This window comes from Mus musculus, chromosome 7 (genome assembly GCF_000001635.26).
Source record: "Mus musculus strain C57BL/6J chromosome 7, GRCm38.p6 C57BL/6J".
In the NCBI taxonomy this organism is placed as follows: Eukaryota; Metazoa; Chordata; class Mammalia; order Rodentia; family Muridae; genus Mus; species Mus musculus.
In genome coordinates this window covers 26,799,122-26,870,084 of record NC_000073.6, presented here as the reverse complement: position 1 = coordinate 26,870,084, position 70,963 = coordinate 26,799,122, and the positions used below count along the sequence as shown (strand labels likewise).

Here is a 70,963-nt window from a genome sequence, read left to right as displayed (position 1 = left end):
ATTTAAGGATCCCTACTTCAGAATTAAATCCTTTATTTCAAATTTTAGAAGGAGAATCAAATATTACCTCATTGAGACAATTAACACCTGAGGCTTCTGATGTTGTTAGGAAGGTGGAAAGAGCTATCCAAAAAGCACAGTTAAATCGTATAAGTGAGCAAGAACCTTTGTGCCTATGCATATTATGAACCATAAATTTGCCAACTGCAGTGTTATTGCAAGATTGTCCTTTAGTATGGATACACCCACATATATCCCCTAATAATACTATAGAGCATTATCCCACCATGGTGGCAAATATGGCCCATAAAGGTATAAAAGGTTCAATTACTCACTTTGGAAAAATGCCTGATAGCATAATTATTCCATATACTGCTGCATAAATGCAAATATTGTGTGCTACTATAGATGAATGGGCCATTCTTAGATGTACTTATTCTGGTTTAATTGATAATCATTATCCTAAACATCCTTTATTACATTTTATGCTATTGCATCCAGTGATTTTTCCAAAGGTGACGGCTAATACCCCTATAAAGGGAGCTATTGATATTTATACAGATGGATCCAAAACAGGAATTGGAAGTTATGTGATTAATGAAAAGGCTGTAAGGTTGCAATTTACACCAGGAGCCCCTCAATTGGTGGAATCTTTGGTGGTTTTAGAAGTTTTTAAAAGGTTCCTTATACCCATAAATATTATCTCTGATTCTGTTTATGTAGTTAATGCTGTATTAGCATTAGAGACTGCCGGAAATTTTAAGCAGTCTAGTCCAGTATCTGAAATTTTGATGAAAATACAAGATTGTATTTTGATGCGTGAGCATCTCTTTTATATTCAACATATTAGAGCACATACATCATTACCTGGACCTATGGTTAAGGGAAATGCAATTGCGGATTCAGCCACCAGAGATATGGTTTTCCTATCACAAAGTTCTATAGAAGGTGCTAAGAATTTTCATCAACTTTATCATGTCCCTGCTTTTACACTGCGACAGAAGTTTAAACTCACACGAACAGAAGCTCGAGACATTGTTCTACAGTGTGGTAAATGTGTAGAATTTATTAATGCACCTTCTGTGGGTGTTAATCCTCGCGGATTGCGACCCCTAGATGTTTGGCAGATGGATGTTATGCATATCCCAGCTTTTGGGAAATTACAATATGTACATATGTCCATCAATACCAGTTCTGGTGTCCTACATGCCTCTCCCTTGACAGGGGAAAAAGCAGTTCATGTCATATCTCACTGCTTAGAGGCTTGGGCTGCATGGGGCAAGCCCCTAGTGCTGAAGACAGACAATGGTCCTGCATATACTTCTTCTAAATTTAGTCAATTTTGCAAACAAATGCAAGTGAAACATATTACTGGATTGCCCTATAATTCACAGGGCCAAGGCATTATTGAAAGAGCTCATCGTACTTTGAAACAATACTTGCAAAAACAAAGAGGGGGAATAGAGGCTATGACGCCAAAGATGGCTCTATCCCTTGCAATATTTACTCTCAATTTCTTAAAATTGGATGATGCTTGGAGATCACCAGCTGAAAGGCACGGACAATGGCCTCAATCGCCCAATGAAATAGTCAAATGGAAAAATGTCCTTGATAATAAATGGTATGGCCTGGATCCCATATTAATCAGATCTAGCGGAGCTATTTGTGTTTTTCCACAGGGTAAAGATAATCCACTTTGGGTTCCGACGTGACTGACAAGGACTGTGAAAGAGCAAGATGAATCCCAAAATGATCCTGCTATTCTTACTCCTGAGGATTGAGACAGAGATAAGTATACCTTTGTGGGCCATAGGAAGATCATGGCCAGTACCTTTACCGGTACATTCCAATTCTTCTACCTTGCCTTTGTTTTTTGCAATGGAATGTTTTTTGGATGTGCCTTGTGCATGACAAACTCCTCAAGAGTCACGGGTGTATAATAGTACGAGTTTTCATTTAAATTATACACTTTGCTTTGTGCATAATGTGGATAAACCTTTTACACCCTGTATATTTTTAAAGAAAAAGATTATCTCTAATTGAGCAGATCCCATTTTCCAAAATAAAGTGAGCTCTGGAGTGTTATTTAATGCTTTAATGCAAATTGCTCAAGGAGCACAATTAGGCTCAGGTGATGTTGGAAATAATGTAACTTCACCTATAAACATCACCACTATTATGATAAAGGGAAATGTGACTATTCCCAAAAGATCACAATGGCCTGTTGACAATGCTACTGCTATACGCAGCATGCTTTGGTGTCATCTGGACCTCGCATTTCCTATAGTTTTTTCACCTTGTCAATCAAATGTTTTTCCTCGGAAAGAAATAGCAAAGGGTTTTGTTTTGTCACCACCATTGGATTTTGCTGTAATGAATGATAAAGGAGAGGCTATAGGGAAAGAAAATGTTTGGCCATATTACCAATGGATTTTAAGTAATGAGGCAGGTGCTAGTACCAGTTTGTCAGCCTTTGTACTGCTGACTGGAACCTTTCATGAGATATTGAATGTTTCTGCCACACTTTCTAATACCTCTGCTCATTTAGATAATGTGACATATAATAGAGTTATCAGAAATATGACTACTTCTTCAGTAGAAGTCTGTGTCAATGCTCCATTTTTCTTTATAGTGGCTGAATTTCAAAATAATACAGAATGGTTAGATTGTACAAATGTCATTTGTTTTTTGACACATTGCTGGAATGGAACTAATTTCTTAGCCTTAGTGGTACATTTACCAACCTTTGTCTCTGTGCCTGTTGAGGCAGATCCAGAGAAGTTCCCAATCATGAGTCTTGTTTGGCGGAAGAGAGATTTTGGAATCACAGCCACCATTGTTACTGCCATTGCAGTGTCCGCAGCATCTGCGGTTACCGCAGGAATTGCTATGGCTTATCAAGTCAATACTGCTGACTCCATAAGTCAGATAACAGAAAAAAAAGTCTGAGGCATCGCTTACCCTGCAAAGGGTGGATTCTCATATCACCTCAGGACTAATGTTAGTGATTCAAAGAGTAGATATTTTACAACATAACATGGAACAAATGATGGATGTCATACAAATGAGTTTTGTGGCATCAACTCCACATATGTGCATTACTCCCGTTAGGTATGTTAATAATTCTTTCATTAAAAGTACAGATTTATTGAATTATCTGAAGGGGAACTGGTTGCAAGAGCTGGAAAGGTTGCAGATGAAGCTGCAGATACAGATCCTGAACCTTAATGGAACCAGAGTGGAACTAGTGACCCTCGGAGACTTCACCTCTTGGCTTACCTCTGCATTTTCTTACTTTAAGGAATGGGTGGGAGTGGTTTTGTTTTGTGCTGCTATATGCTGTGGACTGGTGTTCATGCTTTGGTTGGTTTGCAAATTCAGAACTCAACAAAAACATGACAAGGTGATTATAACTCAGGCACTTTTAGCCATTGAAAACGGCACCTCCCCTGAAGTTTGGTTATCTATCCTCAAGAATTAGTCGGCATCTGAGTTCTCTGCTCTTGCACCCCACGGATTTATGGATCCATTGCACTGGGATGAGAGAGACTCAACGATCATTGATCAGCCCTTGCACATTTCTGAGGTTTCCTCATTGCATGTGATAGGTTGATCATGATTTTTCTGCTAATTCATTCCTTAAAAAACTTGGCTGGCCTCTTTTGTAGAGTTCGCCCTAGGTCATTTAGCAATTACTGTCACACAGCACCGCGGTATCCAGAGACGGGCAACTTTCCTCATGCATAGACCAACCCTAAGACAAGGTGCCTGGTGGAGTTAGGGTTACCCTACGACGGTTAAAGCTGTGACATAGAGGAATGACCTAAAACAGGAGCCATGACAGATGGACATAATTGCGCAGACCTAGTCCAGCATCATTTTATTAAAATAAAACGGGGGAGATATGGGAAACTGCAAATGCCATTACAAGATGGCGCTGGCTACCACTGGCCACCATCCATGAATATTGGAAAAAACTATAGGAAATGCGAGGTCCAGATAACAACCAATGTGCGCATGTGCATAAGAGTTTTTTGCCGAGTCACTGCCTGGCTCAATGCATATAAATGAGGTACTGGTAGCATAACCAATCAGGTATGGACATGTCACTCCTATGCCTATATAAGCAGTGCCATTTCTGGGGCTCTCTCTCTTTCGCCTACGCGGTCAATGCTCTCCCAATAAACGTGTTGCAGAAGGATCCTGCTGTGGCGTTTTTCTTGCTGGCGAGTCAGGCGTCCCACACTCCGGGAATTTGTTTCTATTTCTTCTCCTGCCCACGTAGCCACCTAGCACATCTCTTGTTTGGTAGACTAAGTGGGAAGGAAAGTACTGCTCTGTGGTTAATTGATGCTAGCACCTATACTGGCCACTCCAAAGTGCTGTTTCTATAGGTATGTTGAATTTGTTTTTGTTTTTTAAAGAAGTTTTAATTCTCCTAGTTACATAATGGCCGGTTTGAGATAGAGGCCTTCATATACATTCTGTATCCTCCCCAGGACATAGCCTGTGGGAGTCGGTTGCCTTTCCTTGAATAGGAGCCAGGTACAAGCAAAAGGCTGCCTGCCCCTTTAAGAGCTCCATTTGCAATCAGCCCTCAGCAGGGCTTTTTCAGCTGTACTTGACTCCCAGCCACAGTGCAGCTAACTTATCAGTTTCTGCTGTGCAGACTGAGACTGCTTTTTAAACAAGTTAAAGGATGGACAGCCAGCAGATAAAGTTTTAACTATTTATATTTTTCAACATGAAACACAGAACAACAATCATTCAATCATCCAAACAAAAACAAACATGAATTGACAGACATATAGACAATTTGGTGCACCAAAAACAGACAATAGACAGACAGGGAATAGTTCTTGATGTCTCAAAGGGACACAGATAGCCTATCCGGAGCTAAAAATATCTCCATAGGAGCCAGAGAGGAAGCAGGACGTCTGTCCTCCTAGGGACAGAAGGAAATAGCTTATTTTCATTTTTTTCTCTTTTTTTTTTTTTTTTTGCTAAAAGATCCCAAACAGGGGATAACTGCTTTAGTGGCTCTCCTTGGTCTCTGGGTGGCCTCATGGACACTGTTGTCTAGAGTGCCCCATACATTTGGGGGCCCTGGGGACAGGGGCCCCTCACTCTGTTTTGTTTTTTGTTTTTTGTTTTTTTGTTTTTGTTTTTTTGTTTTTTGCTGTTGCACTTTAAACTGAGGTATTGGCCCTCCTTTTATATCTCTGACTGATCTACATTCATTCGCCCAATGTCTTCCTTTCCCACATTTTGTGCAAAAACCTGGTACTTTCTTTTCAAACCTACTCTTTCTACCCTTTGTACACTGCTTTTGCATATGACCTGTTTGTTCACAATTATAGCAAGTTATTTATTTTGTTTACACCATCAAAACTGCGGCAGCCAGCCCTGCATTTGAAAGGGGCTATTTCTCTACAGGCTTTCATCCATGCTTGTACTCATTTCCCTTTCCAAGGTGTGATAGCATTTCTGCATTCTTTGGTACATTACTCATAAACTAATTGTTCAATTAGCGGCAATGCAGCCTCAGAAACCCCAAATATGTGTCCTGCTGTTTCCATCATACGAGCCACAAATTCAAAGAACGGCTCATTAACTCCCTGAATAATTTTTGTCAAGTTACCATATACCTCTCCTCGATTAGGTAATGTTTTCCAAGCTTTTACTGATCCCTGATTGATCTGATCATAGACCTGCACTGGGTATGCTAATTGATTGTTTGTCCATATACCCTGACCTGTAAGCATTTCAAAGCTCCATGCTGGTTGCCCTTCAGTAGCAGTAGCATGGGCCTGACTCAAACACAGATCATGTTATATAGACTTCCAGTCTAGATACTGTCCCATAGTAAGACATGTCTTTACCACACTCATCCAATCGAAAGGAGTCATGGCATTGTAAGTCAGTCTAACAATCTGAGACTGGGTAAAAGAGGCATTGACTCCATAGGTCCTTACTGACTCTGCTAAATCTTTCACTTGTTTATGCGATATTGGCTCATAATATCACTGTTGAGCATGATCCTGAAAAACAGGAAAAACCTGACATATTTTTTGCAACCCTCTAGGAGTGCAAAAAGAGTGGCCATTGCCAATTGCTTTCTTATCTGCATAAGGCGGAGGAGGTGTGGGAGCACTGATACTCTTCCCTATTGGACCATATCTTTCTGTGGAGAGCCGTGCCGCGAGCAATCGCCATTATAAGATGGTGCTGGCCTCTGCTGTGCCTTACTAGTAAACAAGCCTTGTACGCAGGTGCAAGAGTGAACTCACTCCTAGTCACTCCCATTATCGGGGCGTAATAGTGGGGTGATGGGCGAGCAACGAATCAGGAGCTGTCACGCCATATCAGTTGCTGAAACGTCACGCTGCAGGCTATAAAAGCGGCACCATTTTCCCGGTTCGGGGTCTTCCTGAAGAAGCAAGCAATAAAGCTTTTGCCACGGAAGATTCCGGTTTGTTGTGTCTTTCTTGCCAGTCGAGTGGGACACGATAAGTGGTGCCGAGGAACCCGGGAACTACCATCACACCTGCGCAAGGAAGATCCCTCGTTCGCGGGGCGGAACCAGAACCGCAGGACAAAGGCTCTAAAAGGTACGTACAATCTTGAAATTTCTTCAGAGTTAGAAGCCCTTTTGATTGTTTGCACGGCGATTACACTTTTCCTTTCGGTTTTGTTTTGCTTCCACTGCTGGAACTGCTGATTGGTTCTTAGTTGTGGTCAGGCCTGGACAGCGCCTGGACAGCGACCAGTTTCAGTCGCGGTCAGGACTGGACAGCGGCAGTATGGGAATCTCCCACTCTGTATCTAACTTGTATTAGGGACTACTTTCAGTGTACATACAAATGTTCATGCATCAGAAGCCAGTTTCCTTTAACAGTACGTTCAATTTTCGTGAGCTAATAAACACTTCAACTTAAATAATGGCATTGTTAAGGATCAAATTCCACTATTAGTTTTGTTAACACCACTGGCACACACACTGCATATGCATTTATGTATTATCCTAAAATTAAACTCCTCTAAGAATTTCTTTACTTTTTACTGTACACCAACTAGTTCATATTTTAGGTTTTTTTTTCAATGAAAATGCTAAGAAAATTATAATCACATAATTTCAGATTTCTTTACACATAAGATGGAATGGTCCAGCAACTATGTCCACTGTCACAGACTTTAGTTCCGTTCAATTGATATGTCGCCTCTTGGGACAAACTGAAAGGAGATCTAGTTAGGGAACAGCAGAACAGCAAACTTAAAGCAGGGATCATGCCATTGTGGAAATTGGTGAAATCATGTTTAACAGATGAGGATTGTCAGCAAATGGTAAAAGCGGGGCAGAAAGTTCTGGAAAAAATTCAAGAAAGTCTATCAGAGGTAGAGCGGGGAGAGAGAGTAAAAGTAGAGAGGAAACAAAGTGCACTGAAGAATTTAGGCCTTTCCACGGGCCTTGAGCCCGAGGAAAAGAGATATAAAGGAAAGAATGCCTTGGAAGAGATTAGAAAAAGGGATGGAAAGGGAGAGAAGAAGGGAGATCGAGCTGGAGAGGCACATAAGGAAAGGAGCCTCTACCTGCCACAAGATGAGTTTAAGCAGCTAGCTCTCAGTAGCTCAGAATCAGATGAAGGACTTAGCTCCTCTGAAGAAACAGACTTGGAGGAGGAAGCAGTTCGTTATAAGGGAGAAAGGTACCAGCAAGATAAAATGCAAGCTACTCAGTCCAGAAAAAGGCCAAAAGTGGCTGTCAAAAGCCAGCTTGCTGCTCAGCCTCCAGACTGTCGGCTTCAGGGTCCTAGTGCACCTCTGCTTTATGTGCAGAGGTAGTGGTCAATTTTTACCTACTCCTTATGTAGGGGTAAACCCTCGTGGCGTCAGGCCATTGCAGGTCTGGCAAATGGATGTCACGCATATTTCCTCCTTTGGAAGAAATCAATATTTACATGTTTCTATTGACACCTGCTCTGGTGTAATGTTTGCCACACCTTTAACAGGTGAAAAAGCCTCTCATGTTATACAACACTGCTTAGAAGCATGGAGTGCTTGGGGCAAGCCCACAATTCTTAGAACGGATAATGGGCAAGCATATACTTCTACTAAATTTCAACAATTTTGTCATCAAATGAATGTCACTCACCTGACTGGCCTTCCTTATAATCCTCAAGGACAAGGCATTGTGGAACGTGCCCACCGCACACTCAAGTCTTATCTTATAAAACAAAAAGGGGGAGTTGATGAGACTCTGCCCTCAGTGCCAAGAGTAGCAGTATCTATGGCGCTCTTTACACTTAATTTTTTGAATCTTGACGAGCAGGGACATTCTGTAGCTGAGCGACATAGCTCAGACCCTGATAGACCAAAAGAAATGGTCAAATGGAAGGATGCTTTAACTGGTCTGTGGAAAGGCCCGAATCCTATCTTAATCAGATCCCAGGGAGCTGTTTGTGTTTTTCCACAGAGTGAAGACAACCCATTTTGGCTGCCGGAACGACTCACCCACAGGATATTCATCAAGGATGGTGCAGAAGATGCTGACCTCCTGAGGACTGTTCCTGATCCTGACAATGCTGAACTTGTCTCAGGTTCCTAGTATAATGGCCGAACAGAGATGGGCTATTCTCTCGACTTTCCCTAAACCAATGCCAGTTCGCCATGATGCTATAGTTTTTCCAAAATTCTTTACTACTAATAAAACAGTGGATTTGCCATATTTACCCTATGATCCCACCCGAGCACCATTAGGAGAAAATCGCTCTTTACTAGAACAGGGTTCTTTATGTTTTCAAATTAATGAACCAGGAAATTGTATCAACCTCACAGCCCGAGCTTTGGGGAAGTTTAATGAGCATCAAGGAGGTTGGGTGAGCACAACCCAAGATACTTCCAATGCAGATATAACCTTTACAAATCAGACCTTTTGGCAGGAGGTAATTTGGGTTAATGGTACATTTCTACCACCTAACTTTTTAGACAAAGAACGTCCACATCAACCAAAAATAACCCCTCATTGTAGCTTGAAAGATGAAGGGCTGATCCTGCCTTGGTCTGACTGTCAATCCTCCATCACTCGTTGGGCAGATCAGAGTAAAACTTTTTCCTTTTCTCCCAACATGTTAGATGACCCAGAGAAGGAATTTGTTATGAAAAAGGAACTTTTCATACAGGACTTTAGAATGCATCCCTTTCACAAGTGGGTGCTTTGTGGAGTCAATGGCAGTTGTACAGAACTCAATCCTTTGATTTTTATCCAGGGAGGAGCAGCTGGAAAGGCTTCTTTTACTGGCATCTCAAGATTTGCTCAGTATTGGGGAATACTTGATGCCTCCCAGGACTCTTATGGATATACTAATACCAGTGCAGAAATCACTGGGTTCAATAAAACTTTGGTAAACTAGATTAATTATCCATCTACCCCAGTCTGTGTTTACCCCCCTTTCTTGTTTATTCTTTCAAATGATTCATTTGAAGTCTGTTCCAATGATTCTTGTTGGATTTCTCAATTTTGGGATGTAACAAAGAACACCCGTGCCATGGTGGCACAGATCCCACGTTGGATCCCTGTTCCGGTGGAAACACCCTCCACCTTATCTCTGTTTCAACAAAAGAGAGATTTTGGCATTACTGCTGCCGTGATCATAGCAATTTCAGCCAGTGCAGCTGCTGCTACAGCTGCAGGGTATGCTATGGTTAGTACGGTTCAATCAGTCACAAAATTAAATCAGCTTTCATCAGATCTGGCTGATGTCATCACTGTCCAAACTTCTGCTAGTACCAAGTTAAAGGGAGGGCTGATGATTTTTGAATCAGTGCCTTGACCTGGCGGAAGAACAGATAGGTGTTCTATACCAGATGGCCCAGTTGGGTTGTGAAAGAAAACTGGAAGCTCTGTGAATTAACAGTGTCCAATATGAAAAATTTACTTATGCAGCTAATTTGACTAGACAGCTTTATTTATATCTTGCAGGAAATTGGTCTGAAAGATTCGATGAGACCCTTGAGGCCCTGAGCGCGGCTGTTCTAAAGATCAACTCAACATGAGTGGACCTGTCATTGACAGAGGGCCTCTCCTCCTGTATTTCATCTGCATTTTCTTATTTTAAGGAATGGGTTGGGGTAGGTTGATTTGGTGTTGCCACCTGCTGTGAACTTGTGGTCATGCTCTGGTTGGTTTGCAAGCTCAGAACCCAACAAACAAATGACAAGGTTGTGATAACTCAAGCACTTGCTGCCATCGAGCAAGGGGCCTCCCCTGAAATCTGGTTATCTTGCTCAAAAGTTAGTTGACATTGGTGGCTGGCCTCTTTTATAGAGTTCGCCCTATGTCATTTAGTAGTTACTGTCACATAGCACTGCGGTATCCAGGGACGGGCAACTTTCCTCATGCACAGATCAACCTAAGACAGGGGGCCTGGTGGTGATAGGGTTACCCTATGATAGGAAAGGCTGTGACATTGGAGGAATGACATAAGACAGGAGCCACAGTGGATGGGCATAATTACACAGGCCTAGACCAGCCTCAAATTTTAATAAAATAAAAAGGGGGAGATGTGGAGAGCCGTGCTGTGAGCAATCGCCATTATAAGATGAATAAACTTGTGATACAATCACATATATTGTGAGTGCCCAACTCCCCAGCAAGAATGATGCCACAACAGGATCCTTCTACACACGTTTATTGGAGAGGTTGATTGCAGATGCGAAGAGACCCCAAGCCCAGAACTGGTGCTGCTTATATAGGCCTAGGAGAGGCGTGTCTCACACCTGGATTGGTTATGCATTCTACCTCATTTGCATGTCTCACATCTGATTGGTTATACTCTCAGTACCTCACAGAACCTTATTATCATACCGCATTTACATGTCTCTCATCAGATTGATTATATTCTCAGTACCTCATAGAACCTCATTATCATGCCCGGGCCAGGCAGTGACTTGGCAAAAAACTTTACTGCATATGTACACATTGGTTGTTTACCTAAACTTATACGTGGTGGCCAGCGGTAGCCAGCGCCACCTTGTAATGGCATATGTGGCTTCCCACAATATACCTTTCTCCCATGGAAAGGCTGTTTTTAAATACAGTAGATATATTCTTTATGGGATGCATGCATGCATAAATTTACAAAAAATACAGAAGCATGCATAGAGGCAATACATTTTTGACAACTTATTTTTTTCAATTTTTTATTAGATATTTTCTTCATTTACATTTCAAATGCTATCCTGAAAGTCCCCTATAGACTCCCCCTGCCCTGCTCCCCTACCCACCCACTCCAACTTCTTGACCCTGGCATTCCCCTGTACTGGGGCATATAAAGTTTGCAAGACCAAGGAGCCTCTCTTCCCATTGATGACTGACTAGGCCATCTTCTGCTACATATGCAGCTAGAGACACAAGCTCTGGGGGCACTGGGTAGTTCATATTGTTGTTCTACCTATAGGGTTGCAGACCCCTTCAGCTCTTTGGGTACTTTCTCTTGCTCCTCCACTGGGGGCCCTGTGTTCCATCCAATAGATGACTATGAGCATCTACTTCTGTATTTTCCAGGCACTGACTAACAAGAGAGAGTTATATCAGGGTCCTGTCAGCAAAATCTTTCTGGCATATGCAATAGTGTCTGAATTTGGTGATTGTATATGGGATGGATCCCCAGGTAGGGCAGTCTCTGGATGATCTTTCCTTCTCTCTTAGCTCCAAACCTTATGTCTTTAACTCCTTCCATGGGTAATTTGTTCCCCATTCTAAGAAGGAGCAAAGTATCCACACTTTGGTCTTCCTTCTTCTTGAGTTTCATGTGTTTTGCAAATGGTATTCTAAGTTTCTGGGTTAATATCCATTTATCAGTGTGTACATACCATGTGTGTTCTTTTGTGATTGGGTTACCTCACTCAGGATGACATCCTCCAGATGCATCCATTTGCCTAAGAATTTCATGAATTCATTGTTTTTAATTGCGGAGTAGTACTCCATTGTGTAAATGTAGCACATTTTCTGTATCCATTCCTCAGCTGAGGGACATCTGGGTTCTTTCCAGCTTCTTGCTATTATAAATAAAGCTGCTATGGACATAGTGGAGCATGTGTCCTTATTACAGTTGGAACATCTTCTGGATATATGCCCAGGAGAGGTATTGTGGGATCCTCTGGTAATACTATGTCCAATTTTTTGAGGAACTTCCAGACTGATTTCCAGAGTGGTTGTACAAGCTTGCAATTCCACCAACAATGGAGGAGTGTTCCTCTTTCTCCAAACCTTTGCCAGCATCTGCTGTCACCTGAATTTTTTATCTCAGTCATTCTGACTGGTGTGAGGTAGAATCTCAGGGTTATTTTGATTTGCATTTTCCTGATGATTAAGGATGTTGAACAATTTTTTAGGTGCTTCTCAGCCATTTGGTATTCCTCAGTTTAGAATTCTTTGTTTAGCTCTGTAACCCATTTTTAATAGGGTTATATGATTTTCTGGAGTCCATCTTCTTGATTTCTTTATATATATTGGATATTAGTCCACTATCTGATTTAAGATTGGGAAAGATCCTTTCCCAATCTGTTGGTGGCCTTTTTGTTTTATTGACAGTGTCTTTTGGTTTACAGAAGCTTTGCAATTTTATGAGGTCCCATTTGTCGATTCTTGATCTTATAGCATAAGCCATTGCTGTTCTGTTCAGGAATTTTTCCCCTGTGCCTATATCTTCGAGGTTTTCCCCCACTTTCTCCTCTATAAGTTTCAGTGTCTCTGGTTTTATATGGAGTTTCTTGATCCATTTAGACTTGACCTTAGTACAAGGAGATAAGAATGCACTCACTGATAAACAGATATTAGCCCAGAAACTTAGAATATCCAAGATACCATTTGCAAAACACATGAAACTCAAGAAGGAAGACCAAAGTTTGGATACTTTGATCCATCTTAGAATGGGGAACAAAATACCCATGGAAGGAGTTACATAGACAAAGGTTGGAGATAAGACCATCTAGAGACTGCCCCACCTTGAGATCCATCCCATATACAACCACCAAACCCAGACACTATTGCATATGCCAGAAAGATTTTGCTGACAGGACCCTGACATAGCTCTCTTTTGTGAGTGTATGCCAGTGCCTGGCAAATACATAAGTGGATGCTTTCAGTCAACTATTGGATGGAACACAGGGTCCCTAGTGAAGGAGGTAGAGAAAGTACCCAAGGAGCTAAAGGGGACTGCAACCCTATAGGTGAAACAACAATATGAACTAAACAGGACCCCCCAGAGCTGTGCCCCTAGATGCATATGTATCAGAGGATGGCCTAGTCAGCCATCAGTGGGGGGAGAGGCCCTTGGTATTGGGATGATCGTATGCCCCAGTGCAGGGGAAAGCTAGGGCCAGGAAGCAAGAGTGGGTGGGTTGGGAAGCAGGGAGGGGGGAGGGTATAGGGGGCTTTGGGAATAACATTTGAAATGTAAATGAAGAAAATATCTAATAAAAATTGTAATTTTCCAAGTAAAATAATAATAAAATTCAGAGACACAATTATGATTATATAAATATGTGTTCATTATTAAGTAAACAGTATTTCTTATAGACTGCATCCAATATCTTTGGATTTCTCTGTCATGTGACTGAAGAGTTCTTAAAATGCCACTATAAATAAAATGTTTGATTTACCCCCCCCCAAAAAAAGAGAAATTGTTTTAACTCTTATCTCTTATAAATCCAGTTTCTAGAATAAGAATCACACAAAATGTTATCTCAATTTAGAAGTATCATTTGAGGCCTACTTTCCTTGGCTGGTTCATTCCATGTGCTGTTGTTTAAAATGACTCCAACCCTGAGTTACCAGTTTTAAGCTAATTTTTTTGTTACCAATGTTACACCTTTTTAATCATACCCAATAACTTATAAGCCAATACTCTATGACCAAGATATGCAGAGCATATTTATACCTTTAAGGCCAGTCAGAAACCAAATGAAGCGGCTACACGAATCTTATACATTTAGACCAATCCAAGCATTTTACTTTTCCTAACTATTATTTCGAGGCAAAAAGCACTTTGTCATTTGCTGAACCCAATAATCACAATTGCAGAGAATTTTCTAGGAAAAAATAACTGTCAGCTTATTTGCCTTAGAACTAAGAAGCTGCAGACTCCTTTCTAAAAACAGTTTTTCAGCAGAGCCTCCCCTGCTGTGCTCAACTCCTGGCTAAGGGTGTGGGTCATTTTAAATCAGCCTCTGCTGTGTAAACTGATGGAGGCAGGCCCGTGGCCTACATGAACTGGGTATTTCTGGAAGGCAGGCTGGGGCTGAAAGAGATTAGACTGCGAGAAAAGAATGATGAAGACAAGACAAATTTTTCTCTGATCAAGGCCCTCGAGTTTACTAAGAGACTGTGCTTATAAGGGGGAAGGGCCCCCACACCCCCTGCCAGTCCATCCTTGGTGCTTAGTTGCCATGCCATTAGCACTTGGTCACCAGGCTGTTGCTTATTCAGGAATGTCTCAGGAAGACAGTTTCAGCCTCTCTTCTGCAGGTAGAAGAATCTCAGGGCAGTTGACACTTCAAAAGAAGCCAGCCAAGTCAGAAAGCTGCACCACAGGTGGCCCCAGACTGAATCAAGAGATGGATAGCCAGCAGATAAAGTTTTAACCATGTTTTCTTTTCAACATGAAACATAGAACAATAGTCATTTAGACAATGAAACAAAAACAGACACTAATTGTCACGTGAACAGATTGGTGCACCAAACACAGACACTACAGAGATGGTAGAGAGCTTGATGTAACCAGAACTAAGGGTGTCTTCTGTAGGGGCCATAGAGAAAGCAGGACTTCTCCAGATTTCCCTCTGTCTCTGGGAGAGCTCCGAAATCCATTTTCCTTCTCTCTTGATCTCTCTTTCTCATGTCATTTGTATATCTAGCATCTCCCCTCCCCCTTTTCCTTTTTAAATTAAATTAAATTTAATTATTTTAAGCCCTATTTTTCTCACCCAATGCAGTTCTTGATGCTGATAAATGCCTGTTTCAAATTTTTCACTCCTATTTTCCACTGTCAACCCCTAGCTGATATCAGTGCTGGGCCAACGCTGACTCAGTCTAGTCTGTATCCTTTTAGCACCCTTGTGATCAACAGCCTTCAAAAGATGACATTTATAGTGTTCATATTAATGCTGTATGTTGCTTACTGTGCAGGGATACATCTTCTTATTTTTCTTGTGGAGTTCCACAGTGTTTCCTCAGTTGGTCCTTCCATATTCAGGCCGCATGTTTGAAGCACCACCTATAGCTGCTCACAGCTACATGAACTTGGTTCCTGAAAGGGAGGCTGGGGCTGCATGGGAGAAAATGGCAAGAGACCCAAACAAAGATACTGATAAAGGCCCAAAGTTTATTTAAAAGTCTGAGCTTATATGGGGGGATGGCGGATCCCATCCCCCACCATGCCAGGATCTCATTTTGTCAGGATAGTGTCAGGAGAACAGGTTTAGCCTCTCAGCAGGTAGTGTCTTGAGGAAAACTGCAGAGGTGGCAGAAGAATAGACCTATCTAGGTTGGAAAACTCCACCCTAGGTGGGCTTGCTCACAGTGGCAGAACAGTCCGAGTCTGCTCAAGTATGGACATGGCAACACCACCCCATAAAAACCACACACACTTCTTATTGTGCTGCATCAGGCATTTAAAAATTATTTTCATTAAATCTTGAAAAATTTCATGCATGTATATAATGTATCTTGATCATGCCCATCCCTCACTAATAGTATCTCTTTATATATGGTCAAGTATTCAAACACATGAATATATTCAAACCACAACAATACACCTGAGCACGTGAGTAGCACCAGTGTGACTCAGTGGGCTCTAGATATAGTCAAGTTGGCAACCGAGAATAGTCATCACAATCTATCTCATGTCTCTCAGCACTCTGGAGAAAGGCAAGTAGATTTCTGAGTTTAAGACCAGCCTAATCTATAGAGCAAGTTTCAGATAAAGAAAAGCTTAGACAGAGGCATGTAGATCTCTAAGTTCAATGCCAGTCTATCTTAGGCAGTGAAGAAAATCAATGAAAACAGAAATCTGGTGAAGACAAGGGGAGAGTCATACTCTGGTCCCAGAAAGCAGCAGAACATAGCAGCTTTATGTCATGTGGCTCTGGCTTCAGAATCAAGAATAGAAAGGGTTACTGGGACTGTTGATGTTGGTTAGCTGGAGCTAAGAAATTAGTAATGATTAAGAAGAGACCAGCATCACTGAGGTGAAATCTAGGAAGTGCTTTCTGAAAGCACAAAGAAACTGTGTTCCAGAGAGAGACCTCATGCTGACAGCTGTACTTGGTAATGTATATGAATCAGCCAAATGGTACTGGTTTTGAAGGCATGAAGGGGTCATGGAGAGCAACTGAGGCTTGGCACTATAAGAAGCCATGGAAGGCCATTGGTGAAGGTGCAGCCTCAGTTGCAATTAATGGCACAGGACTGAAGGGGTCATGCAAAAGAGTTGTGGCTTGGCACCATGAAGAGAGCCTCTGAGAAGCTATTGGTGAAGCCTAGTTACAGTGAAAGACATCAGTGTTTTGGAGATGCCAGCACCATGGGATGACAACCAAGAACAGCAGCAGCAGTAGAGTGGAGTCAACCAGACCCTGGACTACTCCAGAGGGCAGAGCTAGAGATGTGACTTAAGCTCTTTAGAGGAACCCAGAAGATCATGTGTAGATTCCAGACATTGGAGCAAGAAGTGTGAAATTGAAGTTGCCTTGGAGACTCCAAGATGTTAGAGATGCCAGAGCCATGACATACCTGCCATAGGGGTTTGAATATGCTTGGCCCAGGAAGTGGCACTATTAGGCCTTGTTGGAGGAAATGTCACTGTGAGGGTGGGCTTTGAGGCCTTTCTCCTAGCTGCCTGGAGACAGTCTTCTCCTATTTGTCTTTGGAACAGGATGTAGAATTCTCAGCTCCTTCTCTAGCATCATGCCTGTCTGGACACTGCCATGCTTCTTGCCTTGATTATAATGGGCTGAACCTCTGAACCTGTAAGCCAGCCCCAATTAAACGTTGTCCTTTATAAAAGTTGCCTTATAAAGGTCATAGTGTCTCTTTACAGCAATGGAAGCCTTAAGACAGCTGCCAAGGAAAGCTCTTAACAGGGAGTAGAACCAGCTAAGAGAAGGAACTGTATGCCAGTCAACAAAAGTTAAAAGGAGTTAGACACCAGACATGGAGATGCAGAATTCAGACTTTGCCCACCTGGTTTTTGGTCAAGTATTTCCTTGCTATGCTCCCTACCCTGATGTTGGAAGTATGTGATTTGCCTTTTGATTGTATAGAGAATTACAGTTAAGAGAGTTCATGAATTACAGAAGAGACTTTGAACTTTGGACTTTTAAATATTGTTTAAACTGTGATATACTATAGGGAATTTGGAAGTTGGACTAAATGCATTTTGCACCACATTATGACTACAAGTCTATGTTAGCTAGGGAGTGGAATATGGTGGTTTGAATAGGTTTCACCTCCATAAATTCATGTGTTTGAATGCTTAGTCTGGGGAATGGCACTGCCAGGTGGCATGGCCTTGTTGGAGGAAGTGTGTCACTGTCTAGGTGAGCTTTGAGGCCTCCTGTGCACAGGCTCCATGCAGTTCAGAAGACAGTTTCCTCCTGGCTTCCTTTGGATCAAGATGTGGAACTCTTGGATCTTCCAGTACCATGTCTGCCTGCACTCTGCCTTGCTTCCCACCATGATGATAATGGACCAAACCTCTGAAACAGTAAGCCAGACCGAATTAAATGTTTTTTTTTTTTTTTGTTTTGTTTTTTTTAATGGCTTGGTCATGTACCTTCATAGCAATGAAACCCTAACTAATATATATGATCATCAGTAGGGCATTGGTAACTCTTCTCCCCGCCCCCCATCAAAAGGTGGCTGACTCTCTCTTAGTAGCCATTAACTGCCTATAGTTCCATAGCTAGGGGTTGGGCCTCAGGAGCTCCTTCCTCTCTTATACTAGAATGTTGACGGGATTTATCTTGACAGGTTTTATGAAGGTAATTATGAGTTAACAGGTACAATGACCATGTCATATCTGGAACACAGAATTTCACAGCTTTCTTTCCCATCTTTGGCTCCATCATCCTTTCCAGCCCTATTCTGTAATGTTCCCTGAACCTTGTGTATGGGGAGGCTGATGCTGATGACCAATCTATGGTTGAGATTCCAATGACCCATCTCTGGTTGAGCAGAGATTCATAACTGGTAAAGTGCTGAAAGAAGTGACTACTGAGTGCTTATTTTATTGTGGTGAAATAGTTATATTATCATCACCTTCTTATGTTTCTTGAGACTTGCTTTCTGCCCTAAGATGAGGTCTAGCAGTTCTATGGGCTGCTAAGAGGAATATGCAATCTGTAGTGTCTGAGTGGGATAGTCTGTGATGCCTGGTCTATGATTCTGTTTAACTCTGATATATCTATTTAACCCTTTTTTTTCTGGCTGTTCTGTTCATTAGTGAGAGTGGGGTATGGAAGTTACCTACCATTACTATGTTGGTGTTCATATCTGTGGCCATGCTCACATATATGCTATCTGAAGTTGGAAGTACCTGACTTTCACTTACATGTTTAGAATTTCAATGTCTTCTTGTTTTCTTGGTTGGTATGGAGCAGTTCTGATTAGCTTTGGCTTGAAGTCTATTTTGTCTATGAAGTCTATTAGCTATGCCTGCCTATTTCCCAGTTCCATTTGCTTGGAGAACCTTTCTCAGCCTTTCATTGTAAGGTGCCTCCTGTCTTTGTCTGTGTTTCTTACAGAGAGCAAAATTACAGGTTCTTTACCATATTGCAGTCTTCTTTGTTACTTTGAGATGAGGGGGGTGGGGGGTTGAGACCATTACATTGAGAGTTATTATGGAAAGATGTGTACTGAAGTTGAAAGACTGTTGCTTTTGTCTTGCTTTCTGTGGAGGGCTAGGACCACAGGAGGCTTTCCTGAGACCATGATGTATGAAGAAGAAACACAGTTCCTTCTTTAAACAAGGAACATGCTTGGCAGAGTCAATAATGGCCTGGGAGCCAGATCCTTGAGGAGAGCTTAGACCTTGAATCCTGACAACCTTGTGTGTCTGTCACAGGGCTACTGTGTGCTCAGTCTTTGATGTCCTTGGATAACCTGTGTCTCCCTTGTGCAACAGTGCCTGATTACTTCCCAATGACTGTCTCATTTTGTGATAATTTTTGTTGGCCCTGGTCAATTTTTTTTCTTGCTTTCAGGAAAAACACATACAAGATGAGATGCTGTCTTATTAATAAGCTTCTTTGGCATAAGACATGACTTGTGAAAGATCTCCTGACCCCTTTTTTTGTTTTGTTTTGTTTATTTTTAAAAAACATTCTTTACCTCCTCACCTCCCTGTTCCTCCTTCTTAGGACCCTGTCATTGAAGAATGAATGACCTGTTAGTTGAGGTCATTTTCTCAGAACGGTTTTTTATTATTTATTTATTTATTTATTTATTTATTTATTTATTTATTTATTTATAGACAGGGTTTCTCTGAATAGCCCTGGCTGTCGTCTTGGAACTCACTCTGTAGACCAGGCTTTATTAACCATGTGATTTTGTTTATTTTCCCTCTGTGGTCTCTTGGGTGTGTTTAATGTTCTCTTCAGTCTAAAGTATTCCCTCTATTAACCTCTGTAGAGCTAACTTAGTGGTCACAAATCCCTTTAGTCTGTTTTGATTGTGGAAATGTTTATTTGTCCTTCAATTATGATAGAGGGCCTATTGGATATGAGTAGTCTGGGGGGTGGCAGTTGTGACCTTTCAGAACTTGGAATACATCTTGCCCAATCCTTCTGGCCTTAAACATTTCTATTGAATAATCTGTTATCCTGATTGGCCTGCTTCCATGTAAAACTTGGCCCTTTTCTCCAGCAGTTTTCAATGGTCTCTGTTCTAGGGTTTTGTGTTTGGAGTAGATGGTTAGAAAGCCCCTGTCTATCTGGTGTTCTCTCTGCCTCTTGTAGCTCAGTGGGCATGGCCTTCTTCGAGTGTGCAGACCTTTCTTCTATGACTTTATTGAATATACCTTCTATGACTTTGGCATGAAATACTTCTCTCATGACAACAATTTCTAGATCTTTTTTTCATTTAGTTCCAAAGCTCTCCCAGGTTCTATTTACATTTTTCTCTTAACATTTCCACTGACCTCAATGGAACAGTCCTTCAAATTTTTTCTGAACCCTGACTTTCAACCCTCCACATGACTCATTCCATTGGTAGGACAACCACTGAGCCAACTGAGTTTTCATCTCTAGCATCTGCTCAGTTTCTTTAACAATTCAGACTGAGTCCTGTTGTCCTTTCTTTCACTGGCTTTTAATGCAGTTTCTTGCTATTTTCTTGGAACCCATTCACATCTTCTCTGGGCCATTTGAGCATACTTATAGTCTTTCTCTTGAATTCCTGGAAATTCTTCTAAGTCACTCTTATTGAATGTCATTCTGATGCAATTGGTAAGGTTTGGAGGAAATAAAATATTTTGAGGTCATGGATTTTCATGCTGATTTTGTTTCTGTACCAGAAATTAGTTTGTTGCTTGGGTGTCTCTCTCTTTCTCCTTCCTTCCCTCCCTCTCTCCTTCTCTTCCTCCTTCCCTAGTCCCTCCCTACACCCTTTGTCTAACCCTCTTCTAACCCCCCCCCTCTCTCTCTCTCTCTCTCTCTCTCCCCCTCTCTCCACACACACACACATCACTAACTTAACTTGGGGACTTGAGATTAAGAAATAGCCACAAGTCATGGACCCTCAGTTGGCCTGCTATAGCCCCTGGTGAAAAGACTCTGAGGAAGGCAGTTGTAGAGAGCAATAGGTCCAGAGACCAACAAGTTGAAGGATGCAGGTAGCAGGAGGCTCAGGTTGGGCAGGAAAATACACAGGAAACTGTTGTTTCACTCTCTGTGGCTAGAAGCACATTTCATCAACTGAGAACAATTTTCATCAACTTAAGTTTGAGAGCTCTAAACCTGAGGTCTACTGTTGGGTTGGCCTCTGGAGATCTGTATATGTCATTCGAGAATGCTATAGAGCCTGAGAATTTTGCAGATCCAGGGTCTGCTTTATACCCACGGAGGTATTCCTCCAGAAAGGTGGCTAACACATAGGAGGTCTTGAAAGTTCTCTTCCAGGACCAATCTCAGTGCTGGGATTGCTGCTCACTCTCCCACGTACTATGTCCACTTGGATATACTTCTTACCTAGTCACCACAATTTAACTGGTCTCAGGAGGAGGGAAGAAGGTATGCCATTCTCACAGACTGCAAAGCTAAATGTGGCCAGCAGAGGCCGCTATTATTCAAGAAGTCAAGCTACCAAGGGGAGGTCTTCACAGGCAAGGAGAGGGGATGGGGTGGAGGATGAGGTTGGGGATATGGGGGGCTGGGATAAAGGGGACAATTAGGGAAAAATCCACAAGTCTGATTGTCCCTCCTCCACCTCATGTACATAACTGGCAGTATCAAGCTTTCAAGGGCCCAGAATGGAGCTGCTCACCCCAACCTCTTTTTTCGTTGACCTTGAGATTATTGGTTGTTTGAATTATAGATTTAGAAAAATGTTTATTACTGATTAGTATCTCGATTTTACCGTAGATTTAAAATAAGAATCTTTTATCTTTTATGTGTATGGGTGGTTTGCCGGCGTGGGTGTTGACCACCATATATGTATCTAGTATCCACAGAGATAAGAAGAGGTTATTAGATCCCCTGGAACTGGAGTTACAGATGGCTATGAGCCACTATGTCAGTGCTGGGAATCGAACCCTGGTACTCTGCAAGAGCAGCAAGTTCTCTTAACTACTGAGCTGTCTCTCCAGACCAAAGAAAATATGGATGTTATTTTTATTGTGTTTTTTAAATTTATCTAATTGTATTTACTTTATTATTGGGGAAATCTGTTGTTTTTCTTTTTTCTTTTCCTTTTTAATGATTTTTAATTTTCAGTCTATTGCCTTCCTCTCCGAAACACACCTCCACACTCTTTTTTCTTGTGTTTAACGTTGCTTTCTAGGTCTCTGTAGCAATTTTTCCATGTTCAGGTTTGTGCTCGCTGGTGATGTGTTAGTGGCTATAATGGACCTTGTATGGCTGTTATAATAGTACTGAGAACTGGGTCTTTAGAGTGGTTGTTCAGTAAGAATATCCCTAAATGGGACCAGAAGGCAGATGTAAACCAACAAATGTGCAGATCTCAACACAGAAACACAAGAAATTTAGGTATCAGGGCGCCTCCATAGAGACCTTAAGTACTCAGCTTCTATGTTCCAAGACTCTGGAATGGATCTTTTAAGTGACATGAGGTCTAGTGCTTGTGGCCCGCTTGGCTTTTGGCCACAATATCTCTTTCCCTCATAAGAGCCCGAACCTCATCCTCTGCCCCATAGCCTCTCCTTGCCTGCAAAGACCTCTGTGGAATAGAGAATCTCCACGGCTCCTGTGGAGCCCTGGAAGGGGTGGAAGATTAGAATAAAGCTTCAGTAGGACTTTTGGCTGAACTGGACATTGTAATGCAGGATCACAACTGTCAGGAGAATGGGACAGGCCTTCAAAAATAGTAATGGCAGCTTCGGATATGGCTTAAAGAGCCCTGCTAGCCAAGGTTTCTAACTTGCAGATTTTCTATGGATTACTGCCCAGATCCTTAGGGAAGCTTGCAAGGTTGGTAGATCCTACCAACCAAGGTTACATCCCTACTTCTTATTCCTATTCTTGATGGATGCTTTTCACTTGTTGTGTGTGTGTGTGTGTATGTGTGTGTTTGTGTGTGTGTGTGTGTGAGAGAGTGTGTGTGTGTATGTGTGTGTGTGTGCGTGTGTGTGTGTGTATGAGTGTGTGGTGTGAGTGTAGGAGAGGGATGAAATTTTTTCATTAATTTATTTATTCATTTTACATCCAGGTTACAGCCCCTCCCCTCCTCTCTTCCAGTCCCACTGTTACAAATCCCTCCCCTTACAACCCTCCTCCCCTACTGAGAGAAAGGGAGACCCCCTTGGGTATGACCTTGCCCTGGGACACCAAGTCACAGTAGAACTGAGTGCATCCTCTCCCACTGAGGTCCAACCATGCAGTCCAACTAAGGGGAAAGGAATCCAATGTCAGGCAACAGAGTCAGAGACATCCCCCAATCCAATTGTTAGGGAATCCACATGAAGACCAAGCTGCACATCTGCTACAAATGTGTGTGTGTGGTGGGGGAGTGGGTCCAGCCCCTGCATGCTCTTTGATTGATGGTTAAATCTCTGTGAGCCTTTATGTGCTCAGGTTAGTTTACTCTGTAGGTCTTCTTGAGCATTCTTGATACCACTGGTTTGTTTAGTTCTATTACCCACTCTTCCACAAGCCTTCTGAGCTTTCTTGATATTTGAGAATGGGTCTCTGCACCTGTTTCTATCAGTTGTTGGATGAAGCCATTCAGGAAACAGTTATTCTAGGTTCCTGTCTGCAAGTATAGCAAAGTATCATTAATAGTGTCAGGGGTTGACTCTCCCCAACGGGGTGGGTCTTAAGTTGGGCCAGTCATTAGTTGGCCATTAAAGAGGGATTTACTTATGCTACCCTTCCAAACATAACTAATTGTGGCTCTATTTGACAGTCTAGGGATCTCTTTCGGAGGATATTTTGGTCAGAGCCAACTGATTGACAGGCATTGGTACTGAACACATTGGCAACACCTTCTTTACTCAGCAGCTACTAACTGACAATATCTCCTTGGTCTTATTATTATTTTTTTAGTGGGTGTCTATTAAGTGCCCATAGTTTCTGGTTTTATAAAGACTATAACTTTCAAGTATATCCTACATTTGACCATATTTATCCCTCATTAACCTGTTTCTCTTCTTACCCCTTTCCATTCCTGCTAGTCTCCTTCCTGCCCGAGTCTTCCTTTCTGTTTGTGTAATATGACCTTTCTTTCTTTCTTTACTGTTTTTCTACCAAGAAGAAAAGCTCCCTGCTCCAGCTGTAGTGAGTCAGGAAATATAAGGAGGGGGACTCTCCCTCTACTTGGGGCGGGGAGGGGGACCTCTCCTTTCTCTTCTTTCCAAAGAGAGGCCTTGACACAAAAGCTAAAGAGACCACCGTATATTCCAGAATAGGTCATATGGGAGTACAGAAACAGATTACCGAGTTTGAGTTCAGTGCTGGGGGTCACGTGACCTGAACAATCAATGGCCATGTCCAGGCCCTCATCATGCTTAATTTTAAGAGACAAACATTGCTACTTACTGCAGAAATGGAAGCCACTGACCCACCACCTCCACACCCAGTGATTACACTTAGCAGATTTGTGGCCAGTCTTCACTCCCATGACTGTCTTTTGTGACATCTGGAGCTATGTGTCCCCAGGACTTGTGAGTGAATTGGCCCGACTCCCCAGAGTAGTTTATTCCTTAGCAATAGATCTGAACACACATCCTAGATGAAGACTATAAAGCCTGTACTCTCTAAAGCTGGCTTGTATGCAAGAGAAGTCACTTTCAGGGCACATTCCCCATGAGAACCACATTTCCCTCCTACAGTTATGGCCACTTGTCTGCCTTCACTGGCAGGGCTGCATGCAGTCCCCGGGGGTACTTTGTCCTCCTGTTCTCCCCCACCCTTGCTGGGTGGCCAGGTTTAGAGGTGAGACTTTGTACTTCGCTGAATTTTCTTTCTGCGTCTCCTTTCCCCCTTCTTGGTAAGTTTTTCATCTTTTCATTATTTCCTTGGGACATGGTTTCTCTTTTGCTGCTATGGCTCTAAGGGTTTGGAGGGGAGAAAGGGAAGGGGGAAATGATGTAATAATATCATAATTTCAAAAAAAATAAGTTATTTTTAAGATAAAAAAGCAAAAATGTCATTTTGACTAATTTTTCCACCCAGTGGGAAAGATTTTAAAACACCATTTATGAATTTGACATTTCTTTAAATGTCATGCCATGAGTTTGCCTACACCTTCTGCTATGGCTGCTCTCATCCTATAAGTCTGTATATATTTATTTTTGTTCCATTATTTAAGTATTTGTGATTTATCATATGATATTTCTTTCAACCACTGTTGTATAAGTCTACTTTGTTTTTACTGTTGTGATTCAGCCACTGCATAATTTATACATGTATGAACAACATCAATTGTACTTCATTAATATTTATGTTTTTAAAAAAGACTTATTTCAAAAGTTATGTGCATTTGTGTGTGCCTGTGTGTGTGTTTGCATGTGTGTGTGTGTTTGTATGTGCATGCAGGCACATATGTACATGTATATGTAGAGGCCATGGGCCAACACTGCATGTGTTCTTCAGTCTCTCTCCACTTTTCCCATTAATTAATTTGTTTATTAATTTTACATTCTGATCAATGCCCACATCCTGTTCCCTTTCTTACAACCCCTCCCCCATATCCCATTCCCTTCTCCTCTGAGAGGGTTGGGTTCCCCTGGGTATCTTTCCATCCTGGCACATCAAGTCTCTGTAGGGTTAGGCACATCCTTTCTCACTGAGGTGAGACAAGGCAGCCCAGTTAGGGGAATGGATTCCACAGACAGGCAATAGCTTTAGGGATAGTTGGGGAATCCACATAAAGACTGTGAGATGTACATCTGCTACATATGTGCCTGGGGCCTCTGTCCATCCTATGTATGCTTTTTGGTTAGTGGCTCAGTCTTTGAGAGGCCCAAGGGTCTACTTTTCTAGCCCCTAGGTTAGTTGACTCTGTTGATCTTCCTGTCTCCACTTTGTTTTTTGAGACAGAATCTCTAATGAAATCTAGAGTTCAACATTTGGCTGGATTGGGCTGCCCAGTGAGCTTCAGAAACCTGGCAACTTTCCCTCACCTCCCAGCGTTAGGGTGACAGGCTTGTGCCATTATGACAGACTTGTGAGGGGTGTTGGGGATCCAAACTCATGCCTGCTCAGCAAGCACTTTTCCAATTGAGCCATTGGTCACACCCCACCCCATCACCTCTGCATCCCTCATCTCCTCTCTTCTCTCCATTCTCTCTTAATTCTTCCAGGAAGAATCTGCAGCTTGTAGGGTTGAAATTTACCACCATGGAGAGCTTGCAATAAAGTTCCCAAAGATGTCATCATGATACCCTTATTCCCGTTTCTTGCTGCTGAGTATGCCTTATACTGGCATCATGAAAGTAAGAAGCCTAAAAGGTGCTGGCTGCTGTGTACTCTGCTCTTGAGACTGTGCATCACACAGGCATCCACTCACCAATTTATACTAGTGCACTGGAGTATATGCTTTTCAAACTCTTTAAGTGCCTCTGACCCCAGATCAATGAGTAAACACTTGAACTTTGGAAGCCAATTTATGGCAGAAGATACACTCATGCATAGCCGGGGGAAACCCTGCAACACACTTAGGTGTACATCCATGAATCAGCACACACTCATGTCATTGTGCTGGCCCTGAGTATTCTCTGTAAGTAGATCAAAGCATAGCTGGGTGAGTGGTGGATCCAGGCCCGCTGCCCATCCAAAGCTCTGGAAATACCTCTACACAGGATGATGTGGCAATAGACATGAGCTTTTCTGTTTTATTTGAGAGGTGGTGATGTTTGAAAATCTACCCAAGGCCAAAGCACACAGATCTTTGTCCAAATGTTCCTGAGCTCTTGGATTCTGTGAGACTTTGGTAAACTTACAAATACAGTTAGGTTAGGGACATATAAGATCAAGAATGTGATTCACTAATAAAATGAGCATAAACTCTCTTCCCCTTCCCATGCACTTATGAGTGTTAATTGAGATCACAAGACCCTTTAGCATAAACTTGACAAAGACTACTTATGCCATAAATAATATCTACTTTTATTATTTTATTATTCCTATTGACAACATAGTATAAATTTCCCTCTTCTTTGGCTACCTTTGAAATATCCTCTGCAAGTCTACTCTGTGTCCTCTGTTTCTTCTGTACCTTTGACCTTTTCTAAGTTTCAACCCCTGACTTGTCTGGTCTCAATCATTCCCTTTAACCTCATGCAGCCCAGGCTCAACGGGACAAGAAACTCATAGTGTAGGTTGGTGGGATCGTGGCAAAGCCCACGAGTCTAGGAGACACATCGATGTCCTGGGGTGCCTGTGTGGATTTGAAGTGGAAGTTCTGCATGATGTTTGTGAGGAAGAGGAAGAGTTCCATCCTAGCCAGTCCTTCTCCGAAACAATACCGTTTTCCTAAAGAGAGAAGACAGGGGAAAGTGAAGCCAGTTTTTGCCAGTAGCAAATTCCTGGCTGGTTTCTCCATAGGAGGAAGTGCTGAGATCTTTAAGGAAAGCTCTAATCCCTGAGCATTAGTTGTACTTGTACTTGAGGTGTTTTGATCCACACCAGGCTGTAACAATGAGAAATGTGTATTCCCTTTTGTTGCAGGATATTCAATCACACTGTGAACCCTGAGATTGTGTTATTTACTGGAAAAACCTGTTTCTAGTCGTGTGGCTCAGCCTTAGCACACACCTTTAATTTCTCTGACAGGAATACAGACAAAAACCCTCAGTATACACTTTTACAAACAATGAAGATAAAGTTAGTTTGTAGAAGGAAGCACTCATGTTTGAAAGTGATGTCTAATTGAGTGGCAGACAAAGTGATGAATCAGAGAAAGATTTGACAGAATGGAATATGCTCAGCTCTCAGAAGAAAAGCTGAAAGGGAAGTTACTTAAGAGAGCAGTGCAGACAAAGAAAAATGGACAAAAGAGGCAGTTTTACTGGGACAGTTGTACAGAGGCAGGTTGTAGAAAGAAAACAAGCTAGACACAGGTAAAGATAGAACAAGCCAGAGAATGAGAAGGAGACAGAAGATTAGGACATATTGCCAAAGTTAGTATGAGGCCAAGCAGAGCAATTCAGGAGAGGCCAAGAGAGAGAAGCCAGATTGAATGGCTGCCATGTGGCCACATCTTTTCTAAGAACTGGTTGGTTGTATAACCTGAGAAAGACCTCTGACTCAGTTTGAGCTTGCATTTCCCCTCACCTATTATTAAAGTTTGACAATCACTTTTCCAGAGTTCTGATACTTGGTGATTGAGAATTATGGGAGCTGCAGCTAGTCTTCTCAGAGTTAGATACAAGAGACTATTCCAAGATGGAGAGAGATACATGATTGCATCAGATGGAAGCAATGAATAAGCTATCTCTGTTAGTGTGAGCAGTAGTCTGGCACTAGACAGTGGGTTCTTACCAATGGAAAAGGGCACAAAGGCATCATTCTTCTTAAACTGTCCCTTGTCATCTAGGAAGTGCTTTGGGTTGAAGTCTTTGGGGTTGGAGAAGAACTTGGGGTCTTTCAGCACAGAGCCCAGCATAGGAAACACTTCAGTACCCTGTTGATGATAAAACGACTTGATCAGGTTAGATTTAGATGAGTGTCCTACTGGCCTTCAGGGGTTAGAAGTGTGAGCTAGGATATCCCAGGTGATGATAAATATAACATATGTGAGTTGTGGGGGCTTTGAGGGAGGAGCTTTGAGGAATGTGAGGTTATTCTTGAGATGGAGATATGGGGGATGTAGGGCTCATGTTCTATTAGACAGGATGAATGAGTGACATGGGCTCTGTCTTCTGGGGTGGGAGGTTGAGAGCTATGCAATTCATGTCTCTCAAGTCAAGATTTGAGGGGTATTGAATTTATGTAGCCCTAAACCGGATATATGGCAGACATGAGTCTCCTGTCTCTAACACAGTCAAGATCTTGATCAATTAAGCTTATACATCTTGAGAGGCATGGAGTTAAAATTCCTGGGTGGGAAAGTCTCAGAGAAAAGCCAAGATATAGGAGTTTTAAGTAAGAGGGCAGTGGGGTGTGGTGGCAGAGAAAATCTGTCACTGAGGAACCGAGAGAGGGTCTGGGTGGACTCTAATGAGGAGAAGGTCCTAGAGGCCCATGAAGAGGGCTAGAGGTCACTCTAGGCTGGGTGAATCAGCACCTTGGGGAGGAGGAAATCTCGAAACTTGGTGTCCTTGGTGACCCTTCGAGCCAGGCCCATGGGGATCATGTCTGCAAATCTCTGGATCTCATGGATTACAGCCTCCGTATAGGGCATCTTCATTCGGTCCTCATACTTGGGCTGCCGGTTCCTGCCAATCACCCGATCAATCTCCTCATGGACCTTGGCTGAGAAGAACAGGGATGGGTTTAGGTATCCAAGAACTTCATAGTGGAGAAACTAAGACAGGATGGAGGCCAGGGAACATTGTATGGCATTGTAGATCATTTTCACAACATGCAAATCATGCATTGGTGAAACTGCTTCTTGGGATCTGTGTGAATTGCACCAGAATTATATGGAAAGGATGTTTAGCTGGTGACCTGGGGAGCAGGAAGTAGCTCCTTTGAAGTGCAGATGAGCAACACACCAGCCCACTGGTACCCACCAGTGGCTCTGTCTAGGTAAAGCAGGGAGTAACTAGTTATCTGAGAATCCAATTTTTTGAGAGATGTAGGGGATATTGTGGCAGACAGTTTAGATGCAAGATGCAAGTTTAGAATCTATATCCACGTCACACTCCCCTTAACTCCTGCTTTCCTGTTCCTTGAAGCCTTCCTTACCCTCAATATCTGGGTGCTTCATGAGCAACAGAAAGCCATAGCGCAGGGTGGTGCTGACGGTCTCTGTGCCAGCAAAGAAGAGATTTAGTGTAGTCAGCACCAAGTTCTTCATGTAGAACTCAGTATTGGGGTTCTTCTTCTCCTGCAGGGAGGGGAATGAATATTCAGGTCAAATCCCCTCCTTACACTCTTGGTATCCTTCTAGTTTTTCTCCAACTTGAACTCACTTCTCTTTGGCTTAGACCTAAGGTGGAGAAGGGGAACCCTGGCTATTCTCCTGGTTTCAGACCTTTGAAGTGACCCAGTGCCCTAAATGTTCTTCTGTCAGTCATCACTTAGCTGGTTGTTCAATTGCTAGTGACCAACTGAGTTGTCAATTTTTAAACTGTAGAAATATTTAGGAAAGTAAGGCTGGAGAGTGACTGAGAAACAATGGTACAGACGTCATGTTGGAGGAAGTCAGGGAAAAGTAGAGATGGGTTTTCTGAGATAGATAACAGAGCTCTGTAAAAATTACTTTTATGTGTACCGAGTGTTCTACCTGCATGGGTGTCAGAGTGCTACTTGTGTTCAGTAACCACGGAGGCCAGAAGAGGGCATTGGATCTACAGGGACTGTGGTTATGAGCTGCCATGTAGATGCTGGGATTGAATGCCCCCCCTGGCACTCTGGGAAAGCAGCCAGCACTCTTAACCACTGAGCCATCTTTCCAGCCCTTAGACAGAATGAGTGTTAGGCAACAAGATTCCAACTCTTCATTATGAACCTTAATATTTTCTAGAGGAATCTCATCCCTCAGTCCTTTGCACTCAGACTGCCTAAAGTTCCATCTTAGCTGGTACCACATGCTGATAATCCAAGACATCAGAAAGCAGACCTGGGAGGACCACCACAGGGTTGAGACTTGCCTGGCCTACACAGCAAGTTTCAGGCCAACTAGGGCTACATAACAAGGACTTATCACAAAAGACCACCGTTACCCCCTTCTGTTCTGCACAGGTGAAAGAAGGTCATGGGAAAGCTAGGTCACCATTTTCACAGATGTGAATGACAAGGACAGGCAATATTAAGGGGGTATGTTACATCCATGCATCAACCTGAGACAGTGAGGTAGGATACATGGCCCTCCTGCTGTGATATAAGACAAGTTGCCTATATTCTCAGAGCTGCAGCCTCCTCATTTGTAAGATGGGAGTCATAGCACAACCTTGCCCAAGAAATGTGAGTACTGAATAAGTGGATATCACTAAGCCTTTAATACACTGGCTGCGATCTCAGTCTGTCTATCCTCCTGAGACTGAGCAGTGGACAGAACAGTGGTGCTGAGTGGTAATGTGTGAGGTTTATAATGAGGGACTGATTTGAGTAGTCCACTGTCCCCCCCTCCCCCAAGTGTGATTTCATCTTGCTTCCTTGGCTTTGAACCTCCCGCCATACTCTCTAGCTTCTGGGTTTACCTCCAGCATTCGGATGAGGAAGGAGTCGATGAAGTCCCTTGGGGAATTGGGATCCAGCGTGCGCTGATTGTGTTCCACTTTCTTGGTTATGAAGTCCTCCAGGCCCTGCAGCTCCTTAAAGGCCTGTTGCTGGGGCCCTGGCAGGTGTTTCATCACAGAAGAGAACATCTCATAGAGCTGAGGGTGGAAAAGGGAGGAAAAATCAAGGAAGCTGTCGGCACAAAATCCAAGAGGTGGCATCTGTCTTCAGGCAAGGGACTTCTCTGTCACTTGTCCTGGAGTCAGATAACCAGGTGGTGCAAGGTGGCAACATAGTTTAAATGTGATGGCTATTATCCAATATTTTAAGTGAGGTGGATTTGGTTGCATATGTGGGTTTGGGGTTCTTGAGTGTGGCTGCGTTGGATGACATCCAGTTGCTGGGCTGAAGTTACATCTGTAGATGCTTAAGTATTTGAGTGACTTTAGCTGGAGGCAGCTGTTTATATACTAGCAGGGTTTGGATTGGTGAAGGTTAACAGGTTTTCCAGTATTAAACCAGTCCTGGATAGTCACATTAGCTGAATTTTACACTCAACCTAGGTGTCCAAAAATAGGTAATTAAGGAGGAAATGTGTGGAAGCTTCCCAGCATCATTCAAAACAGTGACAGGAACTCTTTGTCCATATATATATATATGTATATATATGTGTGTGTGTGTGTGTGTGTGTGTGTGTGTGTGTGTATAATATATATGTGTGTGTGTATGTGAGTGTGTTTCTATCTATCTATCTATCTATCTATCTATCTATCTATCTTTCCCTCTATCTATCTATCACTGAACTATTTTTCAGCCATTAAAAACAATGTTATGGAATTTCCAGGAAAGCAGCTACAACGGTAGATCATCACATCAAACAAGTCTAAATCAGCATTAGAGATAATGTGTATGTGTTCCTTCAATCCGCAGTACTGATGTCAAATCACGGGTGTACATATATATGCATATATATGTACATGTATATCGCTTGAAAGTAAAACGGTCTTATGGACAAACAGGACTGACAGGAGGAGGTGTGAGAAAGGGAAGGTAGGGGTGTGAGGGTGACTATGCTCAATACACAATATACACTTATCCAATTAAAAAAAATTCTATTTAAGTAGTGCTGACATTCATGTGTTCACCTGCTCTGTCATTCAAATGGCTTCACAGATGGCCCTACTTAGGTGTGTGAATGAGCTGTGTTGGAAGACCCTTACTTAGGTGTTTGGAGGACACTCTGTAGAAATTTTGCTTAGAGCCACAGATGTTTGGGTAGTTCTGTGGCTGAGTAAGGGGTACTCATCTACGTACTCCAGTGGGCTAGCTCGGAATATCTTTGCAGATGGCACAAGCTCTGAGTGAGCTGGGTTCTGCAGCACCAGATGCCCAGGAACTGAAGAGGGGAGGGGTATTCAGTGGACCTGTCCCATAGTGATCTTGTGTTAGAGATTTAAATGAATTGTGATGGTACTGTATGCCCAGCTGAAAGAGCTGAGTGGTTCTGTGTGGGAGGGGGAGGAGGAGGGGAAGAGGGAAGGGGAGGGAAAGGGAAAGGGTGAGGGAGAGGGAGAGGGAGGAGGAGGGAGAGGGAGGGAGAGGGAGACAGATTGCAGGTTTTGGATTCAGGGACAGCTGTTGAGAGTGTCTGTGTATTGACATTTGTTCTTGAGCAACCTGTAGAGATAGTTTGAAGGTACTTGCTGGAAGCACTTTGGGAGTGAGCTGGCAGCAGAGGTAGGGGGCATGGTAGGACAAGGTTGAAACAGATTACCTGCCCCATGGAGGTAGCAGTGAACTGGAAGCTTCCCAGCATCATTCGAAGCAGTGACAGGAACTCTTTGTCCTCATAGTCAAAGCGGTCCCCGAAGACAATTGAGCTAATGACATTGGAGACTGTTCGGCTAAGGTAGAAGGTGGGGTCAATAAAAGCACCTATGGGTGGGGAGAAGGAGGAGAAAGGAGAGGGAGACATTGGAACTAGGCAAAAAGCATCGCCTGGGTGTTAGCTTCAGATACTTTGAATCAGAGAATTAAAAAAGGGCACTGGCTAGAGTGCTGAGCCAAATCCCCAGACACTAGATCGCACAGCAGGTATCAGCGTGCACTTCCTTGTTTGTTTCTATCCTGGGACATGGTATGGTGCTGCTTTGGCTGTCTATCCCTTGGTAGGTCCTGAGAACTTGCGGTGCTCCACTTACCGTTCGTCTTCCGAAATGAATCGATGAGAAAGCCCGCCTCCTCTTGGATGCGCTCCTCGATGCCACGCTTCCCCACGCCGAAGTCCCGCAGCGTGGCGATGGAGAAGCGCCTTAGCTGTTTGGCTCGCTCCCCGCTGCTGAAGGCTACGCCTGGGAAGGTGAGTGAGAAGCCAGAAAGAAGTCAGAGAAAAGGAGCATGGCTGGCCACTGAACCCTTGCGCTGTTCCCCTAACAGGAGGGCAAGAAGGAGAAAGATGCACACAGATCATTAGAAATGCAAATGCAAAACACAAGAAGGCACCAAGAAAACTACAGATAAAAGAGAGCGAGTAACAGGACAGTAAGAAGAGGGAGACAGATGGACAGAGACAGAGGCGAGAGACAGGAGACTGAAGAGATCTGGTGGCGATTATTGTTGAGAAAGATGTATAATTGAGCAACAAAAGAGACGGAAATAAAGAGAGAGACCCAAAGAGAGTCTGGAGAGAGGAGACATTGTTGCTGGGAGACAGTTCCTGGGAACAAAGGTCCTGCCATGTCTGACAGTAGAAAGCAAGGGAGAGGATGAGAGAAAGCAATCACCAAAGCTGAAAATGATGGCGTGGGCTACAGGGAAGCTTCGGATCCTGCTAGAGGCGCAGGATTCCGACAGAGGAATTTCAAGGTGGAAGAGGAGGCACGGGTGGAGGTGGGGGAATCAAGAAATAGAGTCAGAGAGATGAGTCTGAGACTAGACACAGTGGGAGGCAGGGACGTGGGGAGAAGATAGCCTGGAGGGGTGGAAAAGTCAGAGGTGGGGGGAGCAGGGGTGGGAACGATGCTCTCAAATGTCCTCTGCCTCATTCCCCTGTGTCAAGACCCTCTCACCATAGCCTTTGAAAAGCCAGTCGAAGGTAGCTTGCTCGCCCCGCCCGCTGAATTCCTCAGCTTGGTCCACCAGAGCTTCCTTGACTGCCTCCTGTCCGCACAGCACCACAATTCGGCGAGGTCCCAGGTAGATGGTGAATACAGGACCATAACGTTGGCTGATCTGATGGAGGTTAGAGGGACAGTTCATACTTTGATACCTGGTCTGGGATTCATTTCTCTTAGAGTTCTAACGGCTATCAGACCGAGTGTCCCAAGATGTGATCCACAGGTCTAGGAAGTGGCGCTGATGTCTTCACAAGTCCCCTGGCCTAAAATCACACGCCCACCTGGTCAGTACCCTACCACAAAGCCTCAACCAAAACTGGGCATCCCTCCATGCCCCATTCGACCCATCTCCATGCCCAGTGGCACCTTCATGAGAGAGTTGTACATTTGCTCTGTGTTCAGCTGAAGGAAGTTCCCAATGAAGGGCAGTGGGGTGGGTCCTGGAGGCAGCTTTCCTGAGAGCTTTCTCTGCTTCCAGACAGACATCAAGACCAGGACGCTGAGGAAGGCCACTGCAGCCACCAGGAGGAGTCCTGAGGTCAGCATGGTGGCGGTGGGGTGATAGACAGACAGTGATGGCTGAATTAGCTTGCTTTTATACATCCAGAGACAGAAGGACGGACTTTGGTCTTGATTATGCAACTATTTCACCTCCAGACTATCCACTATTGTGCACCAAGTTTGGGACATTGCCAACACTGGAGGAGGAGGAGGGCCCCATGACAGATTAACAGGGAGTAGACTGAATCTGTGGTAGCTAAGGAGGAAGTGCTCCAGAGCTATGCATTACAGAGGACAGTAGAAAGAAGCCAGAACTGGATCCTTCATAACATGGATACTAGAGACACTTCCTCTGAGAAGGGGCCCAAATGATAGGGATAGTAGGGCCTTAGGAGAGAAGAACACTATAATCCATTAGTTTGAAATAGAATGAATACCTATGAAGTTGAAAGACCATTTTTCTTTCTTGTTTGAGATAGGCTTTCACTATGTAGTCCTGCCTAGCCTAGAGCTCCATACATAGACCACAGAGATCCACCTGTGTCTGCTCTGAGTGCTGGGATTATAGGCCTATACTACCACACCCGACCCTTGGGAGTCTTTCAATGAAGAGGATCCTGAATTTAAGGATGCGAGAAGTGGAGACTCCAGGGCTACCGGTTATGGATCTTGAGGCAAGAATGGCTGTGGATGGGGAGTGCCTGGGAGGAACACACCGAAACCGCAGGAGGATCTTGGAGTCAGCACCTGTGCCCAGGTGTGGATGTACTTTGATTTTGGCTCCATGATATCTCTTAATGCTCAGAACCCACGGGGAAGCCTCTGAGTCTAGGATGGATGGCTGGAACATAGGATCTGAGAAAGCTGGGGAAGACCAGAGTCATATTTTACTGGAACTCGGCCCAGTACTAGAGACAACATCTGAGGGTCTGTCTAGGTCTTGAGAAATCATAACTCCAATATGGTAGAAAAGTTCTAATTTACAAAAGCCCTACTGGATTCCTATGCAGATCTGTTGGAAAGGCCACCAGGGTCACTGGCTCATTGCTCCTGTTATTTACAAAGGTTTCCTATTTTACCTATGGATGCACTGACAACAAAACACAGGGTTGGTATGGTGGGGGTTGAGGGGTGGGGCACATACGTTGAAAGCCTGAAAGCCAGAGGTATTAACAACGTCTACTCTTGCCCACATTTTTAGCCTTCCCTGTCTAGACATCTTTTCCACCAGTGGAAAAGAGCATTGGGAGAAATAAAGGTCATATGTGTGTGTGTGGGTGTGGTAAGTGTGGTGATGCCTGGTTGTTATCAGTAGGCTGAGATGGAGAGAGTTAGGTGAGCCTCCATCATGGGGAACAGAAAAAAAAAAAAAACCCTGGAATGCTAAGGGTGGCATGAAGAAGGGAAGAGTGACCCTACTGTTGCCCCCATATTGAAATTCTTCTTTAATAAACCAGACATTTTTGATGAACCTGTAGCCCAGGAAGACTATTGTATCCCATCTGTGGAATCTTAGTCATTATGGAGTTGGCACATCACCAGCCTCATTGAAATGACTGAGGTCATAAAGGAGCTGGGATTTAATTCTCTCTTCTCTTCATTTCTTAGCTCAAATCATCCTGGGAGACACCTGGGAACTAAGCTCAGCTGCAGGATGGGCTCCCAGGAGGGAGGAGGATGGGGTTAGCATTGCGATAGCTCCTAGGCAAGCACTAAAGTGAGAAAGAAGTTATCATGAGCTTGACATCAAAAGGATATTAGTAGACTTGCTTCTTACACTAAGAGGGACTTTGAGAGGGGAAGCAGGTGGTCACTGGAATTGCCTGAATGAAGGCCTAAATGTGGCAACACATGGGTCTGGATTTGGTTCCAGCAGGTTCTGACATAAACACTAGGTACTTGCTGAGACTGGCCTCCTTGAGACCCTAGGAGGGGCCTCAGGTGGACACTGGCAAGCTTTGATGGATGAGTCCATCCCATGGTGGTGCCCCAGCTTTAGACAGGTGGAGATGGGTGAGGTTGGAGCTCATGACTGGCTGATCTCGTTTTAGGCTGTTGGACTCTGAGACTGGTTGGGGTAGAAACCAAGAGCAGAGAAGAAAGCAGAGAGAAAGGTTGTTTGTTGATTTTGGAGGAGGAAGAGGCGGAGGGGGGAATAGGATTAGCCTAGGCTTGGCTGGTATCAATCTCTCCTTAGTACCAGCTTGCACCTGCACTAATGCTGGGCATGGACCTCTCCTCTCCCCTTGTTTCCACTTGAATAGGAGGGAGGGAGTAATTTAGTGAATCTGTTTCATGGTGAAGGGGTGAAGGGGGCACCCAGAAAGACCCTGAGTGGTCAGGCAGGTTCTCATAATCTGCACAGGGGCCAGAATGGGAACCGAGCTGGGAGAGCTCGGAAGAGATCAAGTTTATTTGTTCTTGTTGACTTCTTTTCAGACGCATGGATGACAGAGCAGAAACTGAAGTCACGTGGGGGAGACACAGACACATGAACCAGGAGTCAGTGCCTGCAGTCACCTGGCAGAGACATGTGAGAACAGCAGCAAGCATCTCAGGCAGGCTTCCAGAGTGCGTGAGTGAGCAGGGGCTTTGGGAAGTCTCTCTTTGATGGCTCCAGTCTCCCTTTCTTAGTGATTAAGAGCAGGGCCACAGCATAGAACGGAACCCTAACGGGGCAGGGGTGGGGGCAGATACCAACCCCTGGGCAGTTCAATCAGTCTCCCTGAGATTTTGTCTGTTGTGTGTCTTTGAAGAGCCAACTTCATTGACAAACTGAACTTTATGGGCCCAAGGACTGAGCACATCTTCCTCCTGATAGTAATGGTTGAATAAATGCATAAAGTCAATAAATGGCTATTTTATTCATTTGTTATTACCACATCCTATTACTCGATAAGAAAAAAGAAACATGGATTGATGATCCTCTAAACTTCAATCTGCCTTTGGGGGTCTTTGGTTTTTATTGTAACAGAGTGTCCAGTACTGGGTAAGACCACTGATATTTCCAGGACCAGCAAGGAGACAATTTCCTGGTCAGTTCAAGATTGATCTTTCTGTGTCCTGCAGCCAAAGTTGGCAGTGTCTTCGGTAATAGGGTCCTAACATTTAGTTATGGTGGGGAAGCAAGGCCTGTCTCATTTTGAATGCCTCCAGGACCACCCTAAAGAAGAAGGTGTCTGAGAAGCCTCCCTCAATGCTTTACCAAAGTCAAGCATGCGTGCCCCTCCCCCTGCCACATCCCCGGAGCTGTGAATAGGAAGTTTATCCTGGAGGCTTGGTGCTCTGAGCAAACATGGATCAGTAGATGATGAGACTGCTCTGGATGGAGGTGAAGCCTGCTCAGGACTTTGCCTTGCTGTCTCTCCTCCTTCATGGTAGACTATCCATTCATGTTTGCTTTCTCTTTCCCAGTGAGCCACTGTTGACCCTGAATCCTCTATGCTTGTGAATGTCTTCGTGTTGTTACCATTTTGATTAGTAGGTTATGACAGGTGCCTCTGCCTCACTTATCTTCGTTTGCACATTTTTATTTGCGTATCACTCTTGTGGGTCTCTGTTGCTGTTCATGTTGCAACTTGTCATTATTTACTTTTTCTCAGTATTATTGACTTTTCTTTAACCACGCTGAAACACCATGACGAAGACAACGTATGGAAGAGTTTACTTGGACTTACTGTTCCTGTGGAGTGATAGTTTGTTGTAATGGAGAGGCATGGCACTAGCAGCAGGCGCAACATGGGGGCAGCAGCAGGAAGCTGAGAACTCACCTTTTGAACCCCAAGCACAAAGCAGAGAGAACAAACTGGAAATGGTGTGTGGTCTTTTAGTCTCAAGTCCAAGCCTCAGTGACATACTACCCCCAGCGAGGCCATACCACAGAAAGCTCCACAAAACAGTAACACCAAGCAGAGGCTAAGTGCTCTACTGCCTGAGACTATGGAGAACATTTCTCATTCAAACCAGCACAAAATGCCCAAGCTGATTGATTGATTAATTTGTATTTGCACCAGTCTTAGTTAGATTTGTCTGGAGGCATCAGTCAGTGAATGTACAGTTTATCTACATCATCCATCTCTCTATCTCTGTCTCTGTCTTGTCTCTGTCTCTGTGTGTGTGTGCACGCTCATACACATGCAGCTATGCCCATCGGGTTCTGCATGTAAACTTAAGCACACAGCTTTAGGATATGCTCCACTGTGGCATGTCTACCATGTGTATGTTGTGTTCAGTGTGGTGCTTAACTCCATATTGATACTTGTGTAAATGAATGTATATACAAGTCGGTGACTAAGCGGGTATTTTTGCGTCTACTATGGCTTATGTTTGCAGACTCATGAAGCCATACCGTGTTAAAGGTGAACATTTGGTACTTGTACATACATGTCTGTGTTTGGATTTAAACACAGCCCTAGATCAGTTTCGTTTCTGTTCTTCAATAAACAAACACCCTGCTGCTCTTCCAGAGGACCTAGGTTCAATTCCCAGTACCTACAGGGCAGCTCACAAGAGTCTGTAACTCTAGTTCCAGGGGATCTGACACCCACAACCAGACATGCATGCAGGTAGAACACCAACACACATGAAATAAAAATAAATAAATTATAATGAAAGCTAGCAAAGGCTGAGCAGCAAGGGCATGTCTGCTTCCTGTATACAGATGAAAATGGAAAGGTCTACCAGGGTGGGGATGGAGGCTGGCTGGAGGAAGGCATAGAAGGAACAACTAGTTCTTGCTTGGTTACATGCTGGCTCTGTGGGTGATATATAGGGGTGTCCTTTACTTATTTGAAGGAGATGATCTGGATCAGATTTGAGGCAGGAAATGATGGGGTTATTTGGGCATCCTGACAAACCAGGCCAAGGCGCTGGTTGGGATTTCACAGGCCTAGAAGAAGAGCAAACCCAGAAAAAATAAGTAAGTCTTTATTGTCCTGTTATTCTTCCTTACTGCTTGTAAATAATTTACCACTTAGGACTGAGGAGTGGGAAGGCTTTCCCAGAAGAGCTCTGCATGAAATGATTCTCATAGACTGAGTTCTCCAGGTGGATGGAGAGAGGACGTGCAGGTAGACATACACAAGCCATGTCTTCTGTGAGATGAATGGAAGAGAAGGGACACGGAGGGCTGCTCCCCTCCCCCACTGCTTCTAACCTCATCTGTTAACTTCCTGTCTTCTCTTCCCACAAACCCGAACTCTCATGACAGTGGCTTCCCCCAAATGTACCTGAAACCTAAAATCCTGTAAAAGTGAGACTTTCCTTTGTTTATCATCATCATCATCATCATTATTATTGTCATTATTATTATTATTATTATTATTATTGCCATGTTACTTTTTTAGGACATGGGCTCTCACTGAAGCCAGAGCTCACAGATTTGGCTAGCCTGTATGGCTAATGAGGCTCAGGGATCCTCCTGAATCCATGCCTTGCTACGCCAGTCCTGAGATGAGTAGAATAACACAGATTACAAGTGTGTGCCACCATGCCTGGCTTTTGATGTAGGTGCAGGGATCTCCATGCTTGTACAGCACCATATCTACTGGGCTGGCTCCTCAGCGTTTTAAATCCTTTTGTTTTAAATTGAGATGAAATAACACATGAACTAAACATTTGTACAAAAAAGTTCAGTGGTGTTTTGTGCATTCACAGTGTTATGCAACCACCACCTTTATCAAATATCAAAACATTGCCCAGTGAAAATCTGAAGTAACCTAAGGCAGAGGCGACTTACCACACTAATGGGACTGGCCTCTGTGTCTTTAAGTTCTATGCTCGTGGCAACCTGGTCTGTCTGCTGTCTGAGATTTCCTTTTGTTGTTGTTGTTTGTTTTTATTTTTTATGAAGCATCAGAAAATTGTCCCTAAACACCTATGATTCTTAAACTCATACCCCATAGTCATAAACCCCAAACAAAAACCTCCAGAATCAGATAAGAACAAGCAAACAATAGCTGATAAGAGAGATATTTGACCTCTACCACCTTTGTGTTCTTTGGTTCATGAGCCACTCATCAACCAGGGTACACCACCTCCCACACCCCAGGTAGCCAGGTGGCCAGTGAGCCCAGAGAACAAAAGGTTTCAGTCAGGGAAGGAAAAGGTTTGCGTCTTAGATTTCATAGTTGTGACAAGGATTAGAGAAGAGTTTGGGGAGCGTTGGCTGAAACTGTGTGAAAGGGAAACCAGAACAGGAATAAAAATTCAAGCTCTGGCCGGGCGTGGTGGTGCACTCCTTTAGTCCCAGCACTCGGGAGGCAGAGGCAGAGGCAGAGGCAGAGGCAGAGGCAGAGGCAGAGGCAGAGGCAGAGGCAGAGGCAGAGGCAGAGGCAGAGGCAGAGGCAGAGGCAGAGGCAGAGGCAGAGGCAGAGGCAGAGGCAGAGGCAGAGGCAGAGGCAGAGGCAGAGGCAGAGGCAGAGGCAGAGGCAGAGGCAGAGGCAGAGGCAGAGGCAGAGGCAGAGGCAGAGGCAGAGGCAGAGGCAGAGGCAGAGGCAGAGGCAGAGGCAGAGGCAGAGGCAGAGGCAGAGGCAGAGGCAGAGGCAGAGGCAGAGGCAGAGGCAGAGGCAGAGGCAGAGGCAGAGGCAGAGGCAGAGGCAGGCGGATTTCTGAATTCAAGGCCAGCCTGGTCTACAAAGTGAATTCCAGGACAGCCAGGGATATACAGAAAAATCCTGTCTCGAAAAACCAAAAAAAAAAAAAAAAAAAAAAAAAAAAAAAAAAAATTCAAGCTCTGTTCTGTCTGGTTGTTTCCTCTGGGTGGGAGGAGTATTCTCCACCATGAAAACAACTGGGCCTTGCAGCACTCTCCACCAGGAAAACAGCAGGGCCCTGGTTCCCCACCAGGAAAACAGCAGGCATGCTGTGGAATGCATGGGGAGACAGGTTTGATAGATGCATGGACAGAAGTAGCCTGGAAGAAGAACGGATTCTTATCTAATCACTTAACAACCCCAGTTTTGTTTAAGAGTATATAATCTACACATATGCATGACTGTACATGGCAGATGATTAACAGTTTGTTAGTAAGAAGGCTGTCCATGCCTAGAGATAGGTCTTATTTTGTGCAATTGTTTCTGGCATTTTCTCAGCTTCCTGTAAGGAATTGTAGCATACTGGGGAAGACACTGGAAATTATTATTAAAAAAGGACCTCATTGTTGTTAACGGAAACCAAGTCCAAAGCGTGTACATTTCTCCTTCACCATCGAAAGGAAGGAGGTTGTGTCCTTAGTTGGTTCTGTGAGTTCAGAATGCTGCTCATTTGCTTTGTTCTTTCTTTGTTTTCTCCCTTTTTTGAGCTGACTGTTAAACCTTAACAACTGTTATCTGAGAACTGCCTAACTGGTTTTCCATGATTCTCCATCAGCTGGAAGTAACTTCCCACCTGCTTTGACAGTCTTTGTTTCTGCTTTATTTTTTTTTTTCTGCTTTAATTTTTATGACCCCTTTAGCTCTCAGTTCTCCCCCTACCCCAATTTTTCTTTTATTTTTCAGATTATAATATAATTACATTATGTTCTTTCCTTTATCCAAACACACCCACACCCACCAGTGCTTTCTTTCAAATTCATGTCCTCATTTTAAATTAATCACTATATATAAATATATATATATGCATATATCACTACTTGAAGCTGTTCATCTTTGTCACTGTGGTCAGCACCTTTCCCAGGAATTGAGACTCTACTGTAGAACACCCACTCCTTGAGGTAGGACTAGAAAGCACCCATGGTGTCAAGACTCTTGATGTCGTGTGTGTGTGTGTGTGTGTGTGTGTGTGTGTGTGTATGTGTGTGTGTGTGTGTGTGTAAATATATATGAGTGCTCTATCTGCATGTATATCTGCATGCCAGAAGAGAGCATCAGATCACATTATAGATTGTTGTTAGCCACCTTGGGAATTGAACTGAGGACCTCTAAAAGAGCAGCCAGCACTCTTAACTGCTGAGCCATATGTCCAGTCCCATGTCTTGTGTTTTTAAAGTGATATTTGCTGCATTTTTAATGTTAAGGCTCAAAATCAGTATAATTATCACATATCATAAAGGTTGTATTGTAGCACTTTCATATATACTTTGTTTTGGCTGCGCCTCTGTTGTTACTCCCCCTCCCCTATGCCCCACTCACTCCCATGGTCCTCTTTTTCTTCAGTGTCACATGCTTTCTACTATCTCTCCCCACATAGGACCTTTTTAAAACTGACAAATAGCAACAGGATATATTTAAGGCATACAACACAATGTTTTGAAATGTTATATATTGTAGAATGGCTAAATCAGGGTAATTAGAGTATGTATTGAGTCACATAGGATTTTGTGACACAGAGTCTCTTAGTAGTAATCTAGAATATGATAACTTGTTATTAACCATGGCTTTCGTGCTGTACAGCAGACCTATTTATTTCTCCTGCTTAACTAATATTCTGATCTGTTGAAAACACCTCTCTTCTCCCAGCCTCTCTCATCCTGTTTTTCCCCCCAGGAGGTCCGCTTTCTGAGTCTCCCCGTGTATGTGTGATTTTTATCTTTTGAACATAATTTTTTATAAGAAGGAAGATTTTGCAAATACTCTAAGGGTATTTCCATATCTGCCAGTGGTTGAGTACATTCCTATTGAATCAAGTGAACAATAACTACACACTATGAGAAAGTACTTTAAAATCTTCACTAGTTGGCTGAATTTTCTAGTGAACAGAAAAAGCAGATAGTGCAAGAGTTGGGAGAAGGGATTTCCCTACTTTTGCTTTTTGGTGGTTTTGTTCTGAGGGCAGGCCATGAACTGCACCTTCTGGGATGGCAGAAACCCAGACAGAAACTTTGCTTTTTTCTCAAATTTCTAGATCCAGGTAACAGAGTGCATTGTGATTGATTACAGCGCTGGTTGGTAGTGGGAGTTGAAACTCTAAAAAGAAAGAATCAGAGAAAATGAGATGTGACCAAATCCTAAGTATAAATTTTGCCCCAATTCTGACTGTTTAGGTACTTATGAACTGAAAAGCTTATAGCTAAGGCTAAAAGCACTGAGGTTGAGTTTCAGTGCTAAGGGTTTTGTTTTAGCTATGCTAACTGCTATCTAAACAACAAATGGTGAAATATTAGTCTTCAATAGAACATAACAGAATCTCTAGAGTTTTTACAAGTTGAAAATCCAAGCTTAGAAGGTATATGAAGTTGTGAAGAAATGTGACCCGTCCTCAAAAGAAATGACAACTGGTGGAGACCAGCTCCACAATGCCTTCGATGATGGGATTTAGCTGTTGGAACGTCCAACTAGTTACATAAGCACACAGTCTTAGAGGTTATCCTGTTATGATTCATGTAACATGTATAATGATTTCTCAGAATAGTTAAGCAATGTTTAAGGTGGTACACACAGTGTCTTTTAATTTTATTGACCCATCCAGCAGGTCCAGTTATTCGAGGGTCTCGAGGAGACCTTCTCCTAATAACCAAATTGGGGGGGGGGGTAGAGAGAGACGAGGGTCTTGTGCGAATAACGACACAGAAACCGTTCTGGATTGCATCAAGACCCCAAATGTATTGAGAAAGGCCCAAGGCTTAAATGCACAAGCAAAAGGGGAAGTACAGATCCTTATCAGCGGGAGGGGTGGGGCAATACCAGCAAAAGGAGAAGTACTTATCAGTGGAAGGGGGGGCAATAGAATTGCACATTCTTAGGCAATTACACGGGGAAGCAGGAACTTGGTGGTATCAGGGTGTGGTCAGGACATCAGCGATGACTTAGGGCTGGAACATCTCGTGGTTGTTCTCGGAATCGATGTGTCGGTGGCCCGCTTTTGACCCTCTTTTCTTCTCGGGGGGAGAGGCCCAATTCAGAGATCAAGAGTTGTCTTAATAGCTCCCAACATTTTATGTGTCTGAGTGGTCTGTCTGCATGTACAACTGGGTACTATGTGTATGGCTGACACCTTTGAGACTAGAATCCCTGAAACTGGAGTTACAGATGGTTGTAGGCTACTACACATACGACAGGAATGGAATCTGGATCCCTTGGAAGAGTGACCAGTGCTCTTAACCACTAACCTGTCTCTCAAGTTCCTCATTTAATTTTGACATCTTTTCAAGGGGTGGAATTACCTCTAGTTTATAAGTGAAGAAATTGAGCTCATCAACTCAGAAAGCTACACAGTCAGGGTTAGGGTCTGGTTCTCTCTGTTTGCAACACGAGGTCCCTCTACCACTGTGTCTAGCATCAAGCTGAAAATACTAAAGGAGCAAGAACAGTCTTAAGGAAAATTGGTTGATAAATCCACTTCATTTTAATCATTAAATAAGGACAGATGGTGTCAGACTTTCTCTGGGAATCTGGCCCTGCTTTTGGCATCACTGATATAATTAGTTTTCTTCCTGATTTGAGACTTTAACAATTCCTAATTGGTAGTTTCAATGAGTCAGTCCTCAGCCACAGTTTCTACTCTGAGCCAGCCTTGTTCAAAGGCAAGCTAGAGAGCAGGCAGGGCTTTACAGTCTGGGAAAAAGCACAACACATAACTGGCACTCCCTGTAATTCAGGGATTAGTTAGGAGTTATGTCTCTACCTATCGTTACATCTTTTTCAGCTAAGGCCAAGAAGGTGAACAGAAGGATGTGGAGGAGAGAGGGGGGGGGGGAATCTGAATTTAGCTGGGGGTGTAGTTCATTAGTAGATTACTCATCTGTGATGCATAATGGCTTAATTTCCAGTAAACACACACACACACACACACACACACACACACACACACACACACAGAGAGAGAGAGAGAGAGAGAGAGAGAGAGTGTTAGTTTTAAGACTCACGAGAAACCCAGGTGTCATGGTGCATGCTTGTAATCCCAGCACTTTGGAAATAGAAGGAAGGACATAAAGAGTTTGAAGCCAACCTGGACTACATGTGAACCGTGTCAGTGTCCCACCCTTTACAAAAAGATACCAGTAAGGACTAACATCCTTATCTATAAACCTAAATAATCAAGAGCATTAAAAAAAAAAAAAAAGAGGGCAAAGATGTCAAAAAAGCACTTGGCACTATAGCATTTAGCTGTAATCCTAACCCTGGGGAGACTGAGGCCAAGGATTGGGGGTTCCATTCAAAACTGAGCTATAAGGGAAGGCCATTCCAAACAAACACATGGGCAATTATACAGTTTGCAACAGTTTGTGCAAAACCACCAGTCTGTGTCTAAAACCCACGTGTTGAAACGCATTACACAATGCTTATACAAGTGGCGGTTTGTTCCAGAAATCAATGTAGACTTCTCAAACAAACAAACAAACAAACAAACAAACAAACAAAAAAACTAAAAACAGTCCAGGACTGGCCTAGCTATGTTTGTTCTGGGCATAGGCCTAAAGGACTTCAAATAACACAAGAGAGAAACCTGAACATCCATGTTTGTTGATGTTTTATTTATAATAGCTAGGAGGTGGAAACCAGTCTAGAGTTCTATCAACTGGTGGATAGAATCTGAAAATATGGTGCATATGCACAATGTGATTCTGTTCAGTGCTAAAGAAAAATAAAAATATCAAAAATTTAGGAAAATAGATGGAGCTAAAATATATCATATTTAGTGGAATAACTCAAGCACTATATATTTTCTCTCATATAGGAGACAGTTTAAAATTTCAGATTCATGTGGTTCAGTTTGAGTGATTGTCAGGAAGATGCCAGGAATCAAGAAAAGATCCGTGTGAGGTGGGGGTTAAAAAAATTGGTCTTGAAGGGAATAATAAAACACACATGATGGGAAAGAACTAAGAGTGGACACTAGGAGTGGACAAGCTTAAACAGGGTAGGGTGAAGACCCAGGGGAGGGTGAGGGTGGGGGAAAGGGAGGGAAGACAAAAATTAAGGCTTTATGAACAAGGCATATAGAAACTATTACCTTATAAGTTAAAATATAATACAACTTAAAAGAAAAAAGAGAGTTTGAGTAAAGGTACCCTGCATGGGCAGTCGATGGTGTTTCCCTAAGCCATTGGTTGGTAAATGAAGTCTTGGTCATAGAACACCCCCATTTGTTGTCCAGGGAGGCTCCAGAAGCCTCCAAACAACATAGATGTTACCATTGTTCTTGGTTGTCCAGCAGCACTAGATGGTGAGGCTCTGTGCTAAAGACACCTCACGCTCTAGTTGTGATGCACAGAAAAATCAATTTGGAACCAAGTTAGTTGGGTGTTTCTTCCCTGCTGGGTAGTTTTCACCATGCCTGAGGAGCTGTGTAGGCTGCTGGGGTAGAGAAGTCACCAGTGTCTCACCCTGCTGTGGACTCTGTGTGCTACAATAATGATCTGCCAGATAGGTTGAATCCACTGGTAACAGTGGCATGTGTGTTATGGTAGTAACTTCCATTTTTGATTCAATTTGAGGCCCACTTCACAGGAGCATGTTCATAGCCAGTACTGTATACCTGGTTGAAACCCCAAGGTTCAGAAGGTTATGGACGCCAGGGAAGCATGTAGTACTGTTGCTTTGCTAAATGGAAGTGGAATCAGATTGCCTTCTGAGGACTTGTGTTTATATTCATAGTCCAGTACTGCCATCAATCTCAGACAAATTTCTTTGCCATGGTTAGAAGTTAATGCCAAGATTTGAAATTTCTCAAAGTGTTGAGAATAAATGACTGTTGGGTGTTGAAACCCAGTGCCCGGTGGGACATTTATATCCATCCCTCCATCCCCAAAGGCTCATGGAACCTGTGGGTGAGGGGAGCCAGATGGGGGTGTGGGGGTGTGTGTGTGTGGGGGTGTGGGGTGCTGTGTAATGCTTTTTTCCAGACATGGTACTGCCACTGCACTCACAAACTCTCTGCATTTATGTTTATCCTCACAAGACAGAGCCTGCCAACATCCCAGGGCCCATGAAGGGGAGGGACATATGCAGCTGCACTCCTAGCTGAAGGCCTATGGGTAGTGAGTGGCTACTGTGAAAGAAGAATCCATTTTTCCTTAGGGGTGTGGCCACTTTACATTATCCAGTAAGTAACTCTAAAATCGTGTGCATGCAGGTAACCCTACTTAATCCACTACTAGTGGGTTACTTTTTTTTTTAAAGGTGCACAAGAAAGGGGGGCTTTAGAAGGGTATTGGGAAGATGGAGTACCCCATAGAGAGTGAGCGGGAGTAATGCAGAGGAATGGAAGTTTGTATCATTAAAGTATATTCTATGTGTGCATAAAATTACTCGAGATAAATAAAAATAATTTAAAGTGTTTGTTTTTCAGCTTGTATTTCAGTGCAGTAAGTGCTCTGTATATATCTTACGCCTCACCAATCTTTTCTTGCTCATATAAGGCCTATCTAGTTTTATATATATCAAAAATTGTTAATTTCTGCTATGTTTCAAGCATCTTTAAAATTCTCTCATGATAGTTTACTCTCCGATAACTAGTCTTCAGGTCTTATGTGTACTCTAGTCTTCCTTTATAGCTCACAACATAATCAGAGCCAATTTAAAAATTCCCAGACACAATGAGGCATACACAACATTGTGCATTTCATATCTGTCACTCAATGACAGACACACCCTGTGCATTTGATAAATACAGACGGAGCTAGTGAAATGTGAGGGAGAATTTCATCAACACTGAACAAGCGGATAGAACTATAGAGAGAGAATCACAGAATCTGGAAATAACGGAGTTATATCTCAAACAGGATGCAGGATGCACCACCAGGAGAGCAAGTTTAGCAGGAGAGATGACAGTGAGGACAAGTACTGAGCCAACTAAGATGGCTGATGCCAAACCAGCAGGGGATCCCTGTGTGAGACAGGGAATTGCTATTAGTAACAAGTAGTCAGAAAGCCCATTTCGACCTCTGTCTTACACTTCACCTTGAGGTAGAAGACACTTTTGGAAGGTACAGAAAGAGAAGACCAGGTCAGCACCCCATGGGAGCTCCTGTGTCTCCTCTATAACAACCCTCCACCCTCCCTTCTGCACTAAAAAAAAAATTTCCTATTATAAATTATGTTATGTAAGTTTAATACAGCCTATGCAACAGTCTATGCCACTCTGGGTTGTGATGTAGGGGGTGTAGAAGGGCTCTGTTTAACTGAATTCAAGGATCAGTTTTTGGATTGATTGTCCCCTGGGCCTGTTGTGCATACTGCTTCCTGGCTCTCAGTTTGGGTGTCTCAGCCCTTGAGTATTTCTGGCATCAACAGAACTGCCAACATGATACTCAGTAAGCTTGCTGTGGTCAATAGTTTTGAGTTTTTTATTGGGGAGGAGAAATAAAAGCAAACAGGAAAGAATTGCAAGGTATATTCTGGTCAATATCAGGGCAAAGACAAAGATTATGTAAGCTGACAGCATCTGTAAATTTGGTGCCCACTGAGACTGAGGTTGAAAAATTCAGGAAATTTAATGAAACCCTCAGGCTTTTCCCCCAGATTGTGACTAGAACCCTAGTTTATATATCCAGACACCTCTCTTGACCCATGGTCTCAGAACAACAGTGAGAGTGACCTCTCTTCAAGGAGTATGGAGGATTGAAGGCAGATGGTGTGTGTGTGTGAACTTCAGCAGAGCTCAGCTCTCAGATGACTCTTGGCTGGTCTTGCAGTGGGCACTCAGCGGGCCATGAAGCAGAGCTCATAAACTGGGGGGATGTTGCCAAAGCCTGAGATTTTGTGAGCGATGTCAATGTCAGCAGGAGGCACCAGAGAACGTAAGGAGAACCTCTGAAGAATGGATGTGAAGTAAAGGAAGAGTTCCATGCGGGCCAGGGCCTCCCCAACGCAGATGCGCTTTCCTGTAGAAACAATTGATGGAGGAGGTGTGCGCCATGTCCCTACCATAACCACCCCACGCAGCCTCGACTGATTATTCAGCATCTTAGCCCACGGCTGTATCCACGATGTGGGGTTATTAAGATTTACTGGGGTCCCACTGATACCTGTCCCTTAGAGGGACTGGGCAGGTGGCAGCTACCTTTTTGCTGACCTAGTCTATCTGGGTTAGAATCAGATAGACAGGTTCCAAAGGATCCATGAGGGCTGGGTGTGACTCAAACCAGTGAGAGATTGAGGTATGCATTTCAGTGAGAACATTTGCTCCGAGTGTGTGAATTCCATCCCCAGATCAGGAAAACAAACAAACAAACCAAAAAAAAACTGTTCATTTCAATTCCTCAAAGGCATTTCAAATGCCTTAGACATCAAAGATACCTCCCTGATTGCCATGAGCTGTTTCAACAGTGGGAAGGGGATTAACCTCTATCTCATGGTTGAGCAGTGCAACAATTTACCCAGGCTCTAGGCTGCCCATGATGCCACAACCTCTCACAGGCTACCTTACTTTTGTGAGGTGACTCTATGAAGCTGCTTTGTATTTGCATGGCATGAATGCCTATCATCTTTTAGAATGTTTGGATATATTCAGAGAAAAAGAATATCTCATGTGAGTTAAATGAGTCCCAGTGCCCTTGAATAAGAGTATTTACATTTTCACACATAAGTACCATTCACTTAAGTGTTACCAGTGGCCATGGCTGTCCACAGTACATAGTACATGGCAGACACAAGTAGCTCAGACAAGGGTCATATGGCTGACAAAACATGAAATACTTTTAATTTGATTCTTAACATCCTATGGCTAGGTTTACTAAATGTTTGGTTTTGTTGCTCTAACATTTTATTATTATTTTTTCATTATTTCCAATTGTTTTAAAGTCAGGATCTCACGTTAGCCCAGGCTAGCCTTTCTCCTGAAATCTTATTACCACCGTTGTTTGAGTACTGAGATTAGTCATAGACAACAATCTTTTGCTCTAACTTTTTTTTTAACCTAGTCATTAAAGTGAATGATTCTAATATTCCCTGATCTGAAATTTTAGGATTTTAATAAGTCTATAACATAGACCTTGGAAAGACTGTTCTAGTACTTATCTGGGGCAAATTTAGGCATAATTACTTACCAGAGGAAAAGACCACAAAGGCATCATTCTTCTTGAAGCGCCCCTGTTCATCCAGGAAGTGTTGAGGATAAAAAGCATCTGGGTAGCGGAAGTATTTGGGATCTTTGAGGACTGAGCCAAACAGGGGATACACATCTGTACCCTGGGAGACAGACAGAGGCTATTAGAGTTCTGTGTTGGGCAATAGGGGTGGGGATACACAAACAGGAAAAGAGAGAAGCCAGGAATGGGTGACAGGACAACACTGGGGTACAATCTTACCTTAGGTAGAAGGTAGCCTCGGAAATGAGTGTCCCGTGTGACATTATGGGGGACACCCAGGGGCACAATGTCTGTCAATCTCTGTATCTCATGGATGACAGCGTCAGTGTAGGGCATCTTGGCCCGGTCATCCACTCTTGGGGTACGGTGTGTTCCGATCACCTGGTTAATCTCCTCGTGGATCTTGGCTGTAAGATGGCAGAAATTATACCAGAAAATGGGACAGAAAATCTGTCTTTTTTTGGTCTTTGATTTTACTTGTGATTAGGGGGAGCATGTACTTGTTTCTTTGTCAACAGGGCTTCACTAGGTAGTCCATGTTGGACTGGGACTCACTATCTAGTTTGGGCAGGTTTCAAATGCTCTGCCTCCTGTGTGCTGTGTGCCAGGTATGAGCCACATGTCTGACCAGGGAATGTATGTGTTGAGAAGTTAGAGCAAGCCATGTTCTGCATTTTGCAGATGTTATGACCTCAAGGATCTTGAGGATTCTGTTTCTAAAGCCAGCAAAAACAGTGATCCCTATAGGAGAATCTGTGTTTGGATTGCTTTGTTATACTTAATGACACCCATCACTGTACTTGAACGATCATCAGACAGCAGGAGTTACAGAACCTAGATCCTTAAATGCCATATGGGAATTTGGTCTTTACTTAAAAATACCATGGGTAGGTGGATAATGATCAGGACAACATCCTGGTTCCATCTGAACTGTATAAGAAGATGTTGCTTTTATTCACAAAAGGCTTGTTTTGAACTTGATTAGGATAAAGGCCAAATTAGAGAGTGTTCTTAACCAAGCAATGACTTTTGATTACTGTAGTTTTCTAAGCATATCAAATTATAGTTGATCAGGCATGAAGTCTGTTTGATACGAACATTGTAGTCAGCTGAGCAATAGCCCTTAAATAGCCTTACCTGAGCGTGATAGCACACATGTAATCCCAGACTCCTGGGACCAAGGTCAGCATGGACTATGCAGAGATCCCATTTCAAAGAGACATGGGAAGGGAAAAGATCTACCTTCAAATTCATGGCATCAATGCTATGTACAAAAGTGTCAGGGCACTCTGGTGGAGTCAGCTTGTGAGGCAGAAATGCCAAAAAGCTGCTCATGACAAATGAATTTCTAGGACTCTCCTCCTGGATATTCTGGCGAAAGCCAACTCTCCAGTTTGGATCGGTTTGTCAGGCGAAAAGCCTGAAAGCTGTTTCACGAGGATAAGAGTCCAGGGAAATTTTCCTCCCAGAGTTATGGCATCTCTTTCCCTAACCCATTATATTCAAATTTCCACCACATTAATCTAGTGTATAGATTCACGTGCACTCTATTAAGCATCACCTTATAGTAAATGCCTTTTAATCTTGTATTCTAACATAGCTAAAGCCTTTTCCCAGTGTTCTTAGATTCCAGATAGCAGCAAGGAGCTTAACCCATTCAGTAAACAATTAAGCACTTGCCATTTTACTCAGTTGTTTACAGATAGAGACTAAAAGTCTCACTGAGATAGAAATCTTTTACTACAGGCTTCATTCCATGTCAAGTATAAGTTGATATACTACCCTGATAAGGGGGAACTCTCCAGACAGGATAAGTTTTACTAGACCTAAGAATTTAGAGCTCTGTGATAACACATTACTCTTAAGGCCTGTCAAGAGTTAACAACCCCCTTATGCTTTTAACCTTAAAGTGTGAAATTCTTGCCTGGCATTAGGCTGATCCTAGGCAGGGCTTGTTATCCCTAATATAAACATTTAATTAGTCCCTGCAAATTCCTTTCTGCTGTAACTGGTGAATTTCAGTGTATCTTGTCTTTTTGTGATTTGTATCCTCTGATAATTCGTTGTAATATAAGTCTAAAGCTCAACCAGAATATTACATTCAGATCCAACACCATTTCGCGTGTCTGGCTGTCTGTCACATCTTAATCTTTGCCCATCTACTCTAGAGACTTTTTTCTACGCAGGCACAGGGGACCAAAGGGCCTGCGACACAAAAGGATAACCTAAGGTCAAAGGGGACCTGCCAGTTATCACTAGGTTTCTGGGAAATGAGGAGAGTAGATGAATTATGCATATTGGCCATGAGTAGTCATGTGTCTCAATCATAGGGAAGGGTGTTGGTGAGAGAAGAGGAGCTGTGGTAACAGAAGCAAAGAGCTGGGATGATGGTCTGCTCTCGATTTGCAGATGCAGAAAATAGTTTTGAGCCCAGGAACTCAAGACAGGTAGATCTGGGAACTGGAAATTGAGAGAGAGAGAGAGAGAGAGAGAGAGAGAGAGAGAGAGAGAGAGAGAGAGAGAGAGCCCTGATATCAGATTAGTGGAAGCCACTTTGAGAAGTCCTGACTAGGAGGAGGGTCATATGATAAATACAGGCTACTAACTCTCAACAATCATAGAGAACAAATGCAGGGACTAATCAGAGAGGTGAAGGTTCCATGTTCTGAGGTCACTGAGGGAAGAGAGGCTAAAGCTGTGAGATTGTACCATTTCAACACTGCCATCTCTCCAAGAAAGCTCAGAGTGAAACTTACCCTCCACCTCGGGGTACTTCAGCAGCAGCAAGAATCCATACCGTAACGTGGAACTCACAGTTTCTGTGCCAGCAAAGAAGAGGTTGAGGGTGGTGAGAACCAAGTTCTTGAGGTTGAATTCTGTGTGCGGGTCACTTTTATCCTGAAAGTGAAGGAGGTTGTTAACAGAGTCATGCCGTTGACCCCCTTATCTTCCTTTTTCCTCCGTGTAAAGAGGGTGCATTTGTGAAAGGAGTAAAAATATGGGTTCAATAAGTTCAGAAGAAACAACATAAGCCAAGGTGCCTTGTATGTCTGGGTTTGAGCATAACGGCGAGAGGAGGCTGGTGTGCTTGTGGTGGGCAAGAAGAGTATGGGAAATGGAAGCAGGATCTAAAACGAAAGTTTGAACATTATTAGAGCACACAGCTTTCAACTGCCAAAGTTGAAAGTTCTGCTTGGGTATTCTAATGATTTTTTTCTAGAGTTCGAATAGTCAACACACAGGCATGCTGATTATATGTGTTGCTACATCTCAAATCACTAAACTCGTGATTTTGAAGTGTAAATTCAAATTTAAAGTTTGAGCTTCTGAGTTTCTCAATTTCGAGTCTCTGAAGGCACATTCTGGTTTTAATAATATGCCTGTTAGATAGGTGGTCTTAAAACTGTAAGATTTTAAGTATCTTTATGCTAAACTTTGTAGATTCAAAGTGTATTTTAGAGCAGCATGGTGTATACCCAATCGTGTCATGAAGAACAAGGAAATAGTTCCATGAAGCAAAATGGATAGAACTGGGGGATTTAGAGTACTTGAAACCAGCCAGGCACAGAGACAATTACTGCATGTTATCTATCACAGATGAAGGCTAGGAAACATTTACTTGAAAGTAGGCTATGATCACAAAGACAAAGGGAGTTGGTTTTGACCTGCATGTGTTGTGTGCTTATAAGGAAGCCCACTAATATACAATCAGCATGTGATGGCTTTTCTTGGTTGTCAACTTGGCTACACCTGGAACTAAGTGAAACCCAAATGCCTGGGCACATCTGTGGGGGAATGTTTTTCTTAATTTAATCCTTTGAGGTAGGAATACCTACTTCTAATCTGGGTCTTTGATGTGAGAAGATCCACTATAATCTGGGCCACACCTACTAGCAGCCTATCTAAAGGGCACAGAAGAAGGAAGCTGGCTCTCTCTTTGCCTGCTCAGCTTCATTCTTGCTGACAAGTCTATTTCCTTCACTGGTGTTTGAGCTGACTTCTTCTGAATTCTTGCATAGTCTGAGGACCAGCTGAGACATCCAACCTCACAGGCTGAACAATTATTGAATTTTTGGACCTTCCATTGGTAGACTAGATGACCCATAGCCTGTAAGTCATTCTAATAAATCCCAAACTCACACACAGAGAGAGAGAGAGAGAGAGAGGGGGGGGGGCGGGTCTGTTCTTTTAGAGCAGTAGTTCTTAATCTGTGGGTCACAACCCAAACAGGTGTCACATCGCAAATATTTAAGTCACAACTCATCACAGTAACAAAATTACGCTTAAGAAGTAAGCAATGAGATTCCCAATCTATGGTGGGGGTCACCACAACATGGAGACCCCTATTAAAGGGTCAAAACATTAGGAAGGGTGAAAACCACTGCTCTAGAGAATCCTGACAAATATATAGCGTGTGCTAAAATAAATCTGATTTTATTAATTTTAAAGGAGTTTATTTTAAAGGTGCAAGAGGCTTACATTTCTATAGTTTCTATATTTTTTTTTCTAGAGATCAAAATAAACTACATGAAACAGTACTTTCCCTTGTCACCCCCACCCCCATAGTTGTAGATGGGTTTTGTCATGGCAAGAATGAAGGTTTCAGAAGACAGAAAGACCAGTGTAAGGGGAAGAGGTACCTGGTGCATCTTGATGAGAAAGCAATCTATGAAGTCCCTAGGGTTTGAGGGGTCAAAGGATGCTTCATTGATTTTGACCCTGGATGCAATGAAGTCCTTAAGGTCTTCTATCAAGTTGTAGAGGTAGTTGTGTCTTCCTGGAAAATACTGCATGACTTTCCAGTACATATCATATAACTGCAGGGCAGAGGTAAAGGGGGCATGTGTCAGTCATGGGCATCAGGGACCAGATGGGCAAAGTTCTAATGCCATTGAGCTGGAGCTAGGACACACTCTTAATTACAGCACAAGGAAGCCTGAGGAGGAGGGATCAGCAGTTCAAGGCCAGCCTGAGCTACACAAAGTCACCCTATGGGCCTGAGCTTTGGGTGTTACTGTTTGCTTCTTGAATACTTGGACAAATTTAAGGGCCTCCAAGGGATGAAGGGAGGAGGGCTAGGTAAAGTACAGGAATGTGCTTGCTTTGAGAATGAAGGGTGTACGGGGAGTTGCCTAGTGACTAGTAAACACCTGTGCCCAGGGCTTGCTCATCTCCACAAAGCTCTCATTGATCATCCTCATGAGGCTCTGGAAACGCTGGTCCTGATAGTCGAAGCGTTTTCCGAAGACCACGGAACAGATGACGTTGGACACAGTGCGGCTCAGGTATAAGGTGGGATCTATGGGAGCTCCTGGGGTGGAAATGGACTTTGTTGGAGACAAACAAGTGAGGTAGGGCAGGCAATTACACAGTGCTGGCACAGAGCTCTGAGTCTGCTGCCTATCCATATGTATGAGTGCCTCATTATCATATCTGAGTCTAGGTTTTCCAAACTGCAACCTGGTTTGGAAATCTTCCAGTTGATCTGTGAGCATTCGATATGATAATTGCATGTAAAATGCCTGGCATGGCTTCCAGTCTGGAATAAGCACTCAAGGAATAGTAGAGAAGTTCAACATGATATTTCTGTCACTGTTACCTAAGTATGTGGTCGATGGAAAGTAACAGAGGACACATTTGGGAAAACAAAACAAAACAAAACAAAACAAAACAAAACAAAACAAACACACATCTGAGGAGCTGAAGAGGCTGCTCTGTGGTTAAGAGCACTGACTGCTCTTGCAAAGGACCCAGGTTGTAATCCCCAGCACCCACACAGCAGCTCAGAACCATCTGTAACTCCAGTTTGAAGAATCTTCTGGCTTCTGGCACATCAGGCATGCATATGGTGCACAGGCTTATGTGCATGCGAAACATCTGTACTCATAAAATAGCAATAACATAATTTTAAAAAGAAACCCTGAATTTAGTCGAGGTCTACTAAAAAAAATCCATTTAGCTTATTGAAAAATTCTTCCAGGGGCTGGGGAAAACGACAATTCATTTGCTTCATAACCTTTTAGATTGGAGTTAGAACCTTGAGCACCCAAATAAGAAGGTGGACCTTTTTAAAAAGTGTAGCAACCGGTTTCTGATTTAGCACTTGAGAGATGGAGTCAGAAGTCCTCTGAGGAAAGCTGGCTAGCTAGATTTGTGGTATTGATGGGCTCTGGGTACAGCGATAATCTACGAATAAATCAGTAAAAAGAAGTAGGAAGGATTAAGGAATACATCTGATGTCAACCTCTGGCCTCCAAACACATGTGCAAGTACATGTGCATACAAGTGCATCCATACACGTGAACATACACACACACACACACACACACACACACACACACACACACACACACACACATCAAACATAAATATATATGAAAAAGAAAATATTTCACTAGGTCTCAGATGTATTATCTATAACATTGGATGCTTATCAAGTAAATGGTGTGGAGTCAATTTCTCCAGAACCATGCATATACATTCTTGATGTACACCATAGCAGATTGCGTCTGGAGGTACAAGGCCGTTCAAAGCCATGAGTAGATTCCTTATTTGTCTACAGAGTCCAGACAAGGGTTTAAAGAGGTATGTGTCTATGTCTCTTATCTACTTGTTTCTGTATTTCTCAACCTTTGTCTTTTCTCTTTTGACTTTTATTGGCTCCATAGCTTATTTTACACTGGGAAGTAGACACCTTTAAAAACTGTAATAAAACAAAAATCACAGATAAACCACAAGAACAGCAACAACAAACCCAGAGTCTCTTGTGTTCATCACTACTCCTGGGTGTCAGGACTTCTCTGGAGTGTGGTTGATATATCCATTGACACTATCTTGGAGAAAACTTGTTTTCCCTTTACAGCAGGTCTCAATTGCAAATAACTTTACTGGTAGAAGTGTTTTGATTTTTGCTGTTTTATTTTATTTTGAGAGGAAGTGATGAGGCTGGGTGGGTAGGGAGATGGGGATGATCTGAAAAGAGTTGGGATGGGAAAGAATATGATTAATATATTGTAATTTTGCAAAAAATTAACGTAATAAAATATTTGAGAGATTTGTTACCTGAAGAAAATGTGTGTGACTGTGTCTGTGTGTGTGTGTGTGTGTGTGTGTGTGTGTGTGTGTGAGAGAGAGAGAGAGAGAGAGAGAGAGAGAGAGAGAGAGAGAGAGAGTTTTTAACTGAAACAAGTTCAAAGCCAGCCTGGTTGCATAGTGACCTCCCCTCCCCCCCCAAGCCTGTCCTGTCTCTCTGTCTTACACACACACACACACACACACACACACACACACACTCACAATCTCTCTCTCTCTCTCTCTCTCTCTCTCTCTCTCTCTCTCTCTCTCTCATATGTCTTTGTACTGTATGCATGCCTGGTACCTGCAGAGGCCAGACAAGGGCATTGGATCCCCTTCAACTGGAATTACAGACAGTTGTGAGTCTCATGTGGGTGCTAGGAATCAAACTCTTGATCTCCTGGATGAATAGCCAGTGCTCTTAATTGCTGAGCCACCTCTCCAGCCCAACAAATCCTACCTACTTTTAAAAATGGTAAAGACGGGGAGTTCTGTGTTGTTTTCTTCATTGTAATAAAGCATGTATAACATAGCAAAATTTTATCCTTCATCTAGGAAAAGACACAAGCTCACCCACCACACTAGAATTATGTATGGCTTCTTGAGTTACAGACCTCTGAGATCTGCTGATGAACATTTCTGGCCAAGTTCTCTCTCAGAATCTTTCAGTTTATTTTTAACATGGAATCTTACAGGAAATCTCTACAAACTCTTAATGGCTCTCATTCTTTCCTATTCCAGGTCTTTTTCCCACCAACACAAGCCTCCCCATAACTGAGCTCTCTGTAAACATCCAGTCACCCAATGTGATCTCCATACCCTTGACCTTATGGAGCTCCTCCAGTAGGTAGCCAGCCTCCTCCTGGATCCGCTCCTCAATGCTCCGCTTCCCCATCCCAAAGTTTCGAAGGACGGTCAGGGAAAAACGCCGAAGAATCTTCCATCGTTCTCCATTGGACAGAGCTAAACCTGCCAGGAGGTCAGTGATCAGGCTCCTGTCCCCTCTCCCCTTTCTGTGCTCAACTCTGTGGTAGACAAGATTATGAAAGCTCAACCTTCAATATTCAATGGGAAATCAAGATTCTTTCCAAAATATTCAAGACTGAAGAAACAGGGAATAAGGCATGAAAAGTCAGGGACAGCAAGAAAGTTTTCTTACAGGATGGCAAGCTGTAATTGACTTACTTTCATGTTTAATGCCTAGAGTGTATGAGGTAAGGATGAATGCCATATAGACTATCCCTTCAATGGAAATATTAACTATTTTCTGGGTATTGGATGGATTTTTAAAAAAGAAAAAACAAATACGTATATGTGTGGACACAGAAGCTCACATCAATACACCTATACAAAAAAGAGTAACCTTGCATGAAGACTATAGTAGAAATCACCTGATAGAAGGATTGATGAACTGCTTGGAAATTTAATAAGATCACTTTATAATATATTGATAAGTGAAATGAAGAGTGGAATGGTGGAGGCTAGATGAGGGCATCAGATTCCCAGAAACTGGAGCTATAGATGGTCGTGAGCCCGAGTGCAGGCAATCAGACTTAGGTCACCAAGATGAGCAACCAGTGCTCTAGACTGGAATGATGTATAGTGTGGTGAACGGGTGGGTAAATGCCTGTCTGTCTGTCTGTCTGTCTGTCTGTCTGTCTATGAGGTTGAAAGAGTCAATGTCTGAGTAAAGTGTTAGTGGGTAGAGGGATTAAGATGAACAGATAGTGGCCAGAAGAAAAGATGGATTAATAAATAGATGGGTGGACAGAAGAGTGACTGGATAGAAAGATTAATAGGTGTGTGAATGATATAAAGTTCATTGTATGAATGGAACAATGGGTGGATTCATGGATAAATAGAACATTGAAGATATGAATAATAGGATGTTTGCATATAAAGGAAAATGAATATATTTTGGTGGATTTATGGACAAATGAGTAGAATTGAGAAAGTGTGTATTGATATAAAGACAGACAGACAGACAGACAGATAGATAGATAGATAGATAGATAGATAGATAGATAGATAGATGATAGATGAAAAGAGGGAGGTGAGTCAGTGTATTTGAAGGCAAGTATGAGTGAATTCATGGATAACACTAGATAAGAATTATTTGTGTTATATACGCATATGCATATGGATATGGGCAGATAGGAACATATTCTTGTGGCAGATATGCATATACATCTGGGAAGATAAGAACTAAGCTTAGTTATGAAGGTTTTGGGAGGGTACACAAGTGATATCACATAGCAATTCATTAAAAGTAAGGATAAAAATAGCACAGCAGGCAGTATAGAGTCCAACTTCTGGAGTTTAAAAACAAAGCTGCCCTCAAACATACTGTGCAACACTATCTAACCTTTCTCATCATCAGTGTTTGCTCTTCCAAAATTAGCAGAGCAGTCACAGCCTTCTCAAGGGAGTTAGTGTAGGAGAGTCTCCTGAGTCATTTATCAGAGACCCTTGAACACACTGAGTCCATGGCAATCATTTCTGTTGTTATTGATGCTACTTACCATAACCTTGGAAGTTCTTCTCTAGTGTAGGCATTTCACCACGGCCACTGAAGTCATCTGCCTGGTCCACCAGGGCCTCCTTCACTGCCTCATGTCCACATAAGACAACCACTGGCCTTGGACCGAAGTACACAGTGAACACAGAGCCATATTTTTTCTGGAGCTGAGAGTGAAGAAAGATACTGAAGGAAGGAGTAAATTGGAGCATGACAGAGCTGTGTCAGGGCATTGTAGAGGGCAGAGATTCTAGGAGAATGAAAAGGTAGACTAGAGGAAGGTTTTGAGCTTGAAAGGGCTACTGGGGAAAAAAAAACACAGAATGACTCCTGTGACCTCAGACAGCAAATATTCCTAATTTTGTACATCTTAGTTTTGTTTATAAAATAATGGGGTCAGACTAGCTGAACTCTGAGATCTACAACCACACTCTTGGAAATGCTAGGTTTCTGGCATCTTAAAACTCTAAGACAATTTGAATATGAAAGTTGGGCTTAAAGAAATGAGGTTCCCCCTAATCCTTAGATCATGAGCTAAAGTCCTGAGAAAAAGGGGATTCTGCCTAGAGTACTCAGTGTTTCTAAGATTTTTTCCCCCTTGCTTTTAAGATCCTGTAATTTCAGAATCCTATGTTTCCTAAAGTTTGTTTCTGAATCTGCGTTTAGAAGTGATGAGTTTCTGTGTGACCTCAGCTGTGCCATCTGTGACCTTCATCACTATAAGAAGAAATGAGCACACTAACCTTCTGGAAGGACTGAAATGTGGCATCAGTGCGGACTTGTAAGAAGTTTCCCAAAAACGGTATTGGTGTGGGGCCGGGGGGCAGCTTTCCTCCCTTACTGGTCCTCTTCCAAGCAATCAGGATGAGCAGGCAAGACAAACAAAGTGCCATAAAGATGCTGAAGGCTCCTCCCAGCATCATGGTGCTAAGTTGAGGGCTTGTGCCTTGGGATCCAGAGCTTGCCTAAATAGCTTCTAGGAGATCAGCTTATATTGAAATGTGAATCCTGTGGGAGTCAAATTATCCCACCAGTATTATGCCATCAATAAACAAATTGCTTGGTAGGTGTGGAGTTACGTAATATCTCACCTGCGCAGAGGTATATTGATTTCATGCAGGAAAACCCTATCTCCTTTCTTCATAGTTCAACTTTCCCACCTGCCCCTCAGCTTCATAGTCTTTGTGGCATCTGTTTATAGGTTATCTTCATAAAGTATAGACTTTCTGATATTATCCTGCTGTGTGAACTTTCCTCTCTTAGACTTTTGTTTTTTGCCTTAGGAGGAATGCCTCCACCTGCCCAAAGAATGCCAGGGGTAAGATGTTTCATTCTTGAGTTTAGCAAGTCCAAGGACATTATGCAAACAGCACCCACTCAGCCCTGAGACTTCTCTCTTTCTGAACAGCTTTGATAAAAGTGGTGAGGATTACTTTGTGTATTTGTCATTTTTACTCTGTTCCAGCTTTGAACCCTTAGCTCTCTTGGAGTAAAGCATCAGAGAACCTAGGTGGACTCTGAACTGGTAATTGTCTGAAGTCCTCTGGTTCTGTTGAATCTCTATTTCAACTTCAATTCCTTGGTACTGCTCATTAGATCATTGAAAAACCACCAAACATTGGTGATTTGTCACACCCACTCCAGAAGTGACTTTGTGATGGGCCCTAAAGCTTGTATGCAGTCCCGAGGCAAAAAGTTTCATGAAAACTTAGTCTCCTGGAGCCTTGGCATCCTGTAAAACAAATGCTCCAAACTTGCCCTTTCGTTAGTCAGTGAATGGATCTGTGTGCTTTCTTTCAGTATTGTTTTATTATAGGTGCCTCTAAGCAATGACTTGCCAAATACCTAAGCAAAATTGAACTTTGCTTCCTGGCCTTCACCAATGTCCTAGGTAGTCCTTGAGCTGACACTGGGCTTGGAATTCAGTAAGAATGTTACCTATTCAGTGACATTTAGAATTATCTCTAGTATTGTAAGAGAGATAGTGAAAGAAATCAGGCATTACTAACTACTACATAGAGTTAGAAATCTCAGGGCAAGCTTAGCAAAGTAAGTTTAGAATTCTTATTATAGTTATGTATGGTAAACTACATTACTTATTAGTAGAAAGTCCCTCACACAAACACTTAGAATAAAAGTCGGGTCACTCCCATATACAGGAATTTACAATGGTTTAGGAAGTAGATCGGGCTGTGGTTTGAGGAGGAACTAGAGTTTTGCATTATTCATGAGAAGGTTAGCTAGAGAAGAACTTCCTAATTAGCACTATGGCTTGGGCATGAAAGCCATGCCCTTGGAGTGTAAAGACCTCACACCTGGCCTCTAAGAATATAGCTGACCTCAGATAGTGCTGACTTTGTCTCAGTTTATCCCCTAGTTTCTGCCAGTCTTTATGTATGCATTCCGCTGTTTTGTGTAAGAGTCATCAAGCATCCAGTAACCTTATTGTACCTTGGCTGATGTGTCACCTAACTTCCCTTTTTTTTCTGCATTAAAAATATGATGCTCGCTTTGAGAAATTACATTCAGATACAGCACTCTCTCTGTGTCCGTGTCTGTTTGTCATCTGTGCCGACTCCTTGCTCGCCTGATTACTGAAACCCTGATTCTCTCGCTGACTGAGGGACGGACTGAGTCCAGTCTGTGGCAGTTATTGAGTTCAAACATTTAGGGACTATCTGGGTTTGAGTTTTAGCCATTTTTATTCACTGGGAAGCCATCTATTCGGAGGCTTCAATTTCACCCTCTGTCAAATAGGAATACGGTTATTTTTACTGTCTCAAACTACTGGAGTGAATCATTCTGTTCATCTTTTAGTTTGTGGTGAAGAAAGAAAGAAGGAAAGGAAGAAAGGAAGGAAAGTGGAAGAGAGGGAGAAACTAAAGAAATCAAAAGGTTGCAAATTTAGGATTGCATTGAAAGTAAGTTACAGATGGTTGAAAACATTCTGCTGAAATCTACTAGTCTAGACACTTCCTAAGATAGACACATATACATGGACAGAAGGAGATCTAAATGGAGTACCCTATATTAGAGGGGCAGTGCCTCCCCAGACACCATAGGCTATCAAAACAAAGCATAAAGAATGCCAGGTGTGAATTACCTCTTTGGAGTTCTTGTCAGTGGTGTTATAGACTCTCCCAAACATTACAGTTTATTGCCATTGCATGGGTCTCCCTCCTAAGAGTAACTGTAAGACCCTGTAACTGAAGACATTGTATCTTGAGCCATATGTCTCAGGTCTTGAATCCTGATTAAGGGAGGCAAGGCAATAAAGAAAGGACAGGCATACATACAACCACACAGAAAGCTGGAGTCAGGTGAGGTATGCATGCTATGATGGAGCTGCACCTACTATGGCTGCAACTCAGAACCTTAGTGTGTTTCTTATGTACAGCACAGGGGAGGGTTTAGCTAGTCTCTGTGGAAGGTCTCTGTGTGAATGAGCTGTCTCAGGCTATAAGCAACCAGGAGTAGGAAGCTGTTGTTACCAGCTTTTGTACATACTGATCAGTTTTCCATAAATACTCATACTTTGACCAAGGGAAGAAAATTTTAACCAATTTCAAGCCTGTGCCATATAGAGAAAGGCTTTGCCAATTTTTCATGCATCTGAGGCTTTGGTGCATGTCATGTGCTCACATCAATAATACACATTTACTCAGGGCTTCTTCCACTCCTTACAGCACTGTATCTATGAATTACAGGACATACAGGTACTAAGTTGGTACTGCCTAGAAGTTTTAGTCCTATTGATTATTTTTCATAGGTTTGGAAGGTTCTATGCATGCTATTAGGGAGAAAGGTAATTAATTGTTTTCTCCAACTGTAAACTCCTGGCAAGATATGTTCACTGCTGCAATAGTGGGGCAAATGTTAAGGGAGTAACCAACCACTTTTGATCAGATTTAAAGCCTGCTTCACAGGATGAAACTTGTGCATGGCATCATTAACTGGGTCAAACCCCTATTATTAGCTAAGATATAGGTCATAGAAGAGAACCTGATGCTGTCTTTCTGCTAAATGGACATAGTAATTGTAATAAGTGATTCATTAAGTTTTTACCTTTATACTCGTAGACTAGTGCCTCTCTTGACCCTTATCAAATAAACTTTTTTGTAGTAGATAGTTAATACAGAGGTCCACAACCAATCAATATGAAGTTAATGAGAGACTGTGGAATGCTCAGATTTAAATGGGACAACTATATCACACATACATATACTCAAGACTCAGGAATCATCACAGAAGAGGGGGAAGAGCCAAGCAGAGTAGATGTGTGGAGTGAAAGAGTGTTTTCTAGACATGACATAGTTGTTCTCATAAACTCACAATGGCTAGGACTTCAGGCAGAAAGCTTGCACAAAATCAAGCCAGCCATAATGACAGCATGGATGTGTGTATGTGTATGTGTGTGTGTGTGTGTGTGTGTGTGTGTGTGTGTGTGTGGTGTCCCACATCCTTACCTGAAGAGCTATTGGTAATTGATGGCTACTGGAAGAGAGTCAGTTTTCTGCAGAGGTGCAGAACCTGAGAGGCTGCCCTAGCTCCAGTAATGGTCCCACACCCATGTACATTTGAGCAATACCAAATAGACTTTGTGTGTGTGTGTGTGCATGTGCAAGAGTGAGCAAGTGAGGGAGAGTGAGCGAGTGAGAGATAGAGAGAGAAAGAGAGAGAGAAACGGGGAGGAAAAATGGCAGGGATATAGGAGAGGAATTGGAGGGTGGGCAATGGGCATAGATTTGTTAGAAACACATATTCATGTATAAGTATTCAATAAAGTACTATAAAAGAAGTAAACTAATTTTTATAGGATTTCATACAAATTCTCATCTACTCTAGATACAAATAATGATATAAGATTAGATTAGGTTGATTTACCCTATCTTCATGATATAATGTCTAAGTTGCAGAGAGCCCCTCTGAACTGCCTTATGGATTAGAGTCACCATTAGAGATACTGCCTAGCAGTCACTGTCCTTAAGAATATAAATAGTTTCCAGTTCTTTTTGTGCCAAATATCTGCAAAATTTTCTATCCTGTCCCTAAAGTTGCAGGCTATTGTTCTCTTTCTCTGTCTAATGGGCACTGTCACATGGATCTGACACTCTTCTCAGATGTCTGGGTTCTCACATTTGGAAATGGAGTCTCCTTTATTTATCTGCAAGTTCTGAGAATGGAGCTGGAGTCAGACATGGCCCCCCATACTGGTAATCTCATCAGCTAAAGCAGGATTTAGGGCCGGCCTGGGGCTACATAAAGAGAACTCAGCAGAGAGAATGAGGAAGGTTTAGCTGGCTAAGCTGAGGTGTCCTGTGTCCAGGAGAAGGGGTGGGAATTCTAGGCAGACTGAATATGTCATTTCTTTGTCTTGGATCTGCTGTAGGAGGTCTTTCTTTCTAAAGAAATCAGAAAAGCAATCAGCTTTACATCCTCTTTAAGGATTCAAATGTCCTTTAGCTGTATTCTGTCCTTCTTCATCTCCTAATAATACCCTTTCTTCATCTCCCTTCTACACCCTATACTACACACATGTGTGTACATTCGCTTACATATATACATGCATGCATCATAGAAATCCTTTTGGAGGTCTCTCAAAAACAAAACAAAACAAAATAAACAACAACAACAACAACAAAACCCACAAACTGCCATATGACCCAGCTATTTCACCCCTGGGCATCTGCTCAGTGAACCCCAAAGCTTACCATAAAGATACTTACACCTCCATGCTCATTGCTGCTCTAGTCACTACTGTTGGGGTACCTTGTGTGAAGACATGTCTCTGCATAGCCATTGGCAGAGAGCTAGAAATAAATGCTAGCTGGATTTTGGTATTGTTATTTCTATGGCCCATCACCCGTCTCATATTTTGTAAATCTTCATTCTTCCTCACCTGTCTAAGGTAATCTAGAATTGTATCTGATTGTATCTGTTTGCTGGGCAGATGCCCAGGGGTGAAATAGCTGGCCCATATGACTACAATATAAAGCTGATGGCCAATAGCTGGGCAGGAAGATCTTTTGGTCAGAGAGAGGGTCTGTGGGAGAAGAAATCAGAGGAGGAGATTTGCCAGAGGACACAGAGGTAGACAAACCAGAGTGGAGCAGAGAGATAAACCCGGTCATGTGGCAGGATGTAGAGCCAGGGTTACTCTGGTAAGAGTGGCTGAGAGGCAGCTCATCTAAGGTCTAAGCTTTAAAATATTAACAAGCCTATATGTCATTATTTGTATAGCTCACAGATACACAAAGGTCCTATTATACACTGTAGTAAGGAAATGAAACCAATGTACAAGTTTATCAACAGGTGAATGGATAATGACAATCCAATATTTACCTGAAATCAAATCCTGTTCTGCTCTGAAAGAAAAATGAAATCACAAAATCACAGGAAAATGAATGGATTTCGAATACCTAATATTAATTGAGGTTGTATAATCTCAGAAAGAGAAATAAAACAGAACTCTCATTTCAGGCCCTAAGATGTTTTTCATAAGGTAGACACCCACCTTTAGTTTCTCTTTCTTGATTCTTACTTTTGTTTTGCCTCTTTTTAATGATCATCCCCAACACATACACATGCACATGCACCCCCCCACCCATCCACCCACAGGTATAGTCTCTTAATTCTGCTGTGGTTGTGGTGATGAAGTATGAGTGCATGTGCATGGTGCTAGCTGTGTCTAGTCTACCCAAATAGACCTGAATGGACCTAGAGAAGTCATCCTTCATATAGCTCTCCTCTTGATTGATATTTAGGAGTAGAAGGCAGAATTGAACTCACAACTAGTAGAAAATTCAAGATGATTTCAGCACCCCTGTTCCCTAGTTAGCTTCAACTATCAACTTGACACAGTCCAGAGTTTTCTGTAGAAGTCTGGGAGTTTGGGGGACTGCCTTGGTTACATGGATCTGGAGGCATGTCTGTTTTCTTTTCTTTTTCTATTTATTCTTTAATATTTTTTATACAGTTCAGACTTTATCCACCTCCCAGTCCACTCCGACTCTTCTACATCCCATATATCCTCTCCCCGACCCTTGTCTTCAAAAGGATATCCTCACCCCCACCCCCACCTCACCAGACCTCTCCACTCTTGAGGGTTAGGTGCATCTTCTCTGACTGAGTCAGACCTGGCAGTCCTCTGCTGTATATGTATGTTGGGGGCCTTATATCAGCTGGTGTATGCTGCCTGGTTGGTGGCTCAGTGTCTGAGAGATCTTGGGGGTCCAGGTTAGTTGAGACTGCTGGTCCTCCTATAGGGTAGCCCTCCTCAGCTTCTTCCAGCTTTTTGCTAATTCAAACACGAAGGTCACCAGCTTCTGTCCATTGGTTGGATGTAAATATCTGCATCTGACTCTTTCAGCTGCTTGTTGGATCTTTCAGAGGGCAGTCATGATAGGCCCCTTTTTGTCAGCACACCATAGCATCAGTAATAATGTCAGGCCTTGGGGTCTCCACTTAAGCTGGATCCCAATTTGAGCCTGTCACTGGACCTCCTTTTCCTCAGGCTTTTCTGCATTTTTGTCCCTGCAGTTCTTTCAGACAGGAAGAGTTCTGGGTCACAGTTTTTGACTGTGGGATGGCAACCCCATCCCTCACTTGATGCCCTGTCTTTCTACTAGAGGTAGACTCTACAAGTTCCCTCTTCCCATTGTAGGACATTTCATCTAAGGTCCCTCCCTTTGAGTCCTGAGAGTCTCTCACTTCCCAGATCTTGTACATTCTAGAGGGTCCCCCTACCTCCTACCTCCTAGAGGTTGCCTGTTCCTACTCTTTCTGCTGGTTCTCAGGGCTTCAGTCCTGTCCCCCCCCCCCCCCACCCAGATACCTGATCATGTTCCTCTCTCCCCCCAGCCCCCTTGCCCTTTCCCACTCAGGTCCCTCCTTCCCTCCCCACCCTACTGTGATTGCTTTCTTCTCCCCGCTTCCAAGTGAGATTGAGGTGTCCTCACTTGGGCCCTTCAGCTTGTTAATCTTCTTGAGTTCTGTGAATTGTATCTTGGGTATTCTGTACCTTTTTGGCTAATATCCACTTATTAGTGAGTACATACCATGCATGTCCTTTTGGGGCTGATTTACCTCACTCAGGATGATATTTTCTAGTTCCATCCATTTGCCTGCAAAACTCATGATATCCTCATTCTTAATAGCTGAGTAGAATTCCATTGTGTGAATGAACCACATTTTCTGTATCCATTCTTCTGTTGTGGGATATCTAGGTTGTTTCCAGCTTCTGACTATCACAAATAAGATCACTATGAACATAGTGTAACACGTGCCCCTGTGGCATGGTGGGGCATCTTTTGGGTATATTCCCAAGAGTGGTATAATTGGGCCATGTCTGTTTTTTTCATTGTTAATTGACAATGCAGGGCCAAGTCTACCGTGAGTGATGCCATCCCTAAGCAGGTGGTCTTGGATTGTATAAGGAAATGTTGGGTTTGTGTGGAAGCTGAGAAACTCACTTCAGATACAGAGGCTTAAAAATGAAAGTTGTATTTCCTGAGCACTCAGGAAAGCTGCCAGTTTGGGATCTGAACCTCCTCCACAAAGAGAGATTGTACAGGGATGAACTGGGGTGAACTGCAGTGTTATCCAATTGTATTTTGACATTATGAGTTAAGCAAGGGAGACTGGGCTGTATCCAGAGCACCTGGCTTCAAAGTCCTTAATTTATTCTTGTAAACATTAGGTCCAGAGCTCAGAGTGATAAGGGGACAAAGGAGCAGGTCAAGTGCATGTTAGGGTATAACTGGCAATTGGTTATATATATATATATTTTGTAATGTATGCACCTTGGTTTAGGTGACAGCGATTTCTATATTTTTTGCTATATTCTTTACTGATTAACAGACAATTAAGAAAATATTTGGAGAAGTGGGATTGGTGTTCATTCCTAGGCCTAGGAGCATGAACTTGTTTACCTCTCCCAGCAAGATGGAGAAGTTGTTCTTGGGAAGACTGGACTCAGACAATTGTTTCCTCACAAGTCCTCCCTTAGATAACTGTTTACAACAGAAACTGTTCAGCTACAGGGAAGTCCCCAGCTTCCCCAGGGCCTAGGACCTTGAATTTGGTTTCTTCCTATGATTAAATGGAGTCTGAAAATGAAATGACTAACTGGTTCCTAACAGAAAGAGAAGAAGACCCAAAGAAACCAAGAGGATGGAAGCACAAGAAACAAAACCAGAGTGACAATTCTGAGCTGAGATTTTCCTGGAGTCAGGAGTGAATGTCAAATAGGACAAGAAGCCAATAGAAAATCCAAAGAAACAGAGAGTAGAGGTAGAATTGGGGAAGAAGAAGAAAAAAAGACACAGTGAGACAGATCATGAAAGTAATGCCACTGAGAAAAGATTCAAGAGGGGCCCAGCTCCCTCCCTGAATAAAAACCATCCCTGATGGGGAGAAGTCTAAATAAAAAGTTAGAACTGGAGATGGAAAAGAGAGAGTGCAAGATGATCCAGCAGTGAGCAGTGAGATGACTCAGCAGTGAGATGACTCAGCAGTGAGATGACTCAGCAGTGAGATGACTCAGCTGATGAGAGCCATGGTCAGTTGGAGCATGAGATCTCTGTCCTCTCTTGCTTGAGAAGATCATGTGGTCTTGGAGACTGATGATTCTGAAGTGAGCCTCCCCTGTAAGCATTTCCTATGAAAACAGTGGAACATTCTGTTTGTTTTAGTTTATATTTATGGGTGCATCATGGCTGCACATGCATGTATGGGGTAAAACTCAGTGTTCCTTCATGTACACACTGGGTGATGACCAAGTAAGGGTTATAAATCTATCACCTTTGTTGGCTTACAGGTGATTCTCCTTCCAGGGACCTAGTAATGGCTTAAGTCATCACGTGCTGCCATTAGGGGCAGGCTGCATATAAAAGAATTGCTCATCACCTCAGTTCTCTGTCTCTCTCTCTGTCTCTCTCTGTCTCTCTCTGTCTCTCCCTCTCCCTCTCCTTCTCCCTCTCCCCCTCCCTCTCCCCCTCCCCTTCCTCCTCCCCCTCCCTCCCTGTCTTTCTCTCCTGTCCCCACATGTTCCCAGCTGGTCTTTCTCCCTTCCCCTTTCCCTCCCCCTCCCTCCCTCTCTTCCTCCCTTTCTCCCTTCCTCCCTCCCTCCCTTCCTTCCTTCCTTCCTTCCTTCTTTCCTGTCTTCCTGTCTTTCTTTGTGTCTTCCTCTGTCCCCCCCCTTTTCTGCCCTCATAGCTCTGCTCCCACACAGCTGCCTCTCCCATTTGCTCAGGTCCTCACTCCCCCCACCCCCCCAATCTTCTTTATACCAGGTCTGTTGTGTGGTATTTCTCAAACGGACAACTGTCATGGGACCATTAGATACCCCCACTTCCACCACATTATATTTCATAACAACCTTAATCTTCTTTCATTTCTTTAAGATAAGTAAACTCAAAAACCCCCTCTTCTATCTATTTTAAGATATACAATGAATTATTGTTAAGCATGATCACTTTACTGCCTAAAGACCACCAGGACTTATTCTCCTAACTATAACATTTTACCAAATGGCACTGAAAAAGTGGGTACCTGCACCTTGAAGAAAGAGAGCAGACCTTTGTCTTTTATCAATCCCAAATAACTCAGTTTGAATTAAAAACGTGAATTTTAGAGTTACTTAAAGAATATTGAACTGAGTAATGATTAGTTGACTATGAGCCCCAAATCATAGACAACAGAAATTAAAAAATGGGCAAATGGTTTCCT

General features: G+C 42.9%; 2 protein-coding genes and 1 long non-coding RNA gene across 3 annotated transcripts, besides 6 other annotated features; 1 reads left to right on the top strand and 2 right to left on the bottom strand.

Moving 5' to 3' along the window:
* Positions 1-26,820: 26,820 nt before the first annotated feature.
* Positions 26,821-34,746, bottom strand: Cyp2a5 (cytochrome P450, family 2, subfamily a, polypeptide 5). Its single transcript, NM_007812.4, has 9 exons — positions 34,542-34,746; positions 34,128-34,290; positions 33,261-33,410; positions 32,834-32,994; positions 31,041-31,217; positions 29,584-29,725; positions 28,961-29,148; positions 28,216-28,357; positions 26,821-27,207 (listed from the first exon to the last, which is right to left on the bottom strand). The coding sequence occupies exons 1-9, from the start codon at positions 34,719-34,721 to the stop codon at positions 27,026-27,028; spliced, it is 1,485 nt and encodes a 494-aa protein (NP_031838.2). The 5' UTR covers positions 34,722-34,746; the 3' UTR covers positions 26,821-27,025.
* Positions 34,715-37,781: a promoter, noted in NCBI's record as "-3033 to -1 promoter". NCBI's record gives the evidence for it as "EXISTENCE:reporter gene assay evidence [ECO:0000049][PMID:15115437]".
* Positions 34,776-34,818: a protein binding site, noted in NCBI's record as "HNF-4 site; -73/-31". NCBI's record gives its function as "positive regulation of promoter activity" and the evidence as "EXISTENCE:protein binding evidence [ECO:0000024][PMID:15115437]".
* Positions 34,846-34,883: a protein binding site, noted in NCBI's record as "NFI site; -138/-101". NCBI's record gives its function as "positive regulation of promoter activity" and the evidence as "EXISTENCE:protein binding evidence [ECO:0000024][PMID:15115437]".
* Positions 37,125-37,134: a transcriptional cis regulatory region, noted in NCBI's record as "-2379 site". NCBI's record gives its function as "mediates induction by Nfe2l2" and the evidence as "EXISTENCE:site-directed mutagenesis evidence [ECO:0005528][PMID:17303623]".
* Positions 37,235-37,271: a protein binding site, noted in NCBI's record as "XRE". NCBI's record gives the evidence for it as "EXISTENCE:protein binding evidence [ECO:0000024][PMID:15657367]".
* Positions 37,243-37,261: an enhancer, noted in NCBI's record as "-2513/-2495". NCBI's record gives its function as "mediates induction by TCDD" and the evidence as "EXISTENCE:reporter gene assay evidence [ECO:0000049][PMID:15657367]".
* Positions 37,640-61,949, top strand: Gm51443. The gene is made up of 3 exons (XR_003946616.1): positions 37,640-38,053; positions 58,459-58,696; positions 60,902-61,949. It is a non-coding gene; the product is annotated as a predicted gene, 51443 (long non-coding RNA).
* Positions 48,888-61,158, bottom strand: Cyp2g1 (cytochrome P450, family 2, subfamily g, polypeptide 1). The gene is made up of 9 exons (NM_013809.1): positions 60,979-61,158; positions 60,240-60,402; positions 58,537-58,686; positions 55,794-55,954; positions 55,284-55,460; positions 53,400-53,541; positions 50,863-51,050; positions 50,602-50,743; positions 48,888-49,437 (listed from the first exon to the last, which is right to left on the bottom strand). Exons 1-9 carry the CDS (start codon positions 61,156-61,158, stop codon positions 49,256-49,258), a joined length of 1,485 nt encoding a protein of 494 aa, NP_038837.1. The 3' UTR covers positions 48,888-49,255.
* Positions 61,950-70,963: the final 9,014 nt, after the last annotated feature.

Bases quoted from the DNA above. Each gene is read 5' to 3' on its own strand.
- Cyp2a5 (NM_007812.4), bottom strand. From the start codon at position 34,721: ATGCTGACCTCAGGACTCCTCCTGGTGGCTGCAGTGGCCTTCCTCAGC. The intron at 31,218-32,833 runs GTAATCTGTTTC...TTCCACCCTCAG, and splicing joins CTGCTACCTCCATGGGGCAG to CTCTATGAGATGTTCTCTTC. The intron at 29,149-29,583 runs GTAAGGAAGGCT...TGTTCTTCTCAG, and splicing joins GAAGCACCCAGATATTGAGG to CCAAGGTCCATGAGGAGATT.
- Cyp2g1 (NM_013809.1), bottom strand. From the start codon at position 61,158: ATGATGCTGGGAGGAGCCTTCAGCATCTTTATGGCACTTTGTTTGTCT. The intron at 55,461-55,793 runs GTGTTTACTAGT...TCTGCCCTGCAG, and splicing joins TGAGCAAGCCCTGGGCACAG to TTATATGATATGTACTGGAA. The intron at 50,744-50,862 runs GTAAGATTGTAC...TCTGTCTCCCAG, and splicing joins GAGGCTACCTTCTACCTAAG to GGTACAGATGTGTATCCCCT.